The sequence below is a fragment of the Metopolophium dirhodum genome, chromosome 1, assembly GCF_019925205.1.
Source record: "Metopolophium dirhodum isolate CAU chromosome 1, ASM1992520v1, whole genome shotgun sequence".
NCBI lineage: Eukaryota > Metazoa > Arthropoda > Insecta > Hemiptera > Aphididae > Metopolophium > Metopolophium dirhodum.
This window is the reverse complement of record NC_083560.1, coordinates 20,442,377-20,507,370: the sequence shown is the minus strand read 5'-3', so window position 1 is coordinate 20,507,370 and position 64,994 is coordinate 20,442,377. Positions and strand designations below refer to the sequence as shown.

The 64,994-nt window shown below is 28.8% G+C and overlaps 3 protein-coding genes, 1 long non-coding RNA gene and 2 pseudogenes across 4 annotated transcripts; 4 read left to right on the top strand and 2 right to left on the bottom strand.

Moving 5' to 3' along the window:
* Positions 1-4,292: 4,292 nt before the first annotated feature.
* Positions 4,293-12,905, bottom strand: LOC132933875 (uncharacterized; annotated as a pseudogene).
* Positions 12,906-21,246: 8,341 nt separating this feature from the next.
* Positions 21,247-26,969, top strand: LOC132934661 (uncharacterized). The gene is made up of 3 exons (XR_009663055.1): positions 21,247-21,364; positions 22,017-22,164; positions 26,926-26,969. It is a non-coding gene; the product is annotated as an uncharacterized LOC132934661 (long non-coding RNA).
* Positions 26,970-27,129: 160 nt separating this feature from the next.
* On the top strand, positions 27,130-28,771 carry LOC132933856 (sentrin-specific protease 2-like). Its single transcript, XM_061000131.1, has 2 exons — positions 27,130-27,142; positions 28,132-28,771. Exon 2 carries the CDS (start codon positions 28,145-28,147, stop codon positions 28,769-28,771), a length of 627 nt encoding a protein of 208 aa, XP_060856114.1. The 5' UTR covers positions 27,130-27,142; positions 28,132-28,144.
* Positions 28,772-29,254: 483 nt separating this feature from the next.
* Positions 29,255-29,764, bottom strand: LOC132933847 (uncharacterized). Its single transcript, XM_061000122.1, has one exon. The coding sequence runs from the start codon at positions 29,762-29,764 to the stop codon at positions 29,255-29,257; it is 510 nt and encodes a 169-aa protein (XP_060856105.1).
* A 3,178-nt stretch (positions 29,765-32,942) lies between these two features.
* Positions 32,943-33,740, top strand: LOC132932847 (uncharacterized). The gene is made up of 2 exons (XM_060999200.1): positions 32,943-33,303; positions 33,374-33,740. Exons 1-2 carry the CDS (start codon positions 33,138-33,140, stop codon positions 33,586-33,588), a joined length of 381 nt encoding a protein of 126 aa, XP_060855183.1. The 5' UTR covers positions 32,943-33,137; the 3' UTR covers positions 33,589-33,740.
* Positions 33,741-56,992: 23,252 nt separating this feature from the next.
* Positions 56,993-58,376, top strand: LOC132933826 (uncharacterized; annotated as a pseudogene).
* The last annotated feature ends 6,618 nt before the right edge of the window (positions 58,377-64,994 follow it).

The following is a 64,994-nucleotide window of genomic DNA, read 5'->3' as shown; positions in this document are numbered from 1 at the left end:
AATTTTATAAGCATTCGCATTAATCTTAATATAAATAATTAACTGAAACATAGTACATTATTATCTATATTATTATTCAGATAGGAAACTATGTATTATTATTATAATTATGAAAACGATAAGGTCTTAAAAATAAATGTATCCAAATACCTATGGCGTAATATTATACTCAAAAAAAATTCAACGATGGTATCAAAAATTTGGGGGGTGCTAATATGAAATTTGGAGGTGTTTAGCAAATTTCACCTATGAATAGATATCATAACTGAATACTAGTCAGTGACAGTACTTGATAAGTCCCAAACTCCAAAAGGCAACACTCATATAGGACGGAGTGAACATATTTTACATAATATATAAATATAATCATATACAATTTTACTTAGATAGATACCTACAAGAGAAGTAATTTTGTTGGCTATACCTAACTTACAATGATAGGAAGCAATTTTTTTTTCAAATAAGTGTTTTATTTTTTATAGGACGTCCGCTTTATGAAATGTATCCATTTCGTGAAAATAGTGATTTATTACACAACAAAGATAGTTTTTGATATTTTCGTAAAATGCACAAAACTAATTATATCAAATTTATTATTTTTACACCCTTGGAGTGTAGCACGTTTTAAAGAGTAATATTTAGGCAATTATTTATAAAACATGTACATTTGGGCTGTGTCAACGTGTGGAAAGTAAATAAACATTTAGTATGTGTAATTTGTTCTCGCTTTTAACTCTCACACACTGACACACATGGCAATACATCTATGAAAATGAAATATAGTTTTGCTTGCTGAACCATAAAGATAAGTACTAAAAGTGGAGTTAATATTAAACATGATTACTGAAGTTCGATTGTAATACATGTCGAAAGCAATAATTGACTTCACACGTTTCTTGACCAGTAAGCTGTTTAGAAATAACTTTTTATGTTTAAAATTGGATGTGCCTGAAATTAATACAAATGTAATGCAGTTATTTCACGGTATTTTGTAAATAATATCTTAATTTTAAGGTTCATTAAAATAGATAGTTGAAAATCGACCTCCCAAATATCTTGGATTGGTATAACAAAGGATTCATGCTTCCATTAAAAATTAAAATCGGACATTGCGAAGTATGTGTAATATATCACCACTTCATAGTATGGGTTTGTTTGTAATATATTTATGGGTATACGCACTAATAAAATATAAAAAATAAACATAAAAAATATTTATCACTCCACTTGAAAAAATTTAGTTCATCCCTTATAATATCTTTATGACTTCTAGTATAACTTTACAATTATATCGTCGTCAATAACGTTCCATTTTCATACAACTTATTGGATTGGAATATAGTGTATAAAAAGTTCAATCCAATTTTTGATTGAATCTAGTCCATATAATATACAATAATAATTAATAATATAATGTGTAGGTATGGTCCACATAAATTATTATTTGTATAGGTGTTAAATAATAATAATAACAATACACTAATAGAGAAAATCAAATTTTATATGGCTTATTGTGAAGGCTCAAACATTTCACATAGTCATACTGTGAAATTATTGTTAAGTTATAATCTGATATTATGTTATTGATATAATTTTATTTTTCTTCTTTTTTTTACTTATTTTTTGAGGTCTATTGAAATCTGTTGTTATTATCTTTATATATGTATTTGTTTGAAACATTTTTAAAACTTCTAATATTTTGAATTAATTGCAGGGATGATGATGATGATGATAACAGTTTGAGTTGAACTTGGAATGGAAACTTTCCATTTGAAGTTAAGCGTTTGCAGTAAGACTTGTATCAGAACTAACATTAGCCCAAATACTAGGGGGACGTACTGGTATCTTCGATGTAATTAGTCACTAAACAATCACAGAATTCGTTTATTTTTTATATTCTGGTTTTTCAGACATGAAACTATCTATAAAACATTGGATTAATAAATGGAAAACCAAATATAATATTTACTTTCCACTTTCCTAATTCGTCTTTTGCAAAATTAAATTCTTGTGCCAACCCTAAACTTTGAATTTTATGGTACCAAGCTTGTACCCAAATGGAAACGGCATCCCCATATTTGTGCTATTGGAAATATAATATTTATTGCTTGGTGCGTTGATATCTTAAAGGCTTCGACAAATTTATTTGGGCTTATTCCAACTCAATCGTTTTTCTCAATAATTCAATATATGTTTTTAATGTGGTGGTGGTGGTAGTGGTGGTAAGTACCTACTTATTTATGAAAATACATAATTTAAAATTGAAGTTCAGTCCACCACCGCTTGGGATTATATTTCTGATAGTTAAATATTGTTTAATATATCCACCATGAACTGCTTAGTTGGTTTTATTGACCTATAATATTTGTAATGAAATTATAGCTATAATTAAAATGGCCCATAAAATTAACATGGGCATAGCAGTGGTGGACAAATTGAAAAATATTAGAAAACAAATACAAAATATAACACAATATTTCAACGAGTACCTACCCGGTTTGTTCTTTATTACCTATTAGATTAACATTAGTTATTAAAGTGTGAAAATCATACAATTTTACAATATTATGCTGTATTTATTAAAATACCTATGCATATTCATTGCTTCAATTCATTCAAAATACAATCGATTTAAAAACGGTTTTTTTATCCATATTATTAACTCTACAGAATGGCTATTAACAATTTTTTTTGTTGAAGTTTTTGTATAAAAACGGAGACAACATTTTAGACTATGGTAAAAGGTATAGGCTTTTTTATTTAAAAAACTGCTTTAGAACATCTACATTATATTTTGAAATAGAGCTACTAACTTTCCAATTTGTTAACATACTGATACACGTCTTGACACAATATTATAGATTTTAAGGATTTTTTTTTACCGTATTTATAATTACCGTATTATATTTTCTATAAATCATAAAATGTTCAAAATATTTTGACTCGTTTTGAGGTGTTTACGGACATTCTCAGTTTCCTTTTTTTTTTTGAATGTTATTAAAAACATTTTTTAAAACTTTATTAGTCGGATCAAAAAGGTTAAAAATGTAATACAAGAAAAAATAATAAAGAAATATAAAATACAATTTCAATTAAATTATAAAATTATGTAAATAATAATTTAATTATTATGAATGCGCTAAATCAAAATAAAACAAACTTTATTTTGAGTATAGATTTTAGCAGCATTAGTATAACAAAATTACCAAACATTGTAATTTGGTGGGGGCGAATCATTTGAAATCACTATTAAGATATGAAATAAATATAAAAAATACACTATATAATATTATTTTATAATACACTATTGTTGTTGTATAGGTCAGGTAAATACACTGTACAATCAGGTATGAAGTAGGTTAAGTAGGTACGTAAGTTTAATCATTTGTAGTAAACCCATAAACATCACGTCATACCTACTAAATTTGTTAAGACAACAATTATGACTTCTAATGATTAATGAACATATTATAAGATAACGTATTATAATTACGAATTATTAATTGGAAGCTGGTTACAAAATACATGCTTCTTTGTGTACTGAATTTTAGTCTTGCACTGTCTGCGTGATATTATAATGAGTGCCGAGCGTTATTTGTAAATTATTCTTTTATATTTTTAATTTTTAACCATGGATATTCGATATTCGATACTTTTATTATCAATCTTACTAACTATCCAAAAACAATGATTCAGATTTAAAAGTGACCACCACTACTGACTACTCGCACAAAAGCTCATAAACTATCATACCTGCGCGTAGAACCACATTTTAGGTGTGTTCATTTTTTCCCGGCCGAAGTCGTGTGATACAAGTATATTACATTATATTTAATACAATCATTTTAAAAATCATATAATAATCAACAATGATCATAAGTTAGTTAAAATATAATGAATATAAAAAAAAAAAATCAACAGTGTTGATATGTAGCTATACGAAAAATAGTTGTCTTCTGTAGATTTCACCATTAGTTGAGTTTACGTGCTTTTAAGGTGGTTGAAAGTGGACCGTTTTTTAGGGGTTGAGTATAGGCAATATGCTATACTCATTGGGAATTGCTGTATGAGTGTGTGTGTAGTAACTGATCATTGGTGTGCGTAAGTTCCCCGAACGCGTATTATTTCGTTTTATCAGTAAACAGTTCAACAATAATTTTATTACCGTCACAGCGTGCATTGTATTGACAAAACAGGTAGGTAAATACAACATCGTACTTACATAAAGTATAATGTACCTAGTTCATATTTTTATTCAAAAACATTATCATTATAAATTATATATTGACAACAGTAAGTCTTTAAAAAAACAATTGTTTGTATTATATTATATTGCTACATAAATAGACCTTTATTTAGTTAGAGCTTCTTTGTCGGTATACCGGACCTTATTGGTAGTCCTCTATCAAATCTTGGGTCAATGATTTCAGGCAGTAACGATTCCATGTAAAATGTTGTGACAAATGGTTGAATTTTTGATGTCTAAAATTTGACATCTTTGGATATCTTGTCTACTATAAAACCTAAAATAAACACGTTTAAAATCGAACGTATAAATTATAATATTTTAGATTCTACGAAAACAATTGTCATATACTATTACCTTTTGGAGTCCAAACAACAAAATAACAGTAGTTCCTTTCTGTAATGTTGAGTTGTGCTTGAACTTGATAATAATAATTATCAGTTTTTTTAAAGTAATTTTTTCACCATCGGATATCATGTACTTTATTTTTTTTTTATGTACTGCCTCTTCTGGAGTATATTATTTTATGCTCGGAGGACACTTTATCTCAAAGATACAGTCTTTACCTATTAACCCGTCAGGACTTGCTGCGAGATAGGGTTTATTCTAATGAATAAACAATCCCGCTGCGCGCTGGTTCAATTTTCTCCTTTATGGATTTTTTGGAATGCATTTCGGGCTATTGATTCGTTTTCAATACCATACCTTAGTAAAACATTTTATGAAAATAATTATATACCTAAATAATTACTATTGTAAAATAAATAAAATATAAGTAGACCACAAACCTAGTTGAAGAACTTCCTTGAAAAATATCATATAAAAATATTTTATGGTATTCGCTCGCGAAGTGGTGGGTCTTAATTTACAAACTTTTCCAAAATTCGATGCTGTAAGTCGTTGTTTTCTAAATTTTTTCCAATCGTCATTCTCTTGTTGTCCAACGGTATTTCTTTCTATTTTTATTATTTCATCAACGGATAAATCAATTTTTTTTTTAATAATGCGATTTTTTGGCGTCATATTCTTCAGGTGACATATCAATTATACCTATTCCTGCAATGTCTACAGCTCCATAATCTGTATCTGGTCCAGCAATACATTTTTGTTTTTTCTCAAATTTTCTATTATTAAATAAAATAACAGTAGATTTTTAAAATTGTATTTTAGACGTACTGCAGGCGTACCTACTGTTAATTATTGTATGTTATGTTATGTATTATAGGATATTATATTTATCATTACACTCTATATTATTAGGTACCTATATAGTTGAATAAATTAAATAATTTATACCTGGATTTATCAAAATTTAAACGTCGACCGACTCTCCTATGCTGGTTTTTATCAATCTTGCTTATAAATTAGTGATAATAGCTGTGTACAGAGCGCGTGCCACATTATACACACTACGACCGTCAACATTAGGGAACTTTTAAAGACAACCTAAATCTAAGTTTATGTCTACGGTATAATCCGTAGTCATTATATGAACTCCCAAGACGAATTAGCATACTAAAAACACGAGATGCAATCTATAAAATGAAGAAATCCGCAACAAATCCAGCACAGTAATCACCATACTACACGTTATCCGTAGTATGCAAACAACACATATTTAGGCCGAATTGAATCACCTAGACTCTAGAGGGTTACCGACACCGAGTACACCCGTCTACCAAACAATCGCCCGCTGCACTTTTACAAAAAAACCGCTGCCTAGAGGATCCCGCCGCGGAGTCCTCGACACTAGTATCAGTACCTTTTGGTACACCTCCTCTCCTTACCCTGACGTGATAGTAGTGGTACAGCTTTGACTCTACTGTTCAAGCTACTATCACCCAGCGTAGGAGAGGAAAATCCCATCAAAACATTACACGGACTCTGCAGTGATATAGATCACCACTGTATTGTTCAAGCTGCAGCTCTCCGTGTAGTGAGAGCATCCGTTTCCGTTGCCACCGCCACCGTTACACCCAGCTGCCGCAACCGGTCGATTCGGATATTTGTGCGTCGTTTACGTTGCCATTGCCGCCGTCATTATACGCGCGCGCCACTATCACAACTTCCTAGATTTGTGTGTCGCTTCCGTTGCCCTCGCCGCCACCAATACACGCGCGCGCTACTATCGCAACCATTCAATTTGTACCTCCGTACCTCGCATATATTTCCATTGCCGCCACCGTTTCAACGAGCAATTGTAAACGAAAAGAAAATATTGTGAACGAACATTATTAAATATGAAGATATATTTGTAATAATAAATAAAAACACACAATATATATATATAAACCAATTCGTGTGTAATTTATCGTTACAAATGGGATTTTGATTTCCGATGACGATATGCGTTCAGTTTATTTATTTTCTGTTAGTATAGTAAATATTATTATTCCTAACAGGCATGAAGGTCATAATGTCAGAACTGTTCAACGACAGAACCACAGCATTTTACGTCATATTGATCGTCTGCTTAGTTGATCAATACGACACCAAGTGTAGCCGTTGTCCGATCACAAAACAGCATTGGCTAAAATGAGTACCTATTTAATATTATAAAAGCTTTATTATATTTTCGTCGTATATAATATACCCTACGGACAAAAAAAAATGTTACTACACCATTTGGATATCATAGCTTCTAAATTAACGTTAACTTGGCGACAGCTATTGAATATGTTGTTAGTATCATTTTAATTTAGTTAAACCTTAACCAAGTAGTTTAGTTAAATTTAACTGAGTCGTTTAGTTGAATATAATATAATCAACAATAATGAATAGTTGGAATACCCATAGTGAATAGTTGAAAAAACTATGTGGATACACCATGGGTCCACTTGGCCAATGCTTAAATATTAATCATGCTAATCATAAATATTGTCAAATTATTGTAATCGTATTAATGTTTTATTACGAGTTATTATTATTTTTTAACGTTTTAGATTGAGTTTTGTTTTATTTGGTCGCAATGGGTAGGTGATTTCCCTTAGTTTTAGTCCCCGTGAATGCCTTTGAATAATTTATAGGTATAATAACAACGGCGTATTTAAAACATAATTTTCCGCGTGGACGGGGGGATTTGAAATATTATTGAAAAAAAACTGATGTTGAATATCTTAATGTGCGTTCCAGGTTTTTCTATCTTTACCACATATCGTTCTACGCTTACCGCTTTCGATTCAACGGTAAATATAGCAAACTGGCTCTCGTTTGTTCTTGGTCCTTTATTCAGGTAATATGCAGTGGCTTTTTCTATTGTAATTTTTGCTATTTTCACAATGGATTGGATAATAGTATATATTATATAATAATTAACAATGCTAATTACGTAAACATACAAATATATAATTTTAAAATGTGGCCATTGAGCACGATTAGGGACGAATTTCATAATATGACCTGACGGCGACAGCTACTGGTGGTTGTTGGCCCCTCGCTGGAGTGGCGACAGCGGAAGGGATGAATGTCTTCGTCGATGTATTAATAATATAGAGTTGGTGGCTTGCCTTGGCGCAGTGGCTGAAGTGAATCACGCGACGTGATTGAGAGTAAGCAACGGCCGCGGCCACTAGTTCTCGGATGGGTGACCACCTCATAATAGGGTGCCTTTCAGATTCTGAGCAAAGCGATGAATGTATTGATTTTACAATGATGTGTGGTTTTTTTTTTTTTTTTTATTTTTTTATTTTTTTTTTTATTTTTGTGTCTGTCATCACGTTTTAGGACAGTAAAAGTGCTTGGATTTTCTTCAATAGTAACTTTTCTGATAGGAAAGTGAATCTACTTTGGGGGGTCAAAAGTAAAAATTTCCCAGTAGTTTTCACAAGTGACGTGAAAAACAAAAGAAAAATTAAGGAAAAACGGGAATTTTTACGCAAAATCTGTTTTCGAGAAAATCGATTTTGGTTTTTGGTGTAACTCTAAAACAAATTACCGTAGAGACATGAAATTTTGAATGAATGTTTATATTAGCATTTTCTATACACCATAAAATTTATAAAATATTTTGACTCTTTTTGAACTGTTTACGGCCATTGTCAGTTTTCAATTTTTTTAGTTTTTTTTTCTATAAATATCAATAAAAATTTATTTGTTGAGTAAAAAAGCTTGAAAATTTAATAGAAGGCTCCTAGGTTATTGTTTCAAAGGCAGATGAAAAAAATTAAAAATCCTTAGTCACAGTTTTTATTTATAAGCATTTAAAGTTCAAATTTTGACAAAATACGGAAAAATCACGAAAAATAGCAAATTATTTGGAGTTGAGAATTCATAAAAATTTTTCTTTTTAAATCTAAGATTTGAAAATGTAATATAAGATTACTCATAAGTTTGTCTACCTTTATCAAAAAAAAAATGACTAGAAGAAAGTTAAATTAAATTTTTATGAGCGTCTGAAATTTATATTTTTACAACATTTGATATTCACTCGATTTCTCATGTAACAATTTTCTTATTTTATTGTAATTAAAAAACGAATGACTGTAGATACTTGAAAATTTCACTGAATGTTTATATTAGCATTTTCTATACACCATAAAATGTTGAAAATATTTTGACTCTTTTTGAGCTGTTTACGGACATTGTCAGTTTTCAATTTTTTTAATTTTTTTTTCTATAAGTATCAATAAATTTTTATTTGTTGGGTAAAAAAAGCGTGAAAATTTAATATAAGGCTCCTGATATATCGTTCTAATAGCAGTTGAAAAATATTAAAAATACATAGGCACAGTTTTTTTTTATAAGGATTTAAAGTTCGAATTGTATCAAAATATATCAAATTTAAAATTTAATAATTATTTTGTAGTAAGGATTGAAAATTTAAAACAAGGCTCCACGTAAATAGGTTATATATAAATTACTTTATTCACAATAATATCATCAAATATACTTGGTAAAATCATAGGCTGACTGACCATTTTCGCTCAGAATCGTTTTTCTTATACAATGAAATTATATCATTGAATTCAAATTTAACACCATCCATTACAGTGACCCACTTGTAACCTACTGTACAGCAGAGCAACATCCACTTATCCACCTTTTTTTAGAATTGTTATTCCGACTAAATTCCAATGGGCCCTGTTATGTCTAGTTACACTACAAGTCGATCCGTTTTTTTTAAATTTGATTTAATTAGAAAAAGGTCCGTCCGTCCTATACCGCCTTCGAAACCCTTTCACCGTGGCACCACGTGCATATCATAATAAACTTTATAATCGAATCTTTTTTTTGCTTGTTTTTGTCATTATTATATTTAATGCGTCTTTCTTTTGAGGCTACCAAATTTATCGAAATACATATTATAATTATAAAATAATAATAATATATTTCCGCGAACTATGGCATGGGTTTTGAAATATTTAAATCTGCAGGTCTGTATAGTATTGTGGAAATAACACTGTTATATTCGATTATACGAACACTTTTAAATAAGGACACTGTAAAAAATGTTGTTAAATTTCAACTAACGTCACCATGTACATTTTCCCGTGCTATGTAAGTTAATTAATTTTTCATATAAAAGTAGGTACATTTATCACAAGTATTGAAGTACATACTATTCACGGAGGGTTCGATTTTTTCAGCGAATTTCGCATATTCGACGTCTAAGGGCGGCTGAGCACGTCGTCCGCTATCCGCTATTCCTCAAATCGATAGGTAGGTAGATACATTGTTGTATAAAGATGATTTTTTAAAAATCTAGATAAAGATAAAAGATAGTTGCTAGAATAGTTATCTAAATGAAGATAAAAGATACATAATAATTACACTAGGTTATATTATTATTATACTTATTATTAAAAATTAATTAATAATAATTCATTTTGTGATCGTTTCAAATTTTAATTTCAGAATAATACTTCGATAATCTGGGAATGTGGGAATTCTGATTGTATTAGTTGTAGTATATTACAAGTAATACTGCAGTAATAGCACACTCGTTGTTATAGTGTTACAGTGCTATAATGTTATATTATAGAGATTTATAAAACTATGGAAAACTATGGAATTATCCTATCGGAATTAGAGATGGGGATTTTACCGTAAAATATTTTTCGGTAAATTTACGTAAAATTTTTAATACTGTATAATATTTTTAATTAGTAAATTTAATATGAACTCAATAACATTTTTATGACTAATCCAACCATTATATTAGGTAATTTGGGCATATTTTATACTAGATTATATATCAGATGGTGTCTGATTCAATATCTATTGACGTGTTTTCATTTTTATTCAGATGAATAACTCTAATAAATTTGATTTTTTAAGCGAGTAGGTATCTAATATTAATTTACAAAACGCGTCAACTGTTCTAGAAATCGAAAAAACGTCATTGTATAATTATTGTATTTATAAATTAATATAATTTTATAGGTACTTTAAAAGTTTCAACTACCAACAAATAATATTTTTAAATTACAACAAAACTTAAAATAGTTGTTACACTTTGTTTAATTTTTTTTTTTTTAATCTAGTTCTTATACAATTTATACTAAAAAAAGTACAAAAAGCATAACGCATGTTTTTTTAAAATTAAATTAAGTGTAATAGCTTGAGTGTCTTGAGGGAATAAATCATCCAGTGAAGGTACTCCGACAAATTGTTTAAATTAAATATCGAATATTGTCCTAATTTTTACTTAAAATATCTATAAAAAAGAACCGTGTATATACTGTAACAATTATAAATATAAATATGTTGCATGACACCTATGTATATAATACGAACTCTACCGTATGTACGATTAACTGCTGACCGATACATTAATATTAAAACACACATAATTGTAAGGCCCATGGCCAACACACACAATGTATTGGTAAGTTAGTTCGGTGTGCACCTTAGACCTCAATACACACTACGATTACCGGACTCCGTATGACTACGATACAGTTACATAGTATAATAGAACATAGTTGATATATTTGTGAGTATTAATATTTGTAAGTGTTTAGTAGACAATAAAATATAATTATAACTGAAAAGGAATCCTAGTAATTTAAATATATTTAAGATCCTGATATCTACATATCTGCCCCTGGCTACGGTATTTATATCTATAGGATCCTACGATTCTCCCTGGATATCTTATATTTAACTGGTCGTTCCCCCGACCACGTTACAATAGATTTTTAGATTTTTTCTAGGTTTCTAGATTTACTCCAGGTGCACAAAAAGTAATATTGCATTAACCTGGTTGCCTATCTGTCACATATCGGGCGCAAAATAATACAATAAATCAGATCACATAATATTATTTATTATTATCGTTTAATCCGGTCAACAAACAAATATTTTTTACATCACTATCACACGGACTATCTTTAAAAAATACTAATAACCACTTACTACGCACACATTTAGACCATGGCAAATATAGTTTTTCATGATTTAGACGACCTGCACTCAAAAGTATAATATGACAATAAATTGCCTTGTAAGTTAAATCCTTTAAAATCGGTCGGTATCCCATTAACAATATAACTTATTTTTGAGAAATATAAACTTTAACCCTATTTTCACCCAGCAAGGAAAAATTGTGTTGAATAGTTGTAACAAAGTCTCCCAACTTTCAAGAGATAGCTGACAGTTGATATATAATATATTTTCCAGTCTTAAAAATTGACGGGTTGGGAGTGAGTTAAATAGCTTTAATTTATGCATGAGAACGTCTTTATGATTTGACAATACATCAACTCGCGCTCACAATCGGTCAATTATTGAGATAAAAACTTTGATATCTGCGGTTATTTTAAATCCATAAAATCCATAAAATGTCCATATATTTTGAAAACTATGGAAATTCTCAAACTTTTTCAAGTAAATAAATAGTATATCAAAATAAGAACCTCAAATAGTAATACAAAAACAAAAATCACTTAACAATATATACATAAATATAAAATTTTATATTTTAACAACTTTTTAAATTCCAAATAAAACTATATTATGAAGTATAAAGTGTTTTTTTCACAATTATTTATTTATGAAATGTATTGTTATTAGCTTCTGCTTGACTATACATTTAATATACTAAATAATATTTTAAAGTATCAATATAAGAATTTTGATTTTCTTTGTTCAGGTATAATATTGTCATATTGATGTTTTAAAAATTATAAAAAAAAATGTGTGCCATTAACTGTTAAATGATATGTCAATGAAATTTACACTTATGTAATTTAATCAATATTTGAAAAATTACATTTTAAACACACAAACAAGGATTTGACATCTGACATTCTTATGTTTTCAAAAATACTATTATCTCCTTATATAACATATTTCCCACAAAAAAAAGTACACAATATAAACATGAAACAATATAAAACAAATCAGTACTTATAATATTAACTTAACATTTAAAGAAACTAATTAACAAATATACATAAATACAATCAGTCAATAGTTTATGTTTGTTATATCTAAAACTTTTTACATTGATATAATTAAATCTAAAAACTTAAGACTAATATTTTATTATTTACAAATAATAGGTACTAACTAAAAATTAAATTTATCTGTTCATTAAAGAATTATTAATCATACGGTCTATTTCATCAACGATTGAATCTTCGTCCACATCTTCGTCTACTGTAATGAGTTGTTCGATAAACAGTTCATATAATATCAATTTTCTGAAAGATGGCATATTTTGTTGTTTAAAATTAAACGAAGCATCTCTTGCGAGATACTCCGCAATTGTGCAGACGAAAACCCCGCAGTCACTTCCGTTAGACTGATGGGGGTTAGAACCTCTTACAATTCTCCAGTCTTGTAAAGGATAACCCAACTTTCTTTCATGCTCCTGCTGTAAGTATGCTAATATAGTTATAATAATACTTATTGTAAAACTCGCCTTAAACACCAAAATTAAATTATATTTCTTTCTATCCCTACCGACAAAAATTTTTAATTAAAACTAAATATCTTCTAAGCATTAATTATAACATAAGTTGTATAGAACATACAACTAATAACCGAGTGATAACTTAATTTAATAAATAGTAATACATTATTATATTATCATATATTGAGGTATTAAATTTATATATTTATATTGGTACACACAAGTCACGTGCGTAACATGAGTTGGCTCGGTTAAATATATTATTTTAAAATGTATTAAGATAGTATTGCAATTAATTCAGTTAAAGTGACATCTGCTTATGAGTATTATATTACATTGATTGTACTTAGATTATTGTGATTGATGAATTTGGTGTAGGATATCCTGCTGTTTTTTATATAAGTTCAAAGATAGATAAGTTTATAGTCATAGGTGTGTTACTTTTTTTGAAAATCATGGGAGTCACCAGTAGGTCGTCTTACACTTCCCAATACAGTAGTCACTCGATAATTCGAAATTCATGGAACTGAGTTAATAATTCGATTTATAGAAGCTTTCAATTTACCGAGTGTTCGAATAATGGAGGGAAAACAAATTAATAGGAATTAAAGAGAGGTGAAAAAATGTATGTATATATTACTTTTTTTTTAAGCTTATCGACAATTAGAGTTATCATCATGTTCTAAAGAATATAATATGACAATAAATAATTTAAAAGGTTAATTTAGATTTACAAGATTAACATTCGGTGTAGCTAGTGCACCAGCTATTTTTCAGTCTACCATGGATCAGATATTGTTAGGTTTGGAAAATGTGTTTTGATATTTAGACGATAGATTAATAGGTGAAAAAACAGTTGAAAACTGTAAACAAAAATTAGATTTGGTTTTAGATAGATTAAATAAATTTAATGTTTCTATTATCGTGGATAAATTGAAATTTTTCGAAAAAGAATTTGATTATTTAGGACATACGTAGTCAAATAAAGGTATTTGTCCACAAATAAAGAAATTGGAATCTATTAATCTACTAGGGCACTGAATAATGTGACTGAATTGCAAGCTTAATTAGGGTTATTAAATTACTTAATTAGAAAATGTATTCTTAATCTCAGTAGTGAATTACATGATTTATATAAATTGCTAAGGAAAGATGTTAAATTTGTTTGGAGCGATAAATGTCAGGAAGTTTTGAAAAGAGTAAAGGTTTGTTGTTACAAAATCAAATATTAGAGATTTATGATCAAAAAAAGCCTATAGTAGTATGTGCAGATGGTTCAACATATGGTGTTGGAGCAATTTCATCTCAAGTAGTTGATGGGGTATAATAACCACTGTTATTGGCATCAAGTTCATTATCTCCAGCAGAACAAAAATATTCTCAGTTACACAGAGAAGCGTTGGAAATAGTATTTGCATTAAAAAAAATTCATAAATATATATACTTATATATATATATGGTAACAAATTCACATTATGTTCAGATGCTAAAGCGTTAAGAGAAATATTTAGTCCACAGAAAGAAACAGCAGTGGTTGCAGCGTCAAGATTACAGAGATGGGCTGTGTTGTTATCTATGTATGAGAATGGATTTCAGTATAGACCAAGTAAACAAATGGTTCATGTTGATGCGTTAAGTAGATGATTATTAAATACAGGTACTGATATAGAAGATGATATTATTAGTAATTTATGTATAACAAATGAATTTAGTTTAAGATGTAGTAGTACATATCCCTCATGTTTTTGTTTTCAATGTTCAATAATAAAATGAAAACAGTTCTTCTCCCAAGACACTCAAGTCATCACACATAATTTAAATTAAAATCAGCAATTATTCTTATTATACTTTGTTTTAGTATAGACTGTATAATTTTCTAGATTAAAAATAAAAATAATAAGATATCGTATTGATTTATGCCAAGTTGCATGAAAAATCACTAAACATCTAAAGATCTGTCCATGAATAGTCTAGCTATCCTTAAACATCATTTAGTGGTCTATAATAAATAGGTTCATTGAATTTCATTGAAGCATTAAATTAAACAATTTCTCTGGCAACCTGACACTAATTACTTATTTATTTATAGGTCAGAGTAACTAAACTAAAACGGTTTGTGTCAGATTTCATAAAGAAAGTTAATCTTGTTTCCAATGAATCTTATCGTTTTAAGTATGGAATAATAAAACATTGTGATACAAAAGATGAAAACGATGACTTTAGTTTAGAAATAATGGATGTTACTGAGCCAGCATCTGTACTTCCAGTCATTGAATCACGTCCTGCTGAATGTCGTTGTATTACATTGGACACAGAATCAATATACGAAGTAACCAAAACAAAATATAACCAAAACTGAAGAAGCTGGAGGTTTGTACAGACCTTAAATCCCTACATTTTTATGAACTACATATAAATTAAAATTAAAAATTAAAATCTTAAAACATTATTTTATTGTTCATGAAAAATTGCTAATAAATTAAATATAAATCTAACTGCTGAATTATATGTAGCTATATTCATGGTATGAATAGTTTAAAGACATCCAAATACTTCAAAAAAGTTTACCGGCAGGAATTTGGGTGAATACTTTTGAAAAGCGTGTGGTTATTAATAATAAATTACTTTTAAGAATATAAAATTAAATTAGTTTATTAATTTAGCAATATTAAAGTATTATTATTATTTGAATAATAGTTAAAAGAAGTTAACAAAATAATAATTATTTCACTATTTGTACCTTAATTATTTATTATTTTAAAATTTGTTTTCCATAATGATTAGAGGACCAGAAAAAACTCCATATGCTGGTGATGGTGGTTTGTTTCTATTTGATGTCAAAATTCCATCCACATATCCAATCGAACCTCCACTCTGTCATTATTATAGTAATTGTGACGACTAGTTGAATCCAAATCTATAAGAAGATGGAAAAGTATGCCTTAGTCTTTTGGGTAATGGTCTGGATTGTAATGAGTTGAATTATGGTCACCTTATGATTCAAATTAATTACAACTTCTAGAATCAATACAAGGTGTTGAAAATGCATTTTTATACTTACCCTAATATTAATATTTTATAATTGTTTCAGGACTGATATTGGTGATTAACCATATTATAATGAACCTAGATTTGATTCCCAGCGAGGTCAAAAGCTTACAAAAGAAAACTCTCAGGTTTACAACAAAATGGATCTGATCAAAGTAGTGCAGTCAATGACAAATATGTTAAACACGAATATTCGTAAGTTAAAACAAAACATAACTGTTATCCCTTTGACTACTGCATCAAAACATGACTATAAATGGCTGCACTGCATTAAATTAATCTTATTGGAAATAGTTTTTTTAATTAGGGATTTCCATTCTATTTGTTATAAATAAGAAGAAATTGAATACTCAATAACAGGATTTCAGTGATGTGTATACGCAACAGCAATAATCAAAGGGTTAAATATTTTTTTCCATTTATAATTTAGTAATGTAAAGTTTATATTAAAGTTATGGAAAAATTATTGGTCAAGTTATAGCTGACTTTTCAGGGTTATTCAAATTGTATAGTATGAAACTAATTTTATTAGATTTATATATGCTATTAAAGTATATACCCGGGGTCACTAAATGGCAGCCCGCGTACAATTTTTATCCAGCCCGTAGATGAGAAAAAAAAATAAACACTGTTAATACACCTTCTAGTGTTGTAATTTATCACAACATCTGCAATTTTTATAATACGCAAACAATTTCTAGATTCCTAATGTGGCCTTTTAAAAAATTTCACAGTAACTTTAGTTTGGCTATTTAAAAAAAGATTGTTTAAAGAAGGCGATAAAATAAAACGATAACAAATCTCCTTAATTTTAATAAAAATTATTTTTACCGTCGCATATTTAAAAAATTGTCATTTATAAAAATAGGTTTATCAATTTTCTTGACTTAAAACACAAATGAAAACAACATTTTGACCCATTGAAACGGTTCTACAATTTTTTTCAAACTAGGAAAAATAAAAAGTTTATATAGGTCATTTATATAAGTCAATTTACTTTTTATAACATGAAAATGTTCCCTTATGAGCCAAAATAGACACTGATATGTTGAATAATATTTTAAATAGTTTATATGTATTGGTAGATATTTAATGAACATAATATTATAACATAAAAGCTGCTTTAGGAAATTTATAAATCCTACAGTCTTGCAGTATTGAGTGCAATATTCTTAGTTCAGCTATAACAGTTTGAAAGTCTGAGACAATGTTAAATATAATAAGTTTTTCAAATGGTTGTCACTCAGAAAAAAAATTACAAATTAAAAATGATTTACCAATGATCACCAATTATCATTTACAACTATGCAGTAACTGCATGGATATTAAACACTCCAATATTAAATTTACTTGTTACTTGAGATTTTAAAAAAGTCCTCCCCTTTTGAGAATACCCATTATTTCTACATTGTCATACTAAATATTATTAATTTTAATATTTTTTTTATTTTTTCATTTAGAGACGTTAAAAATGCAGGGTATTTTGAAGAAGAAATACTGGAACACGTAAAAACGCATGATCCAAAATATGTTTTTTTTATATTTTAACTATGTAATAGAATGATTTCTATTGTAGTATGACATATTTATCAATATTTTTAGGTTAATGAGTACAATTAAAAATTGGATTAAAATGTCTGAAAAAGAATTAACTGAAGGTAATAACAATTAATTCAACATTTATTAGTTCATTATATGTTATAATAAATTGATACAGTTTACACCAAATAATAGTATTTATTATTTAGTACATATTATAAATTATAATAATATTATTTTTTTTGTCATATTTAATTTAGATGAAAAACTTATTCCTGGACATCCATTAATACCACTTTCCAAGGGTTTTTGCCTATCAATCATCAAAGCACTAAACGATTACAAAGAAGTATTGATTTCCATGAATATCATATTCAAATAATCATAAATAACTTACTGTTTTATACTGTTCAAGGAAAACATATGTAAACATATGTTTCATAATATTAAAGTTATTGTTTCTATATATCATTTTTAAATTTATTTATTCTTTATGTTCAACTTTTCTAGCTTCCGACGTATTTAAGTATAATTTACAAAATATTTTACAATTTTATTAAAAATGTATAAAATGTTCAATTTTTATAGCTAAGGATTATAAATATAAAATAAGGTTCCACGCAAGTAGTTCATAATGTAACCAAATAATCTTGAATATACAAATACATTTTTTTTTATGGTTAATTAAAGTTCAAGTATGGACGAAATTAGATATTTTTCGGTCCTTACAAAACATACACTTTTGGTTACATCTTACAATCATATTATAACCTCCATGCGTCACGCTTAAAATAAATAAAACCAAATCGTTTCTTTCATGAAATATTGTTGTCGTAGAATTATAGTCTAGTTGTTGCATAGACCCCTGCATTACCTTTGCCGTGATCGATGAATGCAGAGGCGTGACAACAAATAGTATATGTGGCTCGTGTGGGAAAGCAATTTTAGTCTTGGGCGAAATGCAGCCCTCGCCTGCGGATCGTGCCGCAAAAGATTAATTTTATTATAAGATTTTTTCATGTTAAACATTTGATTACAATTTTAATAATATTGTTGTATGCTGACCGTCAGTCCGAAAGATGATTATTTTGAATAAAGTTGAATTCAATTTCAACAGTAAATGAAATAATAGTATATTTTCAGTTATTATAAAGTGTATAATTTATAGTCGCATGATGAGCGCCTGGTTGTTAAATGTTACCTCTGATTCTAATAATTTGTATTTTGTGGAATATATGTTTTTACTACTTCGGATTATAGTTTATACACTGTGAAAGCCGAAATGTCAATGTAATCCATTGTTAAAAGAGTGGCTTACAATTTATACATTCGTGGGCTCAGAACCAAAAGGTGTTATCTCAAAATATAAAATTATTCAGGGGAGCCATTTTAAACTATTTTCTACTTGAAACTGTATTTTTTTTTTTTTGTAACTAATGATTTTTAATGATTGGAACATGCACAAAGTTGTTCTATGTTAACAATGGCTATTTGTTTTTTTTTCATCAATATGTACCTAACGTAAAAAAAACAAAATTGTAAAAAATGTCCAGTAAGAACAAAAAAGCTCTTCAGATAGAACCTTTTAGTTGTTAATATAATTTTTTCACTCAGTTAGTACTTTTTATTTCTAGGGTTCAACCACCATCCCCCCCTAAGTTTTCTCAGAACATGTAATTTTATAAATAATGAAACAATAGATTTATATATGGTTTTAAATTTCATAACCTTCCCCCTGCCCCACAATATGATGTGTTGTGAGTATGTTCATGCCATCTTAATTTATAATTTACAATTATTGTATATAAATCTTTGTTTTGTTGATAAATGTAGGTATTTCATTACTATTATATTAATCATATCCTATAATCGAATTTACAGGCACTGAAATATGATACGTATGTTTGTGATGTAATTTTATTCCAAATATCTTCAAAATACTGAATCGATAATGGTGTCATCTCTCGTTGTAGATTCTGCTGGAATGTTTATCATATATAAATTGAATGTCTCCATAAGGAAAGTTTTAAAAGTTTCCGATTTCTTATCATTAAAATGTATGTTAAAGTCACCAAATTGTAATAATTCATAAATTATAATAATTATAAATGCATAATATGCAGATCTTATTACGCTGTTTCAAATCCTCGCGTTATACTCGTTTTTTATTACCTATAGTTTATACCAAACGGCAAAGGTTAAGCACTATATAGGGATATATGCAACAATCAGATTATTCTACGAAAACAATTTCATGAAATAAAAATGTTCACGCGTCATGCAAGGAGATTACAATATGTAGGTATATAAGATGTAACCAAAAGTTTATGTTTTGTAAGAACCGTGGTATAGACTTCAGTGTCTGGTTGTACACTTGTACATGGAATACACGTGATGTACGCGCACAGCACTTTTGATTTCCACTTTTTCGCCCGGCACTATGGGCCCACTTTACAGTCCACTGGACAAAAAAGGTCGCTTTCCAACGCTTCAACCAAGGCCGAAAACAAAACTTTCGGTGCAGGCGTGACAAAAATATATTAGCTACGTACAATTCAATACTTACAATTATATTATATTAATTTCAATAATTATAATTGCATAATATACGGAGTGTAGTGATGTATTATCAATAAATATACTAATATATAGTATTGTAATAGTACCTTCGATTAAGTAAAGTCATTATAGATAAAATATTTTTCCAATATAACAAAAAATAACCGTCATAACATCCGTATAGTCACTATACAGATGTCATTATAATCGATACAAATTTGAAATTAGTACATACAATATAGGAGTTTTGCCGGGCCTTGCAATCTAAGGTCATTACACCCAGTATGTCATTACAACCGGTGTCATTATAAACGATTTCTACTGTATTATCAATTATATACGCAAGATATTTATAATCAATCTATCGCGGACCGTCACTACATCGGGACGCTCATATAAATACTAAACAATGGCGTAGACTATACGGGACGAATTGGATCCATATTTCTATCCTAATACATTTTGTATAATGAATGAAAATGGCGGCCGTCGACAGCTGAGCTTCACTTGAAAACAATGTAAATTATATACGAGTACCTTATCTATTTAGTATATAGATATCTGTGATCAACCCACAGGACCGTGCAAATATTATCACAGTAACCGCGGTATCAGCACGCCAGCTGTCGTCAGCTCGTACCCCTATGTATTTATCTTAAACGCCCGATCGCCATCGACCACCATCGTTTTTTATTTCCGACCGAATGTCCGACGATGTAGAATAAATGTATGTAAATTATATTTTTTTAGATGATTACCAATATTTATAATACTTGTTATTTAAATGTATTTTAATAAATACATTTTTTTGGCCATCTAGCCGTTTTTTGGTGATCGAGACGCTTTTTATGTTTCTGACCAATTTTTGTTGGCAAATGTTGGCCACACTGCGACCGACGCACTTGCCACACATATACATCAATTCTACTATCTAATAAGTGCAACGACACGTATACGAAATAATTTTTCACATGGTATTGGATCCGTCTATACAGTTGTTTTCTGAAGCCATTTTTATTTTTCAACTACGAGGCGTACTCGTCACCTATGTTCGAAATTTTTTTCACGCCAATTGCATTGAGAAAATCAGTCAAGGATCGCCATTTTCTCGTCACGTAAGTATAACGAACGATCCGACACATCGGTAACAGCGCAATGCGACCGTACGACGTTTCTTTTTTCGTGAACATCGAAATATGTTCGTAGTGGTCAAACAAAATATGGCCGTCGAGCCTACCGAGAAGCTCGAGGTACCGCGGCCCGATACCGTATGCGTGACACCATACGACTTTTTCCCCAAACGCGATTGAAACTAGCCGAATCGACCGTAGCGCGTCATAAATCATCCGAAATTTTACATCGGCACTGCGTATTTGACGCAAAACATGTTTTTTATCCATCGGGTCCACCGCGTACGCTTATTTCGTCCAAACAACGTTATATAAGGTTAGGTACGCAAAAAGTAAAACGACGGGAATTGTTCGTTCCGAAACGCAAGCATTCCATCCGAAAGCCGTCTGTTGGCAAAAACGTATTACTTGCTACTATAATAAAATACTTATGATATTTCGTACCAAATGATTTTCGAAACTCACGTCATAACACGAATTCGGTGATAACGGTTTATGTACTTGCGACGCGATGTCAAAGATATGCCCGTTGTCCGAGTAGGTAAATGTTTGTGGCACGCCGGCAGACGAATTATTTGAATATTATTTATAACATAGTTGTATTTGCATGTTTTCAATAATTTTCTCTCGGTTCTAGGTCTGTGCGAAATATTTGCGCCTTGTCAATTGTTGTCGATCACTTTCCAACGCTACGATAACAATTGTGTGAAAAGTGTTGAAGTACCGACGGCAGACATAAATTTCGTCTTGCATTCAGCGTTCCACTTCATAGACTGTTGTGCAAGGTAAGCGGCCTAGTATTCTAAGACAATTAACGCCTCGAAAACAACTTTATCTATTGATTTACAACACTGCTTCCCTCGGTTCTTGTAAAATCTGCATTTTATACTATACTGTGTATCATATTATACTAATATACCTGAATTGTTATGTTTAAAAGTTTTAGTTTTAATTTAAAACAAGGTTTAAGCACATACCTAATAAAAAAACCATGTACTAGAATAAAACCATCATAACTATAGTTTTAAATTGCAATATCTTTACCATAAAAATTTTATTTTAATTTATAAAATTAATAAATGTATACATTTTATTTTTCGTGTAGGAAGAGTTGAGTTGGCTTTGCTTTACTTGGCCCTTGTGTACCTTGGTTGAATGTTTATTTCTTCCTAAATCATTGATAACGAATTAATTTGTGGAAGTAATTATAGTCACTAGTTCCATATACCCACAGTTAGAACAATGAAACCACTTATGAATTTAAAGTAACATTCTCCTACAATGTGTCATCAGTGGGTGGCTTCTTTCCCCAAATTATGTAGATCATGTTATTTGTTTCCCTCTTATCGCACATAATATGTTAATTATTGTTAAGAATTTAATGATGTAGTCCATTCTTACAAAAATTTGTATTTAGGTCTAAAAAAAATACAGTCTTTCCAAATTGGTATACATGTACCTTGGACCAAATCATTAATTCTTAAGGTTTAATGAATTAAACTACAATTTTAACATCTACCTAAAATTAAGTGATTATATATTATTTATATACTGAATTGCTCAGGTTATTTAATATTTTGTAAGTAATAAAAGAACTATTCTAGTATTACCGTTTAAGTCAATTACAAATAAATATTTGGTATACCTACTTCCTTACTACTTTAGCTGATAACCATTTACAATAATCTTTAAAATGATTCCTATATAATACCATATAATTTTTTTTAAAACAAATTTCACTGTTCTCATCCTCATAATACTCATTATTTTTAAGATTAAAACTTAATTTCTTATTTTCCTTTACTGTAACTTTACTTTTTGGATTTATTGATGACGTAATAGATCTTAACTTATAAGAAAACATACAATCAGCCGGAGACTGTGTTGTGACTGTTGAAAGCGTAGTATTATTTACTGTAATGAACCTTACTACTTTTTCCTTAATAGACAATTTACTTAATTCTCTATCTAAGATATACTTTTTAACAGTTTGAACCGCTCTTTCAGTCAAGCCGTTGGACTGACTATGAAATGGAGGTGTTTATGTTATTTAAATATTACTTTGATTTCCATAGCTGTTAAATAACCATGAACCAAAAGGAGGACCATTGTCCGATACTATCTCTTCAGGTAACCCAAAAAATACAAAGAGCTCCTGTAATACCCTGCTTAACGATTCGAAAATTTGTTTTTTTTAATAGTTTTTCTACTATATATTTGCTATAAGCATCAATCACAACCAAAAACGTACTGCCTTCCAAACAAAAGAAATCAACATGTACTCTTTGCCATGGTTTAACTACCATAGGCCACTTTGATATAACTTTCTCTTTACTTACATTAGAAGTCTGATCACATATTTCACATTTTTTACTAAATTTTTCTATATCTGTATTCATATTTTTCCACCATAAAACACTACTTGCTGCCATTTTCATTCTTACTATGCCTTCATGATCTTTATGCAGTATGTTCAAAATTTTCGTTTTTAATACCTTTGGAACTACAATCCTATCACCAAAAAATAAGCAATATTCCTGTGTACTTAAATTATCTTTTAACTTAAAATAATAATCAATCTCACTTTCTACTTTTGTAGGCCATCCTTGTAATACATAGTTATAAACTTTAAATAACATTTTATGTTTTTTCAACGCCTCTACTACATCTTAAACTAAATTCATTTGTTATACATAAATTACTAATAATATCATCTTCTATATCAGTACCTGTATTTAATAATCATCTACTTAACGCATCAACATGAACCATTTGTTTACTTGGTCTATACTGAAATCCATTCTCATACATAGATAACAACACAGCCCATCTCTGTAATCTTGACGCTGCAACCACTGCTGTTTCTTTCTGTGGACTAAATATTTCTCTTAACGCTTGAGCATCTGAACATAATGTGAATTTGTTACCATATATATATATAAGTATATATATTTATGAATTTTTTTTAATGCAAATACTATTTCCAACGCTTCTCTGTGTAACTGAGAATATTTTTGTTCTGCTGGAGATAATGAACTTGATGCCAATAACAGTGGTTATTATACCCCATCAACTACTTGAGATGAAATTGCTCCAACACCATATGTTGAACCATCTGCACATACTACTATAGGCTTTTTTTGATCATAAATCTCTAATATTTGATTTTGTAACAACAAACCTTTACTCTTTTCAAAACTTCCTGACATTTATCGCTCCAAACAAATTTAACATCTTTCCTTAGCAATTTATATAAATCATGTAATTCACTACTGAGATTAAGAATACATTTTCTAATTAAGTAATTTAATAACCCTAATTAAGCTTGCAATTCAGTCACATTATTCAGTGCCCTAGTAGATTAATAGATTCCAATTTCTTTATTTGTGGACAAATACCTTTATTTGACTACGTATGTCCTAAATAATCAAATTCTTTTTCGAAAAATTTCAATTTATCCACGATAATAGAAACATTAAATTTATTTAATCTATCTAAAACCAAATCTAATTTTTGTTTACAGTTTTCAACTGTTTTTTCACCTATTAATCTATCGTCTAAATATCAAAACACATTTTCCAAACCTAACAATATCTGATCCATGGTAGACTGAAAAATAGCTGGTGCACTAGCTACACCGAATGTTAATCTTGTAAATCTAAATTAACCTTTTAAATTATTTATTGTCATATTATATTCTTTAGAACATGATGATAACTCTAATTGTCGATAAGCTTAAAAAAAAAGTAATATATACATACATTTTTTCACCTCTCTTTAATTCCTATTAATTTGTTTTCCCTCCATTATTCGAACACTCGGTAAATTGAAAGCTTCTATAAATCGAATTATTAACTCAGTTCCATGAATTTCGAATTATCGAGTGACTACTGTATTGGGAAGTGTAAGACGACCTACTGGTGACTCCCATGATTTTCAAAAAAAGTAACACACCTATGACTATAAACTTATCTATCTTTGAACTTATATAAAAAACAGCAGGATATCCTACACCAAATTCATCAATCACAATAATCTAGAAGATATTTAATTTTAATTAAAAATTTTTGTCGGTAGGGATAGAAAGAAATATAATTTAATTTTGGTGTTTAAGGCGAGTCTTACAATAAGTTATGTGAACCCATCCGTTCTGTAAAATAATGTTTTGCGTAAGCTAGTTATTTTTTTTTTACATTTTTTACACAATTTAGTTATTTTTAATAAACATTTTTCTATACTTTTAGTTGTAAATATCCCAAATGTATGACAATATTTTGTTATAATTGTTTTGTCCATATTGGTTTTTGATCCTCTATGTTGGACATAACGTGTTGAAGTAGCCAATTCGAAATTTCTCCTTCTCTTTCAAATTGTTAATTTCTACAGTTAATTTTATTGAAATAACTACCATATAAATTGTTGTATATCAAATTAGTCAAAGAGTTTAATAGCATGGAATAAGATAGAAGACCATGGTTTTAGGGGTATGAACCTAACATAACCAACCAAACTCTGCTTCTTAGAACGGTTCGAAATGAGCCGCACGATTAAACTGCCACAGGCTGAGCTGTGATCTGTAGGGTTGTTACTTTAAGCTACATAGTATAGGAATGATTTATGTTTTTTTTGGAAAATATATGCATTATTTTGAACCATGACCCTTTTTAAATTGTATAGCTTGTACAATTTTACATTTATACATGTGCATAATATGTTAATATTGCATTAACATTCAACATTTTAAGAAACAAATGTAAGTATAAATGATACATATCGGTATAAAATATTTATGAAATATTCACATAATATGCACACGTCGTGGGTCTAGAATGAAAAGGTTCTAAATCGTGTATATGAAATTGTCCAGTAGAGCAATATTTTAAGGTTAGGTTAGAAAAAAATGTTGTACTCAGCCTAAAAACAATGCTATGTTTAAAATTAATAAAACGCATGGCATTAATGTGAATTTTATCCATAGTATGACTATTATAAGTAAAAAAGTACGGAAAAAAATATGTCGCTGCCTTAGGTTAGGTACTCCTATTATAATATGTGACAGAGTGTAGTTAATGCAATTTTATAGTGGTTAAACGTTAAGCTAGTATTCCTAAAATTACAACAAAACATCTAAAATTATTATTCTTCGTTTAAACATCTAATTTTATCCAAATTTGAACTTAAAATATCTATAAAAAAAACTGTGTCTTATAATTTTTAGATTTTTGGTTATATAGTATGAACTACTTATGAGGAACCTTGTATTCAATTTTCAATAATTTCAACTGAATAAAAAATTTTTATTGATATTTATAAAAAAGAAAAACTAAAAAAATTGAAAATTGAAAATATCTATAAATGCTTAAAACGAGTTGAAAAATTATTTAAAAATTTATTTAAAAAGATATTTTAGTGCCTACATTAAGAAAAATACATGTTTATAGGTTTAATCATTTAATACAATATAACACTCATACAAAAGATATATACAAAAATTGAAAATGTACATTTTTATGAAATATTATCTAAGTGTTAAACATTTTTCACAGAGAATTTGATGCTTCGAGCCATTTATTAACAACACAGAACAATTTCGCAGATTGCAATTTATTGCCTGGATTGGATTGTAAGTAATTTTTATTAATATATTTATATCATGCATTATACAACTTTAAGCTGATTTTTTTTTTTAGGACAGCTGTTGCTTTATCGAAAGCTTATTTTCCATCAACACTCTTTAATTTATTCAAATTTTCAAGACCCAAGGTATACTGATTATAATTGGTTTTATGTTTATAAAATAATAATTTGTTTGAGGAATAATTTATTTTAGTCAATGTAAATACTCTTCTAGTTTATATACATAATTTTTAAAATTAAAAATGGACATATGAATAAGGCTATCTGACGCAATACCATTTCGGTACAATCATTTAGATTTTAGACAATAGGACATTTGGCTGATAAAAATAATGTATAAACAGTTTAAAATAATATGGGCTCTAGAACAATAAAAAGTTTTAATTTAATTTTATGTACTACCAAATAATATAATATAAATATAATAGTTAATATAAAATTAAAAAAATATATTCTGGATATTTCTGAGATGTAATAAATTGAGAACATTATTGCAAAATATTATATTTAGCTATTTCAAATGAAAAAAATACATTAGTCGATATTTCCTACCTCCAAATCACATTGATACTATCAAAGTAAACAGTTCATATAAAAAAAAAAAAACATGAAATATATTAACAATAATTTTTAAAAAAATTAGTAAAAATTTCTTTTGCTATTTAAATAGTTAAAGAAGTGTCAAAATATTTTGAAAATGTTAGTAGTATATGTATAGAAAATTGACATGCAAAGATTTCGTTAAAATTTAAAGTATATACAGTTATAAGTTTTTGTGTTATGACAAAAAAACTGAATCCCTTTTGTCAAAAACTGGTTTTGTCTAAAAATCTATTTTCCTTAATAAACTTTGCCTGATAAAATCTTGTCGAGTTAATATAATTTAAATTAGCTAGAGCATTGAACACGTGATATAAGAACATTATGTTACATGAATCTATTATAAAATGTTACAACCAACATTGGAACTAGTTGTATTTTAATGTCATGTCACTTGAAAATTATGCAATCTTCTTATAAGTTAGAAAAGTGAGGTGTAACCAAGTTACTTAACTTTAAAATGTGTAACTGATTTCGATTAAATTGTGTCTAATAATTATATTTTATGATTTTAGTTTGTCGACAAGTATGACTTCAGAGACCCACCTGTATTTGAATGATTCCGTGATCAATGATTATTTTAATTTAATCCAAAAACAATATCCGAGCGTTTATTGCTTTGATACCTATTTTTATGTGCGACTTGAGAAATCTAAATACAAATCAGTAGAGCGTTGGACAAAAAAAATCAATATTTTTTCAAAAAGAAAAGTATTTTTTCCTATCAATATTAGAAGAAAAAGGTTTGCACACTGGATTTTGATAACAGCGGATATGGATAAGAGACGAGTTATATATTTTGATAGTCTTAAAAATCATTATGATTACAAAATACATTTAGACATATTATCATACTTAAAGCAGGAGCATGAAAGAAAGTTGGGTTATCCTTTACAAAACTGGAGAATTGTAAGAGGTTCTAACCCCCAACAGTCTAACGGAAGTGACTGCGGGGTTTTCGTCTGCACAATTGCGGAGTATCTCGCAAGAGATGCTTCGTTTAATTTTAAACAAAAAAATATGCCATCTTTCAGAAAATTGATATTGTATGAACTGTTTATCAAACAACTCATTACAGTAGACGAAGATGTGGACGAAGATTCAATCGTTGATGAAATAGACCGTATGATAAATAATTCTTTAATGAACAGATAAATTTAATTTTTAGTTAGTACCTATTATTTGTAAATAATAAAATATTAGTCTTAAGTTTTTAGATTTAATTATATCAATGTAAAAAGTTTTAGATATAACAGACATAAACTATTGACTGATTGTATTTATGTATATTTGTTAATTAGTTTCTTTAAATGTTAAGTTAATATTATAAGTACTGATTTGTTTTATATTGTTTCATGTTTATATTGTGTACTTTTTTTTGTGGGAAATATGTTATATAAGGAGATAATAGTATTTTTGAAAACATAAGAATGTCAGATGTCAAATCCTTGTTTGTGTGTTTAAAATGTAATTTTTCGAATATTGATTAAATTACATAAGTGTAAATTTCATTGACATATTATCATTTAACAGTTAATGGCACACATTTTTTTTTATAATTTTTAAAACATCAATATGACAATATTATACCTGAACAAAGCAAATCAAAATTCTTATATTAATACTTTAAAATATTATTTAGTATATTAAATGTATAGTCAAGCTAACAATACATTTCATAAATAAATAATTGTAGCTTTTAACTTGTACTGGTCCCTGTTTTACAAGTTCTTTTCTGAAATCATTATTTATTATTTCAGGCCAACAACCAATATATTTTGTCATATCGTAGTCATTTACTCTGTTTATAATATAGTAATTACTAATACTTTTACTTTCGGTTTGTAATTTATTAATTTCAACTTCGTTATCTATTTCTATACTTGAAAAAGGAGTATCAAATTTATAATTCTCATTTATTTGTTCAGAAATATCTAGTTCAAAATCTGGAGGGTTATCATTAATACTATTTTGACTATTGTTTGTCGAAGAATTTTGAAACGATTGGGTAGACTCTAAAGATAATGTAACAAATTTGTTGAAAGACCCACGAAGTTTATTTAAACTTTTTTCCCTTATGTTTTTTTTCTGCCTTTTTGAACTTCCTGACGGATAACTTCTAAACTTATCCCGATCTCTAGATGACATGATACAGAAATATACGAAATACGAAGTATATTTTTTTGGTTAATAAATGCCTGTGAAAAAAAATATTATCTATCAGTCTTGTTTTTAAAGTTCAGATAGAATGATTTTAATGATTCTACATAGACAAAAATGTTGTAATCCATATACAAAATAAATGTGAAATTTGGTTTGATATAAAATTTATTAATTTTGGATTTATAGAGATGCACTTAACATAATAATAACAATTGTAATGTGTATAATGTGCGTTATATTATGCGTGTAGCGTGTATCACTAACTATTCCACTGCTACGTATGGATACATCGTAATGTCTTCATGAGACCCTGGTAGTCGGTGGCGCTTAAATTTACGATACTCATTATTGGTGGGTCACGGGAATCGACCCCTTTTGTAAAACGGAATCCGTTTAGGATAATTGGTAGCCTAATGCGCTAATTGTGTTATTGTCGTCTGGGGCTATACAGCTACTACTGCAGACTGCCGTCCCCCTGCAGTGACGGCCGTAGCCATCTTTTCATTCAGACGCGCATAAATAACAGCTGTCGGCTGCGGTTGTCACGAGCCTCGCTCCGTAAGTACGCAATAAAATGTCACACTTAAACATTTGTAAATTATACGTGTACTCACATCTTGGTAGCTACGTTCCTTTTTATTCTGTGTCCAGGTATCACGATTCACGAAGGCATCAACGATTCTGTCTGGCGGTCTGCTTGTAACCGACCTTATTCGTGCTTAATAGTTAAATAAGGAGGGGTTTTATCGATTTTGCCGTTTATTAACCAACAACCAATACATCATATAATATACAGTTTTTTTTCTAATTATCAGTATATAAGTACACAAAGCTTAACAAGTTTAATAATTAAGAGGACGCCACCTCCATAACCTGTATGTGTTGTCTCCGTCTAACAAACGCATAACATACCACATTTACGCTAAAAAATTCAAGTTTTATGCCGTTAGCTTAAAAATTAGAGTGAATCAAACTATTGTAAAACTTGATGGTAAGAAGATTATCTGTGTTTGGTTGGACATTTTTTTACAATAATTCAGTTTTTAAGTGAATTTTAGCGTGTATAACAAATGTAAATTAAAAATGCTCATTATGTGTATTTTTTTTATTATTTAAATAATCGTCAAATACGGTCTTCCACGATGAAAACAAAAATACAATATACGTATAGCCCGTATAGGTTATACCTTAACTTATTATTTTACGAAATAAACGGCTATATTATAATATAAACCAATTATATTTACTAGATAGTGATTGTTATTTTTACAAAATTAAGTAGAATTACTAACATAACTAATATTGACAATTTAATACAAGATTTCCAAGTTAATAATAATAATAATATTATTGTTTATTACGGAATAAATTCCAATTACATTTTAAATATATAAGAAAGTTACATGAGTATTTAGGGGAAAAGAAGAGAGAGAGAAAAAAATACATATATATAAATCATGTTGTGTGTGTGTATTGTACATAATAAAATATAAAATAATTTAAGGAGAGAGAAAACTAAAATAAAAAGGGTGGGTAAGTGTATGTGGCTCTGCTGTACAGTAGGTGATAAGTGGGTCACTGTAATGGATGGTGTTAAATTTGAATTCAATGATATAATATCATTGTATAAGTAAAACGATTCTGAGCGAAAACGGTCAGTCAACCTAGGATATTACCAAGTATATTTGATGATACTATTGTGTATAAAGTAATTTATATATAACTTATTTACGTGGAATCTTGTTCTAAATTTTAAATTTTTAACCCTTGGCTATAAAAGTTGAACATTTTATAAATTTTTAACTACAAAATAATAGTTAAATTTTAAATTTGAGAAATTTTGTCAAAATTTGAACTTTAAATGCTTATTAAAAAAATTGTGACTATGTATTTTTAATGTTTTTCACCTGCTATTGTAACAATATATCAGGAGCCTTGCATTAAATGTTTACGCTACACATAATTTAGGTTGAATTAGTTGAAATTCTTAAAAAATAACTATTGGCGATAGAAAGTCAGTACCGGATCTACACATTATGTAACTCGGGGCACAACATAATATCAGCGCCCCTAAAAGTTACTACTCAAAAAAGTATTTCCGAAAACAGCTCAAAAAGAGTCAAAATATTTTCAAAACTGTATGGTGTATAGAAAATGAAACTATAAACATTCAGTAAAATTGTCATATATCTACAGTTATTCGTTTTTGAATAACAAAATAGCAAAATCGTTACACGAAAATCAAGTGAATATCAAATGTTGTAAAAATATGAATTTCAAACGCTTATAAAAATTTAATTTGACTTTATTGTAGATATTTTTTTTTTGATAAAGGTAAACAAACTTAAGGTTAATCTTGTATTACATTTTCAAATCTTAGATTTAAAAAGAAATTTTTTTATGAATTCTCAACCTAAAACAAATTGCTAATTTTTGTGATTTTTACGTATTTTGTCAACATTTGAACTTTAAATGCTTATAAATAAAACTGCGACTAAGGATTTTTTTTCATCTGCCTTTGAAACAATAACCTAGGATTCTTCCATTAAATTTTCAAGCTTTTTTAACCAACAAATAAAATTTTATTGATATTTATAGAAAAATAAACTAAAAAAAAATGGAAACTGAAAATATTCGTAAACAGCTCAAAATAATTCAAAATATTTGGTTATGGTGTATAGAAAATGCTAATATAAACATTCACTCAAAATTGCATGTACCTACAGTCATTTGTTTTGTCAAAACAACTGGGTAATTTTTACTTTTGACCCCTAAAGTACCAACTAGGTTCACTTTCGTATCAGAAAAGTTACTGTTGAAGAAAATCCAAGCATTTTTACTATCCTAAAAGGTGATGATAGACTTTTTTTGACTTTTTTTTATAACTACACAATACTTATTAAATACGCAATACCTATTAACTACAAAAATTTCGAAAGATAGTACTTACAGTATCGTCATCCGGAGTTTGCGTGTAGCTGTACTGGTCCTAGTACTAATGAACATATGTTATGTCATACAAATGTGTGTCTCATATGTATGGTAACAATCGGTGCGAGTCGTTTAGTCGAAGGCCATTTGGTCGAAGGTTTAGTTATCGAAAAAAAGTGATCGAAATGTCATGTGATCGAATCGTCATGCGGTCGAAAAACAGATGGTCGAATATTGTATTAATATAGTCGAAATATTTTGTGGTCGAATGGGTTTTTTGATCGAAGTAAAGATAATGATTAGCTTTTCGATTACTTTATCTAATATTTTTATAGATGTACCTAGCCCGTATGTAGATATATCGTAGTAGGTATATCGTAGTCTGTTAAAGTACTTTGAACATTCATATATAATTGGTAGACAAATTATGAAAACAAGAGGAAGACCAAGAAGAGAACCAGTTTACACGCCTCCACTTTTCCCTCCAGAATTATGGTCTGTAGCTGAAAGGTTATCATCAGGATTGCCCAGGACGACAAATACTGCAGAATCCTGGCATGGAAAATTAAATAGATTAATATCGCCACATCCGGGTTTGTCTGATATGGATATTATTTTTTATATCATTATTTAAATTATTAATTTTATTATTGTATACCGTAGAACTACATAAATTAATCAAAACCTTACAATCTACTCAAAACGAAACTGAAGCAGTAATTGAGATGCTACTTTATGGGCACAGTAATAAAAAAATGAAAATTCAAGTCCAATCCCACAATATACGTTTAAAAAAAGTGCAACAAAGATTCTTAGCTGATCCAGGTTATGATTTACTAGAGTATTTAAGAGGAATAGCACAAAATTTTAAATTTTAATTACTCACTATATTATACTGTTTATACTAAACTAATACTTATAACTTTATAAGTTATACTACCAATTATTTTAATATTTTATTACAACTTTTTTTTACCTTATAATACCTACTTTAGTTAATTTTATAGTATAATTTATGTTTTTTTTTAAATAATTAACACAAATATATATTTTTCGACCATAATTTCGATATATTTCGATTACATAACATTTCGATCATTTGCATTTTCGATATCATATTTTTCGATCGAAAATGTGTTCGACCTGATACCTTTTCGATCACTTTTTTTCGATCACTAGACTTTCGGTTAGGTTAGGTTTTCGGCCACTTGATTTTCGGTCAGACATCCCCCACCCGGTAAAAATAGTTTGTGTATATGTGTACCCGGATGACTATACTACGTAGGCCTATAAAGCCTTCTTCCTAAATATTATTATTCATATTTATACTTATACTTTACAGTATATCATGTAACCCTGTCACACATATGAGATCCGCTACTGTATGATTCATATAATATAATATATATATTAATGAAATAATACAATGTCTAGCCATGTTTTTGGGATTCAATATTATATCCCGATGCACCAACAACATTGTTGGTCCATTCAAGCATTCTTATTTTATACTAATTGTAAAAATACTTCATAATTAATAACAATTTTACATTTTAAAGTTATTTTTTTTTATTTCTTAGAGCATTATAGGATTATTTAGGCATTTTTAAAGATTTTTAAAGATTTTGAATTTTAATTTTTTGAATTTTTTTTTATTTTTATAAGAAATATACAATCTATACTAAGAGCACAATAAGCGTATTTGAAGAGGGTAAACAAGCAGGATAATACGGGGGCAAAAAGTCACCCATTAGCAACACTTAGCATGAGCATAGATTTTTAATTGAAATTTTATTCTTAGATTTTTGTCATGCATTTACATGATTTTTATATAAATTTAACAAACTATAACTATGTACAGGTAAATATAATATATGATCTAAATCTATATAAAAAAAAATACATAGGTAAATAAGTGTTTTTCCAGATTAAAGAAGTCCAATACGATCAGAAAGTTCTGTCTGTAAAACATTTTTAGTATCCTTCAAAAAATATAATATTAAGAATATATTATTAAGTTCTCGATTTGAATACGTACCGTCCAATACCCATTCAAGATTATTATATTAACAATCGTTCATTAATTTATTACGTCGCTGCCAACGCCAATTTGTCCTGTATTTTCAATAAAATAGACCTATAATCGATAGGACTTATCGATTCAGCACATCATTTAATAAGTCATTACTATACCTATATAAATTATGTTATAATAATATATGTTGTGTAAACGCTAATTTAGAACACTCTATATCTTTGCATAGAGCCCTGCAAATTTAATTCTGGTGTCTTGTTGGTTGTTATGACAAAAATACACATTTTTATAGCCACTGAATTGTATTAACTTAATTAGACTTGCTCAGTACGTTGTTTTTTCTAAACTGCAACCAACTGTTTTAACCACTAATTATTTTTTGCCTAATTTTTTAATGCAAAACAGTCGTGTAAAGTATTTGAGTAAAAGTATTCAAATACTTTCTCAAAGTATCTGTATTTAAAATCAAATACTTATTCGTTTTATTTTATATAATATTTTGTGTATTTTTTCTATTTTAATGTTATTTGAGTAAAAAAAATGAAAGAAAGAATTAATTTGGTCTTTTATATTTTTACTGTGAATTATAATCAACTAAATTTCTAATACCTACTTCGATAAAATCAGATGAGTATATTTTAATAGTAACACCAAATGATACGGTGTACAATTATGTATACAATTTAAGTTAAATATGAAAATCAGTTCTGTAGATTTATAAGGTAAAAATGTATTTATCAAATATTTGAAAGTATTTAAATGTGTTTGAAAATATCTATAAATACTTTTTTAAAGTACGGCGAAACTTCCATATTACGTTATAAAATCTCGTTGGGCATAAAAAAATTCGTATTTTAAAGAATCGTGTTAAATATAATTGAATACATATTTTGGTTTTCAAAAATATTTCGTTTAAGTTCAATTTTATTTGTATTCGTACTTAAATACTTTTTTTTTTACTGAGTATGTTACGTCCCAACCGACGTCGATATATACATTAACGGAGAAATGAAATACGTGATGTACTAGGTATGATGAATGTTTATTAACGTAGTACAAAATTACGATGTTATAATATATGGTGTAAAAGAGTAGTGTTACGACTCTTTAAGATATAATTTAAACTGTAAGTGGTGTTACGACCTGACTCTGAATGCCCCTAACCGTCTGAAGAGCTCTTGTCCTGGGCTTCTATATATACGATTGTGTCCTTTGGAGTGGGTGGTTGTAGTAGTGGCTAAGGGCATACGTAAACTGCGCCCAAATGACCTTTTTTTTTCTAAACTGCGCCCGAATTTTTATCTATGTTAAAAAGGTATAATGTAAACTGCGCCCAAATTTTTATCCATGTTAAAAGGTACTTACAACTTGAGCTGTGTGCCGTTTGTAAAATATATAAAACTTTTGAATTATTAAAGTCACTATGATTGTGTACTTTTGCAATTATATCACAGAAGTTATATTGTTGTCTAAAAATACCAACACGTTATCGAATAGTTATTGCAGTAATACGGCATCTACTGATGGCTTATCAATCACTACATCCGGCATGGGGCTACTTAGTACATGTCGTATTCAGTTTAATGAGTGAAGTCACGATGGCCGAACAATTCGTTTCGCAGCGCGAAAAAAGCTTGAAAATAATTGAAAAATTTAAATTTCGGAAAACTAATCGGCCTCTGAGTTACATATATTAAACTAAATAGTATAAATGTACCCTTTGAATACCAAAATTCTAAGACAAAAAATAAACGCAAAACGTTACAACATTTAATTAGTAAATATAACAGTGGTCAAACTCCAATTGATGAATATGTATCAATAATATGTTTTTTTGTCCTAATATTGTACTTTTTAAGATTATATATTTTTTTTAATTTTAATTTTATTCTATTAATTATTTATGCTATAATATTATGGATGTAACAAATTAAATATATTAAAGATTGTAATTTTAGATAAGTAATTCTGTAATTTTGTTTAATTTTAGATAAGTAATTCTGTAATTTTGTTTAATTTTAGATAAGTAATTCTGTAATTTTGTTTAATTTTAGATAAGTAATTCTGTAATTTTGTTTAATTTGGCAAAAATATAGCTATTCAATTTTTAAAAGTTTAGCCGGGTGCAGTTTACATATTATGTAACATATGTCACCTTTTTACATTTGAAAAAACTCGAGCGCAGTTTACATATCACCTTTTTACTCACGATAAGAACTCGGGCGCAGTTTACATGTATGCTTTCGTGTTTACCTGTACGTTGGGCGCAGTTTACAATCGCCGGTGACTAAGCTCGGTCATGAGACAGAGTTCGGGTCTCGTATTTGGTATGCTGATCGACTCGTACCCTGCGTTTGGGTGTTGGCTTTCCAGGAAATATACGTGTGACGACACCTTCTATAGTTTAATTGTTTTCTCTACGCTTTTGCAACGACCTCCGCATGTTATACTACACTAATAAATTACCTTATTAGTTATAGTGTCAAATATTATTAGAAACGTGCGGCGCGCCGTACATAGTTAATATATGACTACTTAATACGTGGGTACGTAACAGTTATACACCATGTAGGATGCAAGGATGGTTCTATTATTATGATTTGTGACTAAATATATCATATAAGTATAATATTTATTAGGTACACAGTTGACAGTCAATAATTTATTATCGCAATCATAATCTCAACGTTATAAACTTATAACTTATAATATAGTTTCCAACTGGAAAAATATGCATGGTTTATTATCATAAAATTATTATTATTATGGTGAATAGACGTCTGACGACAATAGTGTACCTATAGGCATTTAATATTTATCATATAATCTTTTAATTTTATAATAATTATTAGTGTACGAACGTTTATCAAGATAGTACGTGCTATATGCCTATAAAGTATAGACGTATAGTATAGCATATGTCATCATGGGAAAACAAAGTGCAAAAATACATAGTGTTTAGAGAATTGAGCGACAAAAAACAAAATAATACTATTAAAAAAACTTGTAATTATTTTAATTGGACCACAGTTAAAAACTTAAGTCGTCAATTAAACCACATTTTAAAGTGTAATAAATGCCCAAAAAATATAAAAGACGCCTTTCAATCGGATTCAGGTATGTATAAATATTATATTTTAAATCTACCAGTTAACGTTAAAACGTTTTTGAATCCATGAATACCACTTTCTTACTGATAGTTAATAGTTTCAGTGTTTTTATTTAATGGAAAAATATATAATGTTATTCGTAGATTTAAAACCGTTGTAACGTCATGACTCACCATGTAAAATTGTACAAGTAGATATTATAGTGGCTATAGCCTATGCCCCATAGGTACGGTGATTAGATGTCCAGATATTTTTTTTTAAAGTACATATTATAATTTATATTATATAAAATATATTACCAACATTAATAAATTATTAACCTTTATTTATTTTGAAACTTAACATATTGACTCAATATAGTTTTTAATCTTACTTTTCAATAAATCATGTGAGTTTCATGACTAAAAACATAACTTCACTAATAATAAAATTTTATCAACTTACAATCAACACCTTAAGTAGGTACCTATTTAGTTATTAGATTGAATTTACATTTATAATTTTGTAGACCACACATTACATAAATCAATACAAATATTATAAAACTGCTTAGCAAATATTAGTTATTTAGTATTAATAACAAAAATTAGTCATAATAATGTAAATTATAATACATATATTTATCAATTATCATATGTCGTTATTGTCTTATTGATAAAAACTAAAAATGTCTACAAATTGATAAATTCGGGCCATTTAAATCATTTTTCCATTTGCAATTAAATCTTTTCAAATCAATACATTTTTAGGTACGGAAGTGCTAAGGCTCTTATTCAGGACAGTAGTACAAGTTTCCAAAAGCAAATTGGTATTGTCTTTATAAAGTCACTAACAGCCAATAGGTATGTCTAGTCACCGTAAAGCCTATGGGCTATATGTATTGTAAATTGTAATCCTGATAATATAATGATATATTCTTTGTAATTAATAGGATCTTTCCAATCAGTGAATGATGTGGAAAATACTGATGATACCATTGAAAACAATGTATGTGATGAACCTGAGCCAACTTCAAGTTCAAATAACTGCAATACGTTGGACTCTTGGATCACTAATATTAGTACCACGTGACGCGGTACGCAGCGGCCACCAGTACAAAGTACAGGTACCGCAGCGACCAGTCTACACTTTTCGTCAACCGCCACTACGGGCTACAGCGCGACAACGCCAACTACCCCACCGCGCCACAAAGGCACAAGGTGGGACGGGAAGGCGAGTCGCGTAGAACGAGTACCGGCCGTCGTAAACTAGTTAGTTGGATAAAAACCCCCGTTCGTCTCTAAAAACCTTACACACGTTGTGAGCACGCACCACGACCACAACCAGATATCTATATTTTCATATAGCCCTCCGTCAGTTGTTTCTTTTTTTTTTGTTATATTTTTTTTGTTATATATATCTATAAATATATACGTGTACCCGGTACGGGGTAAAATAAACACAACCCTCCTTCACCCTAAACTGTGTTTGTTATAACGCTCGAGTGTGCCATCCAACATACCACACCAACGACCGGCTCTCCGCGGACCACCCACCACCACCGTCGTAGCCGCGTCAAATTGGCTCCCCGCAGAGGAATCATCGCCTCAAGCCAGTGAAAAGATAAGAGTTTTTCACGCTGACACATACCTCGGTAGATTGCTTATATTAAGTTAATATTAAGACTTTTAGCCAGGAGTGTGTTTGCCGGTTAGCTAGGATTCCCAGTGAACATTACGTAAGAATTATTTCTAGCACGTAACAGGGAATCCCGCGCAGCCGTGCATAACCGTGATACGGATTGGGAAGTAGTTATATAACAACCACCACCCCTCCGCAACGCCTACTTTTCGTCCCGTGACATTACCGTCGATAACAGCACAGCGCGCAGGCCAAAATCGGTTTCAGCCGCTGCAGCCGTCAACTGCCGCCGCCGAGTACGTCGACCCAGTTCTGCTATTCTGGGAACGCAACGGCGGTACCGTCAACAGTTGACTTATTAACGAAATCGCCAATAGAACACGTAAACTTCCATAAACAGCGCACAAAATTTACGTAAAAAAAAAAATCTTTAACCCACGTACACACACCAAACACAAGCTACCTCACCGACCAACAGCTTAACGACCACATTTGTAATTTAATCGTACATAATGACTGGTAAAACGTTACAACAGTTATCGTCGGTGGAGCTGCGTAGCGAGTGCTCGGCCCGCGGACTCAGTGTGTCCGGGTCGAAGTCGGATGTGTATGTCAGGCTAGAGGAGCACCTTAGGGAAAGCGGACTAGTTCCCGAAAACGTGAGGCTCGAACCGGTGCAGCCCCCAATCACAGGATTAGGGGACGGTACTGGACAACAACCACACGTTCGATCAACGCTGTTAAGCACGGACGTCAGTCAGATCTTCGAACCATCAACTAGGGGTATCTCGACAAGCCATACGGCAAGTCAAGGACCAACGGACGATCGGCCAGAGGACTACGACAACCAGCTGACCATGCAACAGGGCCAGTCCGCACACCCATCAAATACCGACATTTTCAAAACCGCAGCGGAACAACTACAAAAGTTAAAACTGGCGTTGCCACAAACAAACGACACAACGTCGTTTGAGGCACGCCTAATGGCGCTCGAGGCAAGCATGACGTGGTTCTTCACGGAATCGCATACGACCGCCACGCAGCAGCCACACGACTTTGCAGTCCCGCGGTACACCAACCACCTGTCACCCGTACACATAACAACTCGTACACACGATAGTTACCAGTCGGGTAGGTCGTATGAGCGCAACGAAGGCGGCGCTCAGCCGAGCGCCAGCCACACTGCCGCCACGAACAACCGACCGTTCTTCACGCGCGACAGTCAACACGACTATACGGGTCACACCACACGCGCGTCACAACACGCGTCATACGAAGCACGCGTACATGAACGTTCGGTACTAATACCGTACGAGGACTTGCGTACAGCAAGAGCCTCGTTACCCGAGTTCACAGGAACTAGGGCCGAGGACCCCGTATGGTTTATAGACAATACCGAGTCGATTTTGACGCAAGCTCGTATACACCCATCGGGTTGGTGCAGGGCGGTCGAGCCGCAATTAAAAGGAACGGCGAGTACATGGTACAATTCTATCAGGGCACTCGACCTATCCTGGACAGAAATTAGGGAGGAATTTTATGAAAATTTCAATAACGCCGAAATTCAGTCTCGATTGCGCGCCGACATCGTGTCAACACGTCAAACGCCCAGACAGCCGTTAACGGAATTTGTGTTGATTAAAAACCAGATTGCGCGCCGCGTAAATACCGGCCTATCCGAACCGGAGTTGGTAGGTATTATCGCTGGACTAACGCGTGACACTTTCCGTACACACATACGTCTACACCGGCCGTCGACGTTCAGCGAGCTGCGACGCATCGCAGGCGTTTTAGACCCGGTTAGACCCCACAAAAATCGTACGTAAACCCGACAGTAGCCCGTAAATACGGCAAAACACCCACCCACGGACCAACAAACACAGTCCGGATGGCGGACGGTCACACTGCAACAACCAGTGGCACCTCCACATTCGAAGCTAGGATAGGTGCACTCGATATAAAATTCGAAGCTACCATCCTAGACAATTTGTATTGCGACGCGTTACTAGGACACGACTTTCTTGTTAACTATGAAGTCTCTTGGGATTACGCCGAGTGCACAATTCACATGGGTAAGCAAATTCGTACGTCGACATGTTGGAAAGGGAAATCTCAACCACCCACCACTCGTCCCGACCTGTCACAATTAGAATTCGGAAACAACCCCGAAACTCGCGCGAAACTAACCAAGATTTTAAATAAATACGCGGTAGTATTCAGCGAAAAAGTAGGGCGTACCAAATTAATTGAACACGAAATTCTGCTAAAAGACCCGTCCCCAATCGCGCTCAAACCATACCCATATCCGCAGCAGAAGCAAACTGCTATCGACGAAATGGTACGCGATATGGAACTCCAGGGGCTCGTAGAACCAAGCACCTCACCATGGGCCGCACCAGTAGTAATGGCAAAGAAAAAAGATGGAACTTTTTGTCTCTGTGTCGACTACAGGAGGCTTAACGACGTTACGGAATCCGACGCGTACCCTATGCCAGATCTCAACAAAATGATTAGGCAAATGCGGGGCGCGAAAATTTTCAGCATTTTTGACCTTAAGTCAGGGTACTGGCAAGTGCCGCTACACGAAAATGCACGAAAGTACACGGCTTTCCGAACACGTAGAAGTCTATTTCAGTTCAGAGTCCTTCCCTTCGGTCTAAAGAATAGTCCAATGACTTTCGTGAGACTCATGAACGAGGTACAACGAGGGGGTACCAGGATGATTTCGTACAAGTTTACCTGGATGATATTGTAGTATTTTCAAGGGACGAGTACGAACACCAGGCCCACTTAGACAAGGTTCTCGAGCGGCTCAAGAGGTTTGGACTAACGTGCAACACAAAAAAATGTAAAATCGGCCTTCGCGAAATTTAATTTTCAGGGCACATCGTAGACTTGGAGGGACTGTTATTTAAACTGTTCATAGAATAGAATATAATACGATAATGGATGCAATAAGGTACATAAAATCGAGAATATAATAATTATAAAATAGATATTATTGGGTATTTAGGTGTATGTTTGCAACTAATATTGCTCCTGAAAACGTTCAAATGTCGTTTAAAACATATTTAATATTATCGTGCATTAAAAACTTATAAGTTTAAAAAAAAGATTTATATAAATTTATTTTAGATTCTGAGCGGAGCGATGAATGTATTGATTTTACAATGATGTGTGTTTTTTTTTTTATTTTTTTTTTTATTTTTGTGTCTGAGGACACCTTTTAGAGCAGTAAAAATGCTTTGATTTTCTTCAACAGTATCTTTTCTGATAGAAAAGTGAATCTAGTTGGTACTTTGGGGGGTAAAAAGTAAAAATTTGCCAATAGTTTTCACAAGCGACAAGATAAATAAAAGAAAAATTAAGAAAAAACGGGAATTTTTACACAAAATTGATTTTTTACAAAATTTAATTTGGTTTTTGATGTAACTTTAAAACAAATGACAGTAGATACTTGAAATTTTCACTGGTTGTTTATATTTGCATTTTCTATACACTATAACATTTTCAAAATATTATGATTTATTTTGAACTGTTTAGGGACATTTTCATTTTCCTTATTATTTTAGTTTTTTTTTCTAAAGATATCAATAAAATTTTATTTGTTGGCTAAAAAAGCTTGAAAATTTAATAGAAGGTTCCTAGTATATTGTTTCAAAGGCAGATGAAAAATATTAAAAATCCTTAGTCACAGTTTTTTTCATATTCATATTCATATTTCATAAATTGACAAAATATGGAAAAATCACGAAAATTAGCAAATTATTTTCAGTTAAAAATTCGTAAAAATTTTTTTTTTTAAATCTAAGGTTTTAAAATGTAATATAAGATTCCTCATGAGTTTGTCTACCTTTATCAAAAAAAAAAATGTCTATAATAAAGTCAAATTAAATTTTTATGAGCGTTTGAAATTCAAATTTTTACAACATTGGATATTCACTCGATTTCTCATGTAGCGATTTCCTTATTTTGTTGTAATTCAAAAACCAACGAATTTAGATACTTGAAAATTTCACTGAATGTTTATATTAGCATTTTCTATACACCATAAAATGTTGAAAATATTTTGACTCTTTTTGAGCTGTTTACGGACATTTTCAGTTTTCAATTTTTTTAGTTTTTTTTTTCAATAAATATCAATAAAGTTTTATCTGTTGGGCCAAAAAGTGTAAAAATTTAATACAAGGCTCCTGATATATTAATACAATATCAGTTGAAAAATATTAAAAATACATATGCACAATTTTTTTTTATAAGCATTTAAAGATCGGATTTTGACAACATTTATCAAATTTATATAATTTAATAATTATCTTGTAGTTAAAAATTTATAAAATGTTCAACTTTTATGGCTAAAGATTGTAAATTGAACACAAGGCTCTTAGGCTCCACGTAAATAGGTTATATATAAATTACTTTATTCACAATAATATCATCAAATATACTTGGTAATATCATAGGCTGACTGACGGTTTTCGCTCAGAATCGTTTTTCTCATACAATGATATTATATCATTGAATTCAAATTTAACACCATCCATTACAGTGATCCACTAGTAACCTACTGTACAGCAGAGCGACATCCACTTATCCACCTTTTTTTTAATATTTATCAGCAAAACTGAATCTCATCCAAATACTTTTGATTTAAAAACCTTATTAAGAAATAGATTTTTTTTTTAGTTAATTTGTTTATATTATATTTGACTGATAAAAATAATATTATGTATTAATACTTAATCTGTTTGTACAATAATAATTATCAACTTCCATCGATGAACTTTATTTTAACTACTTTATTATTATATGAACAACTAGGCTCATATTTTTATTAATTTTGAAATTACCGATATTTCTCTTATGACTCAGCATATTATTATTTAACTTAACGCTTGGACACTTCATTATGTTTGTCGATTGTAATTTTCTCCACGCACTTTGGCATAAATGAAATAAATACCCTTTACTTTTGGACAAAAGGAATTCATGTTTACTCATGTTCATTACAGCCATTTCAAAGCCGCTTATTATGTATTCAGGTGCTAGGTTAATAGTGTTAATACTATTGTCTTCAGAAAAATCAATTACATCCTAAAAAAAAAAATTATTATTTGGAAATTTATTTATTTTTGTTGTAAATATTGCTATTTAAAAATCAGAAATATATATATAAGCTTAAAAAAAGGACATCTAAATTAATTTGGAAAATGAAATGTTGCATTTTCGTTATTACCTGATACATCTGATTGTAACATTGCTCTCTTTTACTTGACATAAGAACATACACTAGGGGGCAAGACCCTAAAATTGTCACCGAAGCCAACTTGTGCGTGAATTGTATACAGTTGCGTAAAAATAGTAGGCACCATAGGGTAAGTTGGGTTAAACAAAAATATTTCCTGGGCCCTTAAGTAGCAAGACCAACACTGTTAACATCTGTAACATAGTAACTAATATCATATTAGTACATTATGTACAATGTATATAAAGTCTTATGCATTTTAACGGTACAAGAAATAGTTAAAATAATAATATGTAGGTACTTATTTATAATTAATTATATAATTATATAATTTAAATAAGTATTACTAAATATTGAGAAAATAACTGTTATATTGTTTTGTTTTTATTTAATCTAAAAACTACAAAATATAAAACCCTGTGTCTACTTACACTGTTAAAGATATTTGTCACTTATAGCGTATGATTAATCTTTATTTAAATTTAATTATAAATATCTTTTTTACAAAATTTTAATTTGTTGCAGGTATTCCAGGATCTTTGCATCAAATTATATTTTGGGTCCAGTTATAAAATTGTCTATACTGGCTCTTTTTCTCCATTTCAAATCCAGTTCTATGTTTATGGTTAATTGTGCTTAGTTGTATATTTATAATCTTTGATTTTGAAAAAAATCTTTTGCACGACACTTGTGTGAATGGCAAAATCAATATACATTTGTAAACTATGAATAAATTACAAAACTAATTTAATTGAAAATGTAACTTAAATTATAGCAAAAACACACTAAATAATAAATACAATTTCTGCATTTTTTTTGTTTTTTCTGGTCATTTTTCTTCACTCTCGCTATCAACATTTGCATGAACTATTATTTTGTTTGCATTAATTTTCTAATACAATTTAAACAAATTAAATAAGAGCCTCATCTAAAAAAATACTGTTCGGTGCCTCTACTGTTTAGTTGTGCTTTTGTATTATTCTAAATACAGTGGTATAAAATTATATTATATAGGTTGTATAAAAAATATAAATTAGTCAATATTATAGGAAAAATGAATTTGATATTTGAGAAATTATTCACTATGAATTATAATTACATTATTTTTTAATTAAAATTGTTTCTAGTCACCAAGTATATCAAGATTGATGGCATGACTTAAAATATTAATTTACTCTAAAATTGGTTTTGTATTATTGTGGTTTTAAAAATGTATTCTGAAATTATAAATCCATTTAAAAATTGATCATAATATACCATAATTTAATAACCTGTGTTAAAAATAGGCACTATTATTTAAGATACTGCAAGATTCTATGCGGTCTATCTCCTACTGGTGTAATACAGTATTAGAGGAACAATAAATTAAATACCGTATTATCAATTGTGTGTTTATATTTTATTAGTAAATTATAAAGTAAAACAGTTGAATACAATGAATAATATTATGATAGTCATTTTAAATGTAATAATACAAAATTCACAATATAAATAATAATATGTAACCTATTTTTCATTAATAATAATAAGAAATTAAATTTCTTCTTATACTAATAATGATCATCAGATGATTGGACAATTAATCACTTGTACTGTTTAGCAAGGATTTCCTTATTATATTACCGTTTTAAATGGCGATCATATTATCATATAAATTAAACTATTTTACTTTAAATTTTACTAGCAAATAATACTTCATAATATAATAAAGTACTATTGTGAAAATAATTACAGAAAAGCATCAATATAATATGCAATTTTATATACGGTTCTACACAATTCTTTCCTGTGACCATCCATTTGTGTTTAAGGATGCCTCGTGACTAATAGATTTTAAGGAACATATTATAGGCAACTTAATATGCATTCGGGTTAAATAAAGTTTTGAGTGCGGGTCGTCTAAATCATGAAAAACTATATTTGTCATGGTCTAAATGTGTGCGTAGTAAGTGATTATTAGTATTTTTTAAAGATAGTCGGTGTGATAGTGATGTAAAAAATATTTGTTTGTTGACCGGATTAAACGATAATAATAAATAATATTATGTGATCTGATTTATTGTATTATTTTGCGCCCGATATATGACAGATAGGCAACCAGGTTAATGCAATATTACTTTTTGTGCACCTGGAGTAAATCTAGAAACCTAGAAAAAATCTAAAAATTTATATACACGGTTCTTTTTTATAGATATTTTAAGTAAAAATTAGGACAATATTCGATATTTAATTTAAACAATTTGTCGGAGTACCTTCACTGGATGATTTATTCCCTCAAGACACTCAAGCTATTACACTTAATTTAATTTAAAAAAAACATGCGTTATGCTTTTTGTATTTTTTTTAGTATAAATTGTATAAGAACTAGATTAAAAAAAAAAAAAATTAAACAAAGTGTAACAACTATTTTATGTTTTGTTGTAATTTAAAAATATTATTTGTTGGTAGTTGAAACTTTTAAAGTACCTACCTATAAAATTATATTAATTTATAAATACAATAATTATACAATGACGTTTTTTCGATTTCTAGAACAGTTGACGCGTTTTGTAAATTAATATTAGATACCTACTCGCTTAAAAAATCAAATTTATTAGAGTTATTCATCTGAATAAAAATGAAAACACGTCAATAGATAATGAATCAGACACCATCTGATATATAATCAAGTATAAAATATGCCCAAATTACCTAATATAATGGTTGGATTAGTCATAAAAATGTTATTGAGTTCATATTAAATTTACTAATTAAAAATATTATACAGTATTAAAAATTTTACGTACATTTACCGAAAAATATTTTACGGTAAAATCCCCATCTCTAGTTCTGATAGGATAATTCCATAGTTTTCCATAGTTTTATAAATCTCTATAATATAACACTATAGCACTATAACACTATAACAACGAGTGTGCTATTACTGCAGTATTACTTGTAATATACTACAACTAATACAATCAGAATTCCCACATTCCCAGATTATCGAAGTATTATTCTGCAATTAAAATTTGAAACGATCACAAAATGAATTATTATTAATTAATTATTAATTATAAGTATAATAATAATATAACCTAGTGTAATTATTATGTATCTTTTATCTTCATTTAGATAACTATTCTAGCAATTATCTTTTATCTTTATCTAGATTTTTAAAAAATTATCTTTATACAACACTGTATCTACCTACCTATCGATTTGAGGAATGAAGTCAAATCTATGACTCTTTAACCGTTTTTCCATCCCTTCGATTTCCGAAAGAGCTCTCGACGTTCGAAAGGGCGATCCGACCGCGTCGGATAGCGGACGACGTGCTCAGCCGCCCTTGGACGTCGAATATGCGAAATTCGCTGAAAAAATCGAACCCTCCGACGCATATAATCAAGCTTGTATAGGTATTATGTATTATGTAGCATATACAGTAAAACCTCTAAATATCGGATACTAGGGTCACTAGGTCACTAGCTCATTAATAAATACAATAACCATATGAAAACATGAAAAATTATACAATTATTAAAACTAGATGTTAAAATAACATAATATCAACACAACCAAAAGGTTCAAAGAGGTCAATAACACCCTAGGAACACACTAAAACTATCATATACATAATATATCACAAATAGGTAACTACCAGTTGTACTCTTGAAATTATCGAAAACAATCTGTCCATTCATAAAAATATGTCTACTGTTTCCTCGGTAATATACTTGATAAAAGTACATCCAGACGCTAACATAAATTAGCACAATAAATTCTGAAACTGTTGAAGAAAATCCATATATTCCAATAAGGCGGATACAACAAGACACTAGACACAACAGTAGTTTTCATAAGCCCAGTGAAAAACAAAAGAAAAATTAAGGAAAAACGGCAATTTTTACGCAAAATCGGTTTTCCACAAAATCAATTTTGGTTTTTGGTGTAACTCTAAAAGAAATGAACGTATACACATGCAATTTTCACTGGTCATTTGTATTAGCATTTTCTATACACAATAAAATTTTCTAAATATTTTGATTTGTTTTGAACTAATTAGGAACATTTTCAGTTTCCAAATTTATTTGCCTTTTTTTCTAAGGATGTCAATAAAAGTTTATTTGTTGGGTAAAATAGTTTGAAAATTTAATACAAGGCTCCTACTATATTGTTACATTGACATTTGAAAAATATTAAAAAATCCTCAGTCACAGTTTTTTTTTCATAAGCATTTAAAGTTCAAAAATTGACAAAATATGGAAAAATCACGAAAATTACCAATATATAATGTAATACAAGATTCCTTATAAGATTATCTACCTTTATCAACAAAAAAATGTCCATAAGAACGTAAAATTAAATTTTTGAAGTTTGTTTGAAGTTTATATTTAAGATTCATATTTCATAATAAAAATATTTTTTTAATTTAACTATGATTTTTTTATTAATTTTCTATCAACTTCTGTTTGGGAAAAAAATAGGGAGGAATGACTTACAAATTTTAAATTCATGCATACAAATACTTAAAATTGCGTCGGACGATTTGAAACAGTCAAAGTTCAAAAACTTCGATGAAATTCGGCCAACTTCTTTTTAAGAATAATTAAGGGGGGGGGGGGGGTGACTTACATATTTTTAATTTGTACTTACAAATACTTACAAATTTTCAATGACATTTTGGCATAGTTAAAAACTTTGAAATGTCAAAAAGGCCAAGTTTCACGAAAAGTTGCCGCGATTTATACTTTTGAGGATAATTGTAAACGGCGTAACTTACAAATTACCAAATCGTGTCTACATATACTTACAAATATAAATATCAATACATTTTTATTTGTTGGGTAAAAAAGCCTGAACATTTATGCAAGGATCCTGGTATATTGTTACAATATAATATGTTGAAAAACATTAAAAATGCATAGGCACAATTTTTGTTTATAAGCTTGTCTTATAGGTTTTGAACTTCTTTATGAATTGTAGAGCGTTTTAAATCATAACACTTCGAACCACAACTTTAATTAAATATTAATTTTATGCATTGAATTGTGTGAAAAGTAATTAATGTGAGAATGATTGGTTACTGCAAAAAATTAAGGAAAAACGGCAATTTTTACGCAAAATCGGTTTTCCACAAAATCAATTTTGGTTTTTGGTGTAACTCTAAAAGAAATGAACGTATACACATGCAATTTTCACTGGTCATTTATATTAGCACTTTCTATACACAATACAATTTTCTAAATATTTTGATTTGTTTTGAACTAATTAGGAACAATTTCAGTTTCCAAATTTATTTGCCTTTTTTTTCTAAGAATGTCAATAAAAGTTTATTTGTTGGGTAAAATAGTTTGAAAATTTAATACAAGGCTCCTACTATATTGTTACATTGACATTTGAAAAATATTAAAAATCCTCAGTCACAGTTTTTTTTTTTCATAAGCATTTAAAGTTCAAAAATTGACAAAATATGGAAAAATCACGAAAATTACCAATATATAATGTAATACAAGATTCCTTATAAGATTATCTACCTTTATCAACAAAAAAATGTCCATAAGAACGTAAAATTAAATTTTTGAAGTTTGTTTGAAGTTCATATTTAAGATTCATATTTCATAATAAAGATATTTTTTTAATTTAACTATGATTTTTTTATTAATTTTCCACAAAATCAATTTTGGTTTTTGGTGTAACTCTAAAAGAAATGAACGTATACACATGCAATTTTCACTGGTCATTTATATTAGCATTTTCTATACACAATAAAATTTTCTAAATATTTTGATTAATATTTAATATTTAATTTAATATTAATTAATATTTTGAATACTTATTATTATATTATTTTATAATAGCCATCCATGTACCTATGATGAATATTTTATTCACTTTAAAAATGTTAACTAAATACTAAATTTGGTAAGCATTGAAAAAAAAACTTTTAAAAAGTAAAAGATATTAAACAATGAATATTTATCATTTTATAATGATAATGTTATCACAAACGTAATACGGCAGCCAATGAGAACTCGCAATCTCAATGTACCGTATGTTTCTATACTACTTTGTAACCGGTGATTTTCATTTGGGCGCCATTTCTGTGTTTTACCAATTTGCCTCCCAAAGTCGATAATTTTATTTTTATAGGAATGCCTGCTGAGTGGTAAACCGGGTTCCAGATTCACTGGCACAAGTAGATAGGAAATAGGTTCAAAAATATTTAAATTTGTAAATGATTTAAATGATTTTGACATTTTTTTTGTAAATGTAAATCATAGTTTTGTAATTTCTTATGAATATGGATATTGACTAATTGACAATTATGATCATGAGCACATTTTATTTTACTTGTATAATAATTATATATTAGTTTATAGTTTAGTAATAATTTATATCATTTTATACGTAATTTATAAAAATTGCGATGCCCGAATGTTATTTCTAACTATATCTATGGGAAAACACCAAATGCCTATTTTAACAATAGCGATACGATAACGTCCCACGTGAAATGATAGCAAGTGCTCCAATTGGGAATTATTAAGTATAGGAACTCAATAGTTAATTATATTTTGATAATATATTAGTATATATTATCAAAAAAAAATAGTTGGAGTAAGTACACCAAAAAGAATCTGGCATAGTCCGTGACAAAACAATCACTCAATTAAGAGCAGAAAAAAATAAGATAATCGACTAAGACTGTTTTTTTTCCTTCTGAAAGTACCAGGGCTCCATGAGACAACCACGTCTTGTTTCACCGCCTTCGTACTTAAAAATTACAAAAAAAAAATATTATTTCTTCTGTAGTTTTAATAATATTATTATTATTCTTTTTTTTTTTTGTATTAAACAAAACAAAAATCATTGTTATATCTATTACCTTTAAGCAGAGCTTGTGTTGGTAATAGAGAGTTACATGTTAAAAACTTAAATTATTTACATTTAAAATACAATTTAATTACCGCAGAAAATTGATTGATCGAAATTTAATTAAACATTATAAAAAGACTATACCGACGTATCTAATGAAAATATTGAAAAAATATTTATATTAATTTTAATAGCTATATACAATAATATGTCTTATTCTTATACCTATTCATACCGACATACGGTACGCCGGTATTTACTTATAAGTGAATAATAGCCAAAAATTTAATTTATGAACTAACATTATATCATATTCATTAATGGTTACGATTTGGTTTTGGTAAAAACTATTTCAACATAATATTACCATATTACCAATTATGCTATAATACAATCAAGTATGCAGTAACCAATCATTCTCACATTAATTACTTTTCACACAATTCAATGCATAAAATTAATATTTAATTAAAGTTGTGGTTCGAAGTGTTATGATTTAAAACGCTCTACAATTCATAAAGAAGTTCAAAACCTATAAGACAAGCTTATAAACAAAAATTGTGCCTATGCATTTTTAATATTTTTCAACATATATTGTAACAATATACCAGGATCCTTGCATAAATGTTGACTTACGATCGATTTTTTATAATCATTATAAGCAAGACTTATGGACAACCTGCATTAAATTTTGGACTGCTAAATATTTTGCAAATAGTCTCGTTTTTTGACGAATTTTGTTTACAGATATTTAAAAAAATGTATGGACAACCTTGTACCATATTTTTAAACCTTAGGTATAAATACCTACAGTTTTAGTATATCATATAAAATACTTTTCTAAATTTTTTTCACTAGGTTCATTTGTGGCGGTAGACGTATTGTTAATATAAATTATTTATTTGATTCGATTCAGAAAATCAACCACCCACTTTTTGGCTGCTCATTTAAAGATCTTACTTTGATAAATGAAAAAAAAATGGTTTTTATTCTGAATTTATTTTTAAATGTACGATGTGCAACAAATTAGAAGTCATAACAACTGAATGTAATAATTCTTCGTCGGTGTGCATAAATACAGCAGTGGTTACAGCAGTTGTAAATACTGGACAAGGATTTTCCCAATTGGACACTTTTACAGCAGTTTTAAATATGCTAAATATTTCCAATCCAAATTACCAAAATATCACAATGACGTAAAAAAGCACACCGAAGATTTGGCTTTTGATGCGATGATTGATGCTGGGAAAGAAGAAGCTGCGTTAGCTGTAATGGAAAATAATGTCAATGAAAACGGAATTCCATTGATTACAGTGATAGCTGATGGCGCATGGTCAAAGAGATCTTATAAAAGTGGCTATAATGCTTTGTCTGGTGTAGTAAGTATTCTGTTAGATTTTCTAAAAAAATTATTTAGGTCATCTATAATTATTTATTTTGTTTTTACTAGACACTTGTTACGTTGATGTTTAATTTATTATTTAAGCGTCTATCATTGGGTATAGGACCAAAAAAGTTCTTTTTATGGGCGTACGTAATAAACACAGTTCAGTTTGCCAAAATAATGAAAATAGTGAAAAAGAATCACCATCTCATCAGTGTTTTAAAAATTGGAATGGGACTTATACTGCCATGGAATCCGATATAATTGTCGAGGGATTCTGTAAAAGTGTGACTATGCATAATTTAATATATGATAAATTAATTGGAGATGGAGATTCAAGTGTAATGAAGAAGTTAACACTTTCTAAACCTTACGCAGATTACGACATAGATGTAAAAAAAATAGGATGTATGAACCATATTTTAAAAAACTATTGTAATAGAATTGTAGACATGTCAGCTCGTCGTAAAAGTTCTTCTGGAATTGTAGTCCCAGGGTTTTTAAGGAAAACATTAAAAGATAGAAGGCTTAAATTAAGGTATATTAAGAATATAATATATAATTATACATAAGAAATAATAAAACAAATTAATTGTATATTATTTTATTATTATATTTCATTTTGAGAAAATGAATATGTTAGGTATTTAGGTATATTGCATAGAAAAGAAATGCCATTGTTGCAGTGGCGTAAACTGGGGGTCGCACGGGGTCGCACTTGCGACCCCTGAAAATATCATAGGGTCGCAAGAGTATCTTTTTGCGACTCCAAAATATCACGATTTCAGTTTTCAAAAAATTGAAATGATATATAATAATAAATTAACAAATTTATATTTTGAGAACCAATGTTTAACTATGTTTTGAAGCACTGGAATTATTATAATATTGTATCCTTTCCACATTTCTTTATAGTTTTGTCACTAACCATTTTCTAATATTATTATACCAATATGTATATTTATATTTTATTGTGATCGGCCGACTGCAGTCTCAATGGCAGCTGATAATAAAAACGTGTCTTAGTTTAAAATTATTATTTATTTGTTTTATACATGCATTTATTTTTGACACTTGTATTATTTTATTTCTTATCCGCGAACGATTCAAAATTAAAAGTGTTTCGACAACTTGCTAAAATGGATAAATTTATTGTAAAAATATCGAAAAAGTCGAAAGTAAGTGTCTATTAGATTCTGAGCGAAGCGATGAATGTATTGATTCTACAATGATGTGTGTTTTTTTTTTATTTTTTATTTATTTTTTATTTATTTTTTTATCTGTCATCACCTTTTAGGACAGTAAAAGAGCTTGGATTTTCTTCAATAGTAACTTTTCTGATAGGAAAGTGAATCTAGTTGGTACTTTGGGGGATCAAAAGTAAAAATTTAGTAGTTTTCACAAGCGACGTGAAAAACAAAAGAAAAATTAAGGAAAAACGGGAATTTTTACGCAAAATCTGTTTTTGAGAAAATCGATTTTGGTTTTTGGTGTAACTCTAAAACAAATGACCGTAGGGACATGAAATTTTGACTGAATGTTTATATTAGCATTTTCTATACACCATAAAATTGACAAAATATTTTGACTCTTTTTGAGCTGTTTACGGCCATTGTCAGTTTTCAATTTTTTTAGTTTTTTTTTCTATAAATATCAATTAAATTTTATCTGTTGAGTAAAAAAGCTTGAAAATTTAATAGAAGGCTCCTAGGTTATTGTTTCAAAGGCAGATGAAAAAAATTAAAAATCCTTAGTCACAGTTTTTAATTATAAGCATTTAAAGTTCAAATTTTGACAAAATACGGAAAAATCACGAAAAATAGCAAATTATTTTGATGAGAATTCATAAAAATTTTTCTTTTTAAATCTAATATTTGAAAATGTAATATAAGATTACTCATAAGTTTGTCTACCTTTATCAAAAAAAAAATGTCTAGAAGAAACTTAAATTAAATTTTTATGAGCGCCTGAAATTTATATTTTTACAACATTTGATATTTACTCGATTTCTCATGTAACAATTTTCTTATTTTATTGTAATTAAAAAACGAATGACTGTAGATACTTGAAAATTTCACTGAATGTTTATATTAGCATTTTCTATACACCATAAAATGTTGAAAATATTTTGACTCTTTTTGAGCTGTTTACGGACATTGTCAGTTTTCAATTTTTTTAGTTTTTTTTCTATAAATATCAATAAATTTTTATTTGTTGGGTAAAAAAGCGTGAAAATTTAATATAAGGCTCCTGATATATCGTTCTAATAGCAGTTGAAAAATATTAAAAATACATAGGCACAATTTTGTTTTATACGCATTTAAAGTTCAAATTTTGACAACATTTATCAAATTTATAATTTATTAATTATTTTGTAGTTAAAAATTTATAAATTTTTAACTTTTATGGCTAAGGATTGAAAATTTAAAACAAGGCTCCACGTAAATAGGTTATATATAAATTACTTTATTCACAATAATATCATCAAATATACTTGGTAAAATCATAGGCTGACTGACGGTTTTCGCTCAGAATCGTTTTTCTTATACAATGATATTATATCATTGAATTCAAATTTAACACCATCCATTACAGTGACCCACTTGTAACCTACCGTACAGCAGAGTGACATCCACTTATCCACCTTTTTTTTTTCTTTAAATTCGTATAATTGTTTAGTACACGTACCTATTTAGTATGCATTAAGTTTAAAGTAGCCCTTAAAATATATTACTGATTTATATTATATTAAAACTACAATTTTGACAAATAAAAAAATATATATTTGATCTGTAAGTTAATTTTTAAATTAATTATTAAGATAATATTATATTATTGAGCAAATTAAATTTATTTTGGTATATATTTTTTGTATTATTTCGGTACTAATTGTTGTACCTGCTTAAGAAAAAATACTAATACAAATGCTCAGAAAAATGTTAGCTTATCTGAAGAAAACCTCCATTCCCCAGGAAAAAAATGAAAAATGGTACCTAAATCTAGTGAATAATTAATTTCCTATCATATATTTAGTATTCATTGAAATTATATTTATAATAATTTAATATCATTAAATATTTAAGGATATTTTGTTAAATACCTTCTTCTACCAATTCAAAGTGAAAATTCTTTAACTAGTTACCTACGTAAAATAAATAATAGTAATTTTTTTGGTTAATTTGTGTAGTATAAAAGTGATAAATATGTATTTAAACATACAAAATCAAATACAAATATAAACAGTACATATTATAAAAATCTAAATAGCAGCTGTTATTTAAAATATTAATTTTATGTATTCATATATTCTTTAAGAAAATTATACATATTTTATTGACGGTAGTCAGTAAGTAATTATTACCCTACTAATTATAGTGCATATTCAAAATATATACCAAATGCCAATAGATACAATATGACAATATGTGTTTAAGCCTTTAGGGTTAAAATAGTTTTGTTGAGCTTATGTACTTGTAATATTAAATATAGAATAAAAGAAAACATTTTTGGGGAGGTGTGATGGGCTAAGCCCTCCCAAAAGTCTGTCCAACCTAGAAACTTATTGCAACCCTAACAATTTAGCCCAATTTACGCCACTGCATTGTTGCATGATGAAAAAGTGATTCTTCTAAAAAAAGATATTTTAAATAGTCCGTTTCATGTATTTGGTAGCCATTCTGAATGCTCAATGTAAGTTATTTTATAACCAACATTATCACTTATTATTCTATGATTATTACAGTTGTTATTTTTACTTAGTTATTTTTGCACTGGTCCAAAAGACAACGAAATTGATTTAGTTCCTCAAATGGAATCTTGTGGCTTATGGGCAGATATATCAGGAGCCAAAAATATTGTTGCCCATTATGCTCAAAGCTTAATTTACAATGTTAACAATAATGTTGTAGAAGGGTTTAATAGCGTAGTAGCGAAATTTGTTGGTGGAAAAAGGTTGAATTTTTCTTTACGATGTAAAAGTTTAGATTTTGAGTAAAAGATATTTATACATATCTAAATAATATCACATGAAATGAATTTGTATTTTAGGATCATACAGTGCAGGATGTAATGCTGCAATTTTATTTTTTAATTTTAGTCCAAAATATTTAAATAATTTTCATAAAAAAGTTACAAATGTAAGTCCTGGAATATACACTAAAAAATTTATAAGCAAGATTGATAAAAACCAGCATAGAAGAGTCGGTCGACGTTTAAATTTTGATAAATCCAGGTATAAATTATTTAATTTATTCAACTATATAGGTACCTAATAATATAGAGTGTAATAATAAATATAATATCCTATAATACATAACATAACATACTATAATTAACAGTAGGCACGCCTGCAGTACGTCTAAAATACAATTTTAAAAATCTACTGTTATTTTATTTAATAATAGAAAATTTGAGAAAAAACAAAAATGTATTGCTGGACCAGATACAGATTATGGAGCTGTAGACATTGCAGGAATAGGTATAATTGATATGTCGACACCATATGGTGATCACCTGAAGAATATGACGCCAAAAAAATCGCATTATTAAAAAAAATTGATTTATCCGTTGATGAAATAATAAAAATAGAAAGAAATACCGTTGGACAACAAGAGAATGACGATTGGAAAAAATTTAGAAAACAACGACTTACAGCATCGAATTTTGGAAAAGTTTGTAAATTAAGACCCACCACTTCGCGAGCGAATACCATAAAATATTTTTATATGATATTTTTCAAGGAAGTTCTTCAACTAGGTTTGTGGTCTACTTATATTTTATTTATTTTACAATAGTAATTATTTAGGTATATAATTATTTTCATAAAATGTTTTACTAAGGTATGGTATTGAAAACGAATCAATAGCCCGAAATGCATTCCAAAAAATCCATAAAGGAGAAAATTGAACCAGCGCGCAGCGGGATTGTTTATTCATTAGAATAAACCCTATCTCACAGCAAGTCCTGACGGGTTAATAGGTAAAGACTGTATCTTTGAGATAAAGTGTCCTCCGAGCATAAAAGAATATACTCCAGAAGAGGCAGTACATAAAAAAAAATAAAGTACATGATATCCGATGGTGAAAAAATTACTTTAAAAAAACTGATAATTATTATTATCAAGTTCAAGCACAACTCAACATTACAGAAAGGAACTACTGTTATTTTGTTGTTTGGACTCCAAAAGGTAATAGTATATGACAATTGTTTTCGTAGAATCTAAAATATTATAATTTATACGTTCGATTTTAAACGTGTTTATTTTAGGTTTTATAGTAGACAAGATATCCAAAGATGTCAAATTTTGGACATCAAAAATTCAACCATTTGTCACAACATTTTACATGGAATCGTTACTGCCTGAAATCATTGACCCAAGATTTCGGTCCACTTTCAACCGCCTTAAAAGCACGTAAACTCAACCAATGGTGAAATCTACAGAAGACAACTATTTTTCGTATAGCTACATATCAACACTGTTGATTTTTTTTTTTTATATTCATTATATTTTAACTAACTTATGATCATTGTTGATTGTTTTATGATTTTTAAAATGATTGTATTAAATATAATGTAATACTTGTATCACACGACTTTAGCCGGGAAAAAATGAACACACCTAAAATGTGGTTCTACGCGCAGGTATGATAGTTTATGAGCTTTTGTGCGAGTAGTCAGTAGTGGTGGTCACTTTTAAATCTGAATCATTGTTTTTGGATAGTTAGTAAGATTGATAATAAAAGTATCGAATATCGAATATCCATGGTTAAAAATTAAAAATATAAAAGAATAATTTACAAATAACGCTCGGCACTCATTATAATATCACGCAGACAGTGCAAGACTAAAATTCAGTACACAAAGAAGCATGTATTTTGTAACCAGCTGCCAATTAATAATTCGTAATTATAATACGTTATCTTATAATATGTTCATTAATCATTAGAAGTCATAATTGTTGTCTTAACAAATTTAGTAGGTATGACGTGATGTTTATGGGTTTACTACAAATGATTAAACTTACGTACCTACTTAACCTACTTCATACCTGATTGTACAGTGTATTTACCTGACCTATACAACAACAATAGTGTATTATAAAATAATATTATATAGTGTATTTTTTATATTTATTTCATATCTTAATAGTGATTTCAAATGATTCGCCCCCACCAAATTACAATGTTTGGTAATTTTGTTATACTAATGCTGCTAAAATCTATACTCAAAATAAAGTTTGTTTTATTTTGATTTAGCGCATTCATAATAATTAAATTATTATTTACATAATTTTATAATTTAATTGAAATTGTATTTTATATTTCTTTATTATTTTTTCTTGTATTACATTTTTAACCTTTTTGATCCGACTAATAAAGTTTTAAAAAATGTTTTTAATAACATTCAAAAAAAAAAAGGAAACTGAGAATGTCCGTAAACACCTCAAAACGAGTCAAAATATTTTGAACATTTTATGATTTATAGAAAATATAATACGGTAATTATAAATACGGTAAAAAAAAATCCTTAAAATCTATAATATTGTGTCAAGACGTGTATCAGTATGTTAACAAATTGGAAAGTTAGTAGCTCTATTTCAAAATATAATGTAGATGTTCTAAAGCAGTTTTTTAAATAAAAAAGCCTATACCTTTTACCATAGTCTAAAATGTTGTCTCCGTTTTTATACAAAAACTTCAACAAAAAAAATTGTTAATAGCCATTCTGTAGAGTTAATAATATGGATAAAAAAACCGTTTTTAAATCGATTGTATTTTGAATGAATTGAAGCAATGAATATGCATAGGTATTTTAATAAATACAGCATAATATTGTAAAATTGTATGATTTTCACACTTTAATAACTAATGTTAATCTAATAGGTAATAAAGAACAAACCGGGTAGGTACTCGTTGAAATATTGTGTTATATTTTGTATTTGTTTTCTAATATTTTTCAATTTGTCCACCACTGCTATGCCCATGTTAATTTTATGGGCCATTTTAATTATAGCTATAATTTCATTACAAATATTATAGGTCAATAAAACCAACTAAGCAGTTCATGGTGGATATATTAAACAATATTTAACTATCAGAAATATAATCCCAAGCGGTGGTGGACTGAACTTCAATTTTAAATTATGTATTTTCATAAATAAGTAGGTACTTACCACCACTACCACCACCACCACATTAAAAACATATATTGAATTATTGAGAAAAACGATTGAGTTGGAATAAGCCCAAATAAATTTGTCGAAGCCTTTAAGATATCAACGCACCAAGCAATAAATATTATATTTCCAATAGCACAAATATGGGGATGCCGTTTCCATTTGGGTACAAGCTTGGTACCATAAAATTCAAAGTTTAGGGTTGGCACAAGAATTTAATTTTGCAAAAGACGAATTAGGAAAGTGGAAAGTAAATATTATATTTGGTTTTCCATTTATTAATCCAATGTTTTATAGATAGTTTCATGTCTGAAAAACCAGAATATAAAAAATAAACGAATTCTGTGATTGTTTAGTGACTAATTACATCGAAGATACCAGTACGTCCCCCTAGTATTTGGGCTAATGTTAGTTCTGATACAAGTCTTACTGCAAACGCTTAACTTCAAATGGAAAGTTTCCATTCCAAGTTCAACTCAAACTGTTATCATCATCATCATCATCCCTGCAATTAATTCAAAATATTAGAAGTTTTAAAAATGTTTCAAACAAATACATATATAAAGATAATAACAACAGATTTCAATAGACCTCAAAAAATAAGTAAAAAAAAGAAGAAAAATAAAATTATATCAATAACATAATATCAGATTATAACTTAACAATAATTTCACAGTATGACTATGTGAAATGTTTGAGCCTTCACAATAAGCCATATAAAATTTGATTTTCTCTATTAGTGTATTGTTATTATTATTATTTAACACCTATACAAATAATAATTTATGTGGACCATACCTACACATTATATTATTAATTATTATTGTATATTATATGGACTAGATTCAATCAAAAATTGGATTGAACTTTTTATACACTATATTCCAATCCAATAAGTTGTATGAAAATGGAACGTTATTGACGACGATATAATTGTAAAGTTATACTAGAAGTCATAAAGATATTATAAGGGATGAACTAAATTTTTTCAAGTGGAGTGATAAATATTTTTTATGTTTATTTTTTATATTTTATTAGTGCGTATACCCATAAATATATTACAAACAAACCCATACTATGAAGTGGTGATATATTACACATACTTCGCAATGTCCGATTTTAATTTTTAATGGAAGCATGAATCCTTTGTTATACCAATCCAAGATATTTGGGAGGTCGATTTTCAACTATCTATTTTAATGAACCTTAAAATTAAGATATTATTTACAAAATACCGTGAAATAACTGCATTACATTTGTATTAATTTCAGGCACATCCAATTTTAAACATAAAAAGTTATTTCTAAACAGCTTACTGGTCAAGAAACGTGTGAAGTCAATTATTGCTTTCGACATGTATTACAATCGAACTTCAGTAATCATGTTTAATATTAACTCCACTTTTAGTACTTATCTTTATGGTTCAGCAAGCAAAACTATATTTCATTTTCATAGATGTATTGCCATGTGTGTCAGTGTGTGAGAGTTAAAAGCGAGAACAAATTACACATACTAAATGTTTATTTACTTTCCACACGTTGACACAGCCCAAATGTACATGTTTTATAAATAATTGCCTAAATATTACTCTTTAAAACGTGCTACACTCCAAGGGTGTAAAAATAATAAATTTGATATAATTAGTTTTGTGCATTTTACGAAAATATCAAAAACTATCTTTGTTGTGTAATAAATCACTATTTTCACGAAATGGATACATTTCATAAAGCGGACGTCCTATAAAAAATAAAACACTTATTTGAAAAAAAAATTGCTTCCTATCATTGTAAGTTAGGTATAGCCAACAAAATTACTTCTCTTGTAGGTATCTATCTAAGTAAAATTGTATATGATTATATTTATATATTATGTAAAATATGTTCACTCCGTCCTATATGAGTGTTGCCTTTTGGAGTTTGGGACTTATCAAGTACTGTCACTGACTAGTATTCAGTTATGATATCTATTCATAGGTGAAATTTGCTAAACACCTCCAAATTTCATATTAGCACCCCCCAAATTTTTGATACCATCGTTGAATTTTTTTTGAGTATAATATTACGCCATAGGTATTTGGATACATTTATTTTTAAGACCTTATCGTTTTCATAATTATAATAATAATACATAGTTTCCTATCTGAATAATAATATAGATAATAATGTACTATGTTTCAGTTAATTATTTATATTAAGATTAATGCGAATGCTTATAAAATTAAAGTGTTTGATTTAAAGTGGTGTGGGTGGGAAAATCCCCCCAATGATCACTTCAGTAGACATAAATTTAGCACTCCCATACGTTTAATCCAAATTACGTCTATGCATTTATATTAAGCCAATTCCAGTTAACTGGAATATTATCTAGGGCATGCAACATCGCAATTTAATATTAATTATTTGGTGAGGACATTTCTATAAAAAAAATTATATTAAAAGTTATTAAAAATTGGGATTTTTTTAGTACCAATGTAATAAAAAATAAAAACTAGAATAAAATAACTCATCACGTTTTTTTTAATATGGTCTATCGATCTATAAAATGATTGCGAGGTAATGAAATTATGCGAATTGTATTATCTGTATTATTTCCAAATTTATACATTGTGGTTAATTATAAAAATATGGTTTTATATATTTTGTACATTATACGCCATGTCTTTGTGAGTATTAATCGTCAGATAAATTGTTTATACTCACCTTTTGGTAAGTAATTATTTCAAATTAAATATTCAAAATCCATGATAAGTAATAGACCTACCTAGTACATATATAATTATTTTACAAAACTTATTAAGGGGTCATGAGTTGGCTTTTTTATAACTTAAAAAATAAATTTATTTACCCATAGGCATTTTAAAATGCATTTTATTTTGGAGACTAGTAAAGACGTTAATGGTTAAATCCAAAGAATTTATATTACGATAATATTATTGTATTACACCGTCTATTTCGAGGATACCCGATAAGTAATATACTAATATTTATTACAACTTACAATAACTAGTAAAAGTAAAACACCAGGTAACTGAAATACTGGTGTTGTGAGTAGGTAAGTGCTAACTGATAAGTAACTAAAAACCATTTTCAAATGTGCTTCAATCGTTCTCTCCAGTCTTGTTAGTTGTTAAGTATTTGAGTAAAATTGTTTAACTACTTCTATGGATGAATTTGTGTTTGAAAATTAATTACTTTAATTTAAATACTTTATCGCTGTTATTGTTGGTGAATGATGACGTGGTAAAAATCTTTTAAATTGATTGTTTGAGATCTGAATGCATTTTCTTATATAGGTTTTTAATTAACTAATCATGCAAATGACTATATTAATTAGTCATACTAGTATATAGACATATTGTTTAGTATACTTATATTTTGATGACTAATGCTATAGTTAATAGTTATGTAATAATATAATTAGAGGTGAGCATTGGCGCAACTAGGGGGATGCACAGGTGACTTGTGCAAACCCAAGTTTAAAATGTGCACCCCTAAAATATAAAAGACTTAATCTATTATATTTTGATTATTTTGAAGTAAAAATTATCAATAAATACTAAAATGCTGACCATACTGTATATTGAGGAATATAATGAGTGGATACTTCACTATTATGTCCTGACATTCTCAGTTATAAGTTATAACAGTATAACCTAATATTATGAAATAACCTTTAGCTTACGTAGGTATTTGATGTTGTATAGAACAGGTCACAATTACGTCGTTATTACTTATTTGTGTAAAAATGATCATAGTACCTAATAATATTTTCTTATAAATTAACAAAATAAATTAGAAAACAGGATAACGATGTTTCTCTTTATCTTTGGCAAAATAAAAGACTGCCCATGATTCATGAATGTGAGCGCGTTTATATTGTTTACTTGTTTATAATTTGTTATAATTTATAAAACAAGCGGGAGCACGTTAAATAGCCAACAATATTTCAGTTAAATTGTGTTGTTCAAAAAACTGTTATGGTGTTATTTTATGAAAATTAAATATATCAATGTTTATTCAATTATTTATAATATTAAACAAATAATAAGACATATAGAACCTATATTATTTAAAAGAAAAAGAAAATACAAGAAATTGACAATCTAGATTTTCCAGCTTTAAATATAACTTTTGTTCTAATCAATATTTATTTTTTTTTTTTATATATAAAATTAATATTTATATTTTTAATATTGAAAATAAAAATTTCAAATTTAATTTAAGTTTTTTGGAAAAAATTCAAAATAGCCAATTTGTAAATCTGATTACAAGAATAATTTTAATGGTTAAAACATGTATCTAAGTCAAGTAGTTAATTTTTTAGAATATTTTAAGATATCAATATTTTTTTGAGTAAATTAATTTAGAATGTAATAACTTTTTTTCAAAATATTTTTTCACAATTTTTGTCTTACGTTTAAGTAGCGTATTTTTTTTTAAAATACTGTCTACTCTTGGTTTGTTGGTCGTACCTACTTTTATTTTAATCCAAACTCCTGTATAGATGAATAAATGTTGTCAATTTAAGTAGAGAAGTATTTTTCATGTTGTCTTGAAATTCTACACCTTTTTGGTTTAAAAATGCTCACACGATTCATCAGTAGAAATTATGTGTTTATATAAATCACCAATTTAATACAAATACACACACGCATGAACGGTTCACAAATATAACTAATCCTTAAATCGCGTATATGCATATACGACACCAAAATTAATAAATTATTTATTTTTTGATTTTACAATTATGTGTGTTTTTTTCTGTCTGTCGGCAACATTTTGGGTAGTAAAAGTGCTCCAATTTTCGAGATCAATATATTTTCTAAAAATTAAAGTGAATCTACTTGTTACGAACATTT

Excerpts from the sequence above, each read along its gene's own strand:
- LOC132933856 (XM_061000131.1), top strand. The coding sequence starts at position 28,145 with ATGACTTCAGAGACCCACCTGTATTTGAATGATTCCGTGATCAATGAT.
- LOC132933847 (XM_061000122.1), bottom strand. The coding sequence starts at position 29,764 with ATGTCATCTAGAGATCGGGATAAGTTTAGAAGTTATCCGTCAGGAAGT.
- LOC132932847 (XM_060999200.1), top strand. The coding sequence starts at position 33,138 with ATGAAAACAAGAGGAAGACCAAGAAGAGAACCAGTTTACACGCCTCCA. Across the intron at positions 33,304-33,373 it reads ATTAATATCGCCACATCCGG|AACTACATAAATTAATCAAA; the intron begins GTTTGTCTGATA and ends TGTATACCGTAG.